Consider the following 72,089-nt stretch of genomic DNA (forward strand, 5'->3'; position numbering starts at 1 on the left):
CATTTAATCATAATTTAGGGAAATAGGATGAGATGTAGACTGTTGCAGCTCAAACCTGTTGGAACTACTCTTTTCTGTATTGAGTTGTGTGGCAAGGATTTGGTAGCAGGGGGGCTACAGCAGTGGCTTCTGTAAGAAGTTGCTAGAAGCTTCCCCTATGTCTGATAGAGCCGATGCCAGCCGGCTCCAAGACTGACCCACCGCTGGCCAAGGCCGAGCCCATCAGCAACAGTGGTAGCGCCTCTGGGATAACAGATTTAAGAAGGGGAAAAAATGTTGCTGGGCCTCAAACTGCAGCTGGAGAGAGGAGTGAGGATGTGTAAGACAAACAGCCCTGCAGACCCCCAGGTCAGTGCAGAAGGAGGGGGAGGAGATGCTCCAGGTGCTGGAGCAGAGATTCCCCTGCAGCCCGTGGGGAAGACCACGGTGAGGCAGCCTGTCCACCTGCAGCCCGGGGAGGTCCACGGTGGAGCAGATCTCCACCTGCAGCCCGGGGAGGACCCCACGCCGGAGCAGGCGGATGCCCAAAGGAGGCTGTGACCCTGTGGGAAGCCCGCGCTGGAGCAGGCTCCTGGCAGGACCTGCGGATCTGTGGAGAGAGAAGCCCACGGAGCAGGTTTTCTGGCAGGACTTGTGACCCACACTGGAGCAGTGTGCTCCTGAAGGACTGCACGCCGTGGAAGGGACCCATGCTGGAGCAGTTCGTGAAGAACTGCAGCCCGTGGGAAGAACCCACGTTGGCGAAGTTTGTGGAGGACTGTCTCCCGTGGGTGGGACCCCACGCTGGAGCAGGGGAAGAGTGTGATGAGTCCTGCCCCTGAGGATGATGAAGCAGCAGAAAACAATGTGTGATGAACTGACCACAAACCCCATTGCCCATCCCCCTGTGCTGCTGAGGGGGGAGGAGGTAGAGTAAATTGGGAGTGAAGTTGTGCCTGGGAAGAAGGGAGGGGTTGGGGGAAGGTGTTTTAAGATTTAGGTGTTTTATTTCTCCTTATCCTACTCTGATTTGATTGGCAATAAATTAAGTTAATTTTCTCCAAGTCGAGTCTGTTTTGCCCGTGACAGTAATTGGCGAGTGATCTCTCCCTGTCCTTACCTCGACCCATGAGCCTTTTGCTCTATTTTCTCTCCCCTGTCCAGCTGACAGGGGAGTGATAGAGCGTCTTTGGTGGGCACCTGCTGTCCAGTCAGGGTCAACCCGCCACAAAATTAATTAATGACTCTGTGCTGAGCTCCTGATTCACATCATACTGCATGTGATTCAAATGTTTAGGTTCTCTGCAGTCTATGGATAAGGTTTTGTGTGAAGTACGAAAAAACAAGGAGCATGAAATACAAATGTCAAGGGTAACAGTGGCTGGGTGCAGCAAAATTAAGACTGTATTAGAATTTTAATTCCTTCCTTTCTGAGTGAATTACTTAGTCAAATTCAGGCCCACTGGAAAAAATAAAAAGGCAGAAATTAAATTTCTGATGCATATATGCTCCTGTCAACATTATACACATGGGGATAAATATGTAGTAGCATGAATTTGAGTTTGAGTTAACTATATTTCAGCACAACTGCAAATAGTATGAGTTGAATTAGGTATAATATTTCATGAGGTATTGCCACTTACAGCAGGTAATATATTTTCTCCCCCTATTTTTTAGATCAATTTTCTAACCAGGGGAGGGGTTTTGGTGTATTGCTTGGTATAAGGGATTTTTTAAATTATTTTTTGCCTTCTGATCTTCAAGCTTGTACTCTCTTACAAAAAGAAAACCAAACTGTTTCTTAGTATTATAATTGTCCCCAGACTTGGTAGCTTGCCCTTCCGCTTGGTCTAACTGGTCACCAGGAGAACCTGACGATGATATACATGGTATCTAAGAGTACATGACTTTAAGATCTATAGGAACAGAGATAGTTCTGGTTTATAGCTAAATGTGACCAAGAAGTTCTATATGCTGAGTCTGCACAGAATCCTGTTTTCGCTGCAGGCAGTCAAATCAATCTGCAAGGTGTGGTTCCCATGCTTGCATTGCTCCTGATTTTCTACTCCTGCACTCTCCTGCCTTAAGAAATGTTTCTAAGTATTCTTATGCTGCAAAGCAGGTAAAGGAGTATTCTCTTCTGATCCTAAAAAAGTGTGTTTAAGAGTGCGTATTAATGCTCTCCTTAATGTAGTTTTGGAACCGGTAGTATTGCATTAACACCATTTGAAATAGTGAGTAAAACCTACCTGACGCTGAGCGACATATTGGCTGAGACTGGATGTAAGCCAAGGGAAGGGTCATGTGAACTGCACAGCTGCAACAGTTTTTGTGGGGAAACCCTGGTCCTAAATCTAGCCAAAAAATTATATGCTGCAATCCTGTAGTTTATCAGGCCACTGCCATATAGCTACCTCATTGCGGTTATGCGTGAAAGTGTGAAAAACTGTGACAAAGTATTTGCTCTGCTATGGAATTGTTCTCATTAGCCCAAATTCATTAACTCGGGGTAGGATTTTTCTAGATGATAGCTGATTAGGTTCTTAAACCTTGCACAGAAATATGCCAAGCAATCGTTTTCTTTAAAAATAAAGTGGACTAGAAATTTTAAATGAGAAGTTATGGGCATGTAGATGAATTTTATATAACCCATAAGCTTTATTTTTTTTTTTTCACTGATTTACTGCTTAATCTAAATTATCTGGTGTTAGAAAGCTGTTGTTGATGCCATGTATTGTTAAACTAAATTATTTCTATAGGCCTCATTTTACTGTCTGTAACCACACCTGAAGTTTAGTAGCATGGCTGACTTTTTTAGTGTTTCAATGAATCAAGTTTTAACTACAGTTTCTCTCTTTTACCTTCTGCACCAGCAAGACCCCCAGGTACAGTTTGTCCCCAGAAACATTCTGGGGAAATGTACCATGATTTTCTTTGATTTCAGTGAGGGCTGAATTGTGCAACAGTAAATAACTTAACTGCTCAGTTAGCAAAACCTAAACCAATGGTGATGCTGTTGCATGGTTATATTCCGTGTTCCAAGCTGTAACTAATTTTCCCCCTGAATCAGAAAGCAACTAATTCTATGGAAAATGATTCTTTACCAAATTTTAATATTTGTCTTGGTTTTTTCCTATTAGCATGTTTAAAACCAGTGCGGTTAACCTGAAAACCGGAGTCAGCAGTGTGACAGTGTGACAGCTTGTGAACAAGAGGGCTGCGCCACGCACAAAACAAGCTTGTCCCGATCTGGTCCTCCGAAGGCCTCAGTGCGAATGCTGTGTCCAGTCGTGGGCACTGTTTATAGAAAGCGTAGACTAATTTGCTGCTTGCTCAAGATGATGCAATAGCATGACCATTATGTTTTGGGTTATTGGTTTTCTCTAAAGTTTAACTTTTTTCTATCTGAATTTTTAAAAAGAAGATTGTCCCACAACCTGTTACTATTAGTTTTGTTGTTCGTTGGTTTGTTTGTTTGTTTGTTTGTTTGTTTTTTATTATTGGGTTTCTTTTTTTCTAAAATGTAGGCTCAGTTAGAAAAACATTTCTCTCTTTTTGGATTCAGCTGCATTTTATATATTCCCCCAAAAGATAACATGGATCTTACAGAGATATTATCAGCTCATGGATACAGATGCATTCCATCCACAGGTAACTCCAAATATAGCTGAATTGCTACATAGCTAATTAGGGCCTCGGCAATTTATCTCCAGTTTATTATTCTGTTGTTAATATACCTCAGCAAATATAAGGACAGCGAACTTAAGCAAAATATTAACTATTATTTGCTGTACACTGCTGATGAAAAATACAGATGACACTGAATTTTATCAAAGAGTAGATTCTGGAAAAGAAAGGATTCTGTGCTCAGTCTTCTTAGAAACCTCTGAGTCACTTTGACCTATTCTTTTTTAATACTGTACATTGCTTATGATATGTATGCCTCTGCTTGTGACATTTACTGCAGTTACTGGGGTTGCTGGGATATGCTGTTTTCACATTCACATTATGAAAAAAAAATTTTTCAATGTGAAACATAGAAACATGAGATTTGAAAACAGTAATTTTTCCTGGCCTTCTGACTCTGAAGGTGTCATGAAAGAGACTGATTTCATGCAGCCACAAGTTCCTAATTTTTATTTTTTTCATTCAGGTATGGAATTTTTAAAAGTAATTATTGAACATTAATCTGTATAAAGTATGACGTTATCATGGGTTGTACAGTCCCAGATTAACGCGGGGCTTAATAGTGCAGTAAAAATAAAAAAATAAATTCCATTCATTCTGACTAGTCAATACATCTGAAAACTATAGCTGATGACAAAAAAATATTACACATAGTACACTTAATAAACAATGAAAAGCCAATTTGGTGCACACTGTATCTTACATTTAAGGTGTAGCTGTTACTGTTTAAGATGCAGATCTTTAAAAACCTGATAGTGTTTATTATTAGAAAGTTGGAAACATTAATGAAAAATCTTTTCTTTTTTCAAGCATTGAAATTTCTCTTCTTGTCTTTCCTAGCTTGCCAGTTTCTTTCCAAAAAAGCCAGTGGCCTGCGTTATCACCATGAACCACAGTGTCTTTGTATAAATGTTACCTTTCCATTCTCATACGAAAAAAAAATCTACTCATGCAATTCTTGCCTGCAATGACGCACTATCTTTTTTCTGGCCTTTAAGATGAAAATAATTAAATAATGGCAAAACAAAGCAAAATAAAAAAAACCCCAAACCCTCTTTAAATGTAACAAATAAATAAATAAATAAAACCCCCACTGAATGACATTTATGCGGTTGAACCAGGCTGTCAGGTTTGGCTATCTTGTTCAGGGTTATACCAGCGTAATTACTAGAACACAACCACCCACCTCTCACCTTTAGTACACTCTTCTGGTATTTTCCATTGCCCAATGTAGTCCGGTTAGCACTAGTTTTGCCTCCTTGGGCTTCGCCCTAAACAGTTCCTTTTCCTCTTTTTTGTTTTTGATACTTATGCTCATATAGAAGATAATCACATCTCCCACTTAATTTCTGTTTAGCCAGCCTGTTGATTTATTTACAGTATTTCCTCAAAACTCACATTTGTCATTCCAACCCCTTAATCCTTCCACTTATTTAATTCTTTCCAAACTCTTGGTCATCTATGGTGGCAAGGTAGAGCAATCTAAATCTTTCTAGCTGTGAGGAAACAGGAACATATTTTCCTAGATAATTCCTCTGCCAGTCAGCTTTCATCAGACATTGTAAAAGACCTTCAGTGGACCTCAGAATAGAGTGGATAATTAGCTATGAAAGCTAAGAATAAATAGCAGGAAAGACTGATCCTCTTGAAAAATAAATCAAAGGGCTAGGAGCCATTCAAAATAGAAACACGGAAATTCACTGGCAGTTTTTAGTCCTTAAACACAGCTCAAGGACATGAAGTGGTAAGAGCTCCATGTTAGCCCTTCATCCTAAGGGCTAAGTAATTCTCAGAAGGAAATAAATCTGACGTCATACTGGCCAGTTACTTAATGTTAAAAATGAAGGTAGAAGAATCAAAGCCGCTACTCAGGATGAGATGACATGTCCTTTTATAAATATCCTGGTATTTTATTAGTTAGTCAAATTTCAACAGAAATGGTACTTCTCCAGCTGCCTTACAGACTCATACCTGTTTAGCACTTTTCTAACCCAAATCAGGCTACTCAAAGGCTGTCTTGCTTTCACTGCAGTGCTACATAGTGCTAGTATTACAGATTAATTTTGTACCTTTTTTTTCATTTCTTTAATTTTTCATCTCTCTTACTTCTACTAAGTAAACAGCTCTGTGCCTACTCCAGTTTCCCAAGCTAGAAAGTAGAAGTCTGACTGATAAATAATTCCTGGGTTTACTATTAACTAGCTATGACCTCAGGCAATCAGAATGTTAAAATGCTACTAATTGTTTTGTTACTAATTAAAGATTTAAAAAAAAAAAATCCTTATCATGTTTTTACAACCTGTAGCATTACTAGTGGACTTAAAAGCTGCTGAAGAAAGCCCAGCGTTTTCAATTCTTTAAACATCAGAAGTCAGACTCACTCTTTCTGTGCTTGCACTTACTTATATATGTGATCTAATATCTATATACACATGCGTGTGGCTGGCCACTAAGAACCTTTATGACACTTCTGGACATGCTTCTGTTTTGAATTTGTAAAGCTAAACTTTCTCATCAAGCACCAGTACCTGAAGAGTGTGGTTGCAAATCTGTAATTCACAGATGTTTTGTCTCTGCCGCTGTATCTTTAGACACGCATGGGCCCATCTGATTACTAAATCCTTGCATCTGAAATTTGCTCGGTCAATCCAGTCATGCAGAAGTCTGTTACCAAACTTGAACACTTCCTTTGTCCCAGAAACCCACCCCTGTACCCTTCAGAAACAAAGCCAAAGAAAATCAGCGTGTTGACGTGTACTAAATGTGAATTCTTTGCTCTCTTCCTTCATAATATGCTCTCAGGCTTTGATGGTCTAGCTCCTCTCCAAACACGTTCTTGTTCTTCTCTCTTCTCTCCAGTGAAACTCCACTAATGCTATTAGTAGAAATACCATTATCCTTCATTAGCCCACTGTTTATCAAATTCTACGGTTTATCAAGAGCAACTGGTTTATTGAGACTTCAGAGGTAAATTGTCTGCTTGGCTTAAGGCTATATCTATAGAGATTGTATTAATTTAGTAAGAGCTGAATGGTTACGTGGCTGCCTATCACACTGAAAATGAAATTTCTTCTAATTAAGGATATAAACTTGTTTACCACCTTTCTTTAGCACAGATATTACTTGAGGTAAGCCAATGCTGTGAGAATTACTTATAAAAAAAATTTAGATAATTCTTAATTAAATATCTCCACAGAGAGATCTTTCCACATCATAAATGAGTGCTTTTTCTTTTCATTAAGATCAATTTATTACTTCATCAAAAATTATCTTCTGCCAGAAAATGCAAACACTTTCACTTAGTTGGAAGCCTTGAGGCTGAGTTCCTGCTTCTGGTTGAGGTTTGTTGTTGAGTCTAACGTTTAAAGATCACACTTTGCTTTAAGATACTAGCAATTCTAGGGAAAAAAAAAGTTGTGAAAACATGAAGCTTTTTCTAAAATTAGGTTTGCTTGCCTAAGCTGTTGCCTTATTCTAATTTCATTTAGCTTACTTTGGTGTATAGTAGACAAAATTAATTTCTACTCACTTTCAGATGATAACGATATAGAGATAACTTTTTATCATTTATCTGCAGCAGTCAGGTATTTCTGCATCTCTGTCAATCTCTAGCTGTGGTGGCATGGCTCAGGGAGAGAACTGTATTGCTGAAATGTAATAGTTGGCTCTTCTAGCGCTGCCTTTTCTGCTCATCAGCTGGCATTTATATTATTTGTAACCCAAAGCCCCCTGATGTTAACTGAAATCTTCCTATTGGTTTTTAATGGACTTTGGATTTGTATTTTATGTTATACTGAAAAATAACACTGAAGTATTTTTACTTCAAAATATGAAAAATAATGAGGAGAATCAGAGAAAAAAAACCCCACCAGAAATTCAAAATGAACTTGCCTACTTGCTAGAATAGAATAGAATAAAAGACTATTTGGGTTGGAAAGGACCTACAATGATCATCTAGTCTGACTGCCTGACCACTTCAGGGCTGACCAAGTTAAAGCATGTTATTAAGGACATTGTCCAAATGCCTCTTGAACACTGACAGGCTTGGGGCGTCGACCAGCTCTCTAGAAAGCCTGTTCCAGTGGTCGACCACCCTCTCGGTAAAGAAGTGCTTCCTATTCTTGTTTGGGGAAAAGAAATGCTTCCTATTCTTGTTTGGGGAAATTTCATCGGTACTTAGAAGCTCCTTTGAAAGATTTTGTCATTCGTAATGAAATGCATTCTTCACTGTTAGAACAGAGCAAAAAGGTTCTGAATATGCCACTACATGGCTAACGTTAAATAACAGCATCCTGACTTTACTGAGTTTATTTTCTAATTGAAGGGATTATGTTAATATCTTTGATAAAAATCCACAAAAATACTACTGCATAGGTCAATGAAAATTGTCTTGGTGAGAACTTACATTAGTTATGAAGTCATATTTTGGGTCGTTAACATCTTTCTGTTTTCTTAAGGGAAGTAAGGTTGTTGAAGTCTCTTTGACTAACGCTTGCAGAAACTATAGAGTTTTGCCAAGTATGTGTGGCCAGAAAGCTCAACGTTGTGCGCTGTAAAACAGATGGGTAATAATTACTTTGGTAGAACTTTTTTTTCCTGTTATTTAAACATAAATAATTCCTCTACAATTCCAACTATTTGTTAAATTTTAATTTTGGAAGAAAGAGGATAAAATAATTTAGCTAATGGTATAAAAATGTAAAGGTTACAATGCTGACTGATTCCAAATTAATCTCTTCCATCACTTTCACTGACTTTAATAGGAATTTTCCAGTTATGACCACAGTTTTATTTCCTCTATCTGGAAAATGACTTTACAACTGGATGACCATTGTCAGAAATGTTTTTTTCATACCGATTTATTTTAACTCATTATATTACCTCCCAAACAATTATAAATGAAAAGCATATTTAATTGGCAATGTTAGATTTGTATCTGTCAGCTTTCCATTATGTCTCAGAAATGAAAACCTATTAATTCATGGATTCATGATTACAAGTATTCTTTAATTCCCTTCCACATTTGATGTATTAAATGGAATTCCTGTCAAAAGTTTGACTTCTTTTTGATGTCGAATAAATGCTAACACATTTCTAGAGCATAAATTCAAAGGTAAAGTCTTTGAATACAGGATGCAGGATTCCAGGATCACAGATAGCAGATGTAAAAGTTGGAAAGTCTTCCCAGACTACAAAATGTATCATTAGAAAGCTCTTATGATAAGTGTTGAAATGATTAACCCATAGAACTCCATCAATTGTTCCCCTTCACACTTGCAAATGCAAAAGTGTTCTACGTTAAAGAGATACTTTTTTTTCTTGTTCTTACATGCAGCTGTGTTTTTTTTCTTGTTCTTACATGCAGCTGTGTTCTGTTTCCTGATACTTTGGATAATCACGAGCAACTAATATTAATCTGACTGTGATTTTGTAATGGAACCGGAGTATGGAAAAGCACGCATGTTTTTGCAAACAGCAGCATTAATTACAGGTTATTAAGCAGAAAGGAAGAATTTCACTCGGTCACGGCTCTGATTGTCCTATCAGTATCTGCTCACAAGAAACAACAGATCACATTTTTCATTTCTTTGGTGAGTTATCAGTTTCAAGTGCCTTTTTATCCTTGTTTGAATTGGAATACATGCATCTGAAACGGAATGCATCATGTTTCATCTTAACTGCCTGAAAAAAATGCTTGTCAGGGCCCAGCACGGCATATTGGAAGATGATACCCGACAAGGGTTGCTTTTATGTTTCTGCAGAGAAGATCGCTTCAGCCTCTTCTATCTATTTATTTATGTAGGTTGTAAAGCCTTCAGGAGCAGGGTCAGTCCTGGGACTGTTCACACCATCCTGACTATGCCCTGGCTGTGAAATAAGGTCATTGCAAGGCTGACAAGCTTTCTCCCGGTACCTTTATCCCTCCCCTATCTCCTCCCCCACCTCCTCCCCCAAACCCTTCAGCTTCTCTGCAGTAGCCATGAACTTCAGATGGAGTATTACATAGGCTGTAAAATGTAAACTACTTCACATGCAAGTAGGTGTGGGGCATGTTCCTAGCTCTCCAGGAACAGTACAGGCCTTTTATGACCTTCAGCTGTGCCTCCTGTGGGGCTGAGGCTGCTAAAAGCTCTGTGAAAGTGCTGCAGGCTGCTGAACCTGCCTAGTGATAAATCATTAGATATTTCTTCCACCTTCCTGCCAAAGTTAATGGGCCAGAAAACTGATTTAGATTCCCCCTTTTAAAGAAAAATACATAAAAGCATAAATAGTATTTTAAATATGATTTGCCTCTCTTCTTAATTAACTTCTTAATTAGAAGTCTCCTGGATTAGTAACTAATTTGATGAGTTACCTTTATCAATAACACCACCCTTTACCGTATTCCTTAAATGAAAAGTTGTTCCATTCAACAGCATTTCACCCTTCTTTTGAGACACAATTAAAAGTAATGCATAGACCACACGTCCCCGACAAAGGCATTCAAAATCACATGATTAAAAAGAGAAATGAAGAATGTCTCTTTAAAACCACTGATTATAACTAGTGCATTTATTGTTTGGTGTTTTGTTTCTGTAGCTACTTATTGAAGTATTGAGAGAATATGATTTTTTTGTTTGTTTGTGAAATGGATAAAGTCTGAAGAGATAGTTCGCTACTTGTCGGCTAGACCAGAAACTAAGTGGTGGGGTAATATGGCATGATTACTAGAACTTGTAGTGAATTCAGTGAACTATGGGTCATTGTTTTTAAGTAAATTATTTCTTTGAAGTCACTGTGGAAGTTCTGTTTGCAACCAATAGCACAATATGACCCTTTAGTTTCACAATATCCTTTAGAAGTGTTTAATCTATCAAACCTTCACATATTGAATCCTTAAACATGTGTACGAGCAAAGAAACCAAATAAATAATACCACATAACTTGAAGGCATACAGCAGGCATACCCTTAATGAGATTTATTTGTGTAATGGACTTATTTTGGCCATTATGGCATAAATATAATAGGTTAGGACAATTTGAAGGAAATTATTTCTTTATTTAATTTGACCTGAGCAGAACAATTGAAAAGAATACTTGATGAAAAGTTTCTTCTGACTTGGTTTTGCAGTGTCTCCGTTCTGGAGAATGGAAGAAGAGAAAAGGAGTTAATATGGCCCAGCATTTACTATCACTTTGTAGATACGTTGTTTGTTCTTTTGTGTCAGAATATTAGAGAGGTGAGTCATAAGAGAGAACATTTTGTCCCACATATTTAAAATGCACAAAAGAAAATTATAGTGTTATTGTTATGGGCAGAACAGTACTTCCAGTCTTGATTAAGCCCACTCACTACAAATTACCCCAGCCTGAACAGGCACGATTCATGTCACTAGTGGTGAGATATGTCTCCTCTGGCCATTTAGAGATTTGGGTCTAGGGTAGCACAAAAAATGGATACTTTATGTAATTGGAAAGGAGACAACTCTTGATTCTGAAGCGTTACATTGAACTTACAAAATATATTTCTGACTGTTAAATCTTACTGTTCCTTAAAGCCAGCCAAATGGGTACAGAATTACTACAGGAAGATTCCTAGAAATTCTTGAAAGGAATGCTTGCAAATTTGTGGATTTATAGGAAGAACACCCTCAGATTATTTCATAGTCAATATTTAAAAAGTAGTTGAAAGATGTTTCAGTGACACACCTGCTGCATAATCACCTTGCTATTATTCTGTTCCTCTTCCCTCATTTCTAACAGGCATACTTGTAGAAAGTAATGCATAAAACTTTATACAAGAAAGAATCAAACTACACACAGAAGGACCTTAACCGTCTCCCATGTATGCCTTGTAGTGACATAATAGAAGAAAAGGTATCAAGAAAGTACCAAATACACAAGGTTTGCAAATGAAGAAGAAAGAAGGGGAATTACTGTCCGCCAGTTCTTTCTGTTAAAACCAACTGAGGCACTGTTCTACAAGTAATTTTAGAGTGACAGTATGTGATGAAGATGAAAGTGTATGTCTAAGTAGGAACAAATGCAAGTCAATAAACTGATGTAATGAAAGGTTTCAGTAGCCACTTCTAATATTTCGTATTGGTTGGCATGATCTGTTAGTGAATCATTTGACCAATAAGCAGCATCTTCATTTTTATGTTTATGCAATCATTGCTAAGAACAAATGTGAGTAAGACAGTAAAGAATCATTTTTGTTGTTGTTGTATTGCATATCCTGGTGCACTGCAAATATTCTGGCTTAGACTGGAAACTTCTGGGTTTAGTCATTTTTTCCCACTTGAAATTTTGTCTGCATGTTTGATAGCTGGATGATGGATGCTTGAGCTCTCTCCTCCTCTGCTAACACGGTTTGGCCACAATGAATAGGTCAAATTCAGCTGTTTCTGAAGTTTAGCTGATGTTCTTGGTCTGCTTGTCAAGGAATTGCTTTGCAGGTCTGCTGGTATCTCAGAAACAATCTGTTTATTTGATACCAATAGGCCCATCAGCCATTTGACAGCCAAATTCCTTTGGCTAAAAGAATGCCTCTGAATGGACTTCTTGGACTCTTCTTGTGACAGGATCAAGACCTACATTAAAACAGAAAATCTGTCCTTGGGCTTCCTAGTGAAAAGAACTACAATGCAAATGTGAATGTCACAAATTATAGCAAACTCTGCGTGTTGTGTGTGTGTGTGTGTGTCCCCTTCACACTTCACCAGGGAAACTGTGAATATTTCCCCTTTGTTCTGTCTACATTTGCCAGGAGGCATGTCACATTATCAAGAAGCAAAGAATTGAACTTCCTTGCTGATAGGGATATTTAGAAAATAAAGCACCGTTATCCACAGCCGTACTTCCAGTAAGAGCAAACAGTCCCATTTAGATATCAGCAGGTGGAAATCTCAGCGGAAGGATGCGTATTTGTTGTGATGATTCCTGATGACCTTTCTTGTTTTTATTCCACTCTGATAGTGAATGCCTGCTGGCACGTTGGTGTTTCTAACCTCCTGAACTGATTTGTGGCTTGTTACAAAACACCATTAATTTATATTTAACTACCTAGTAATTTCTTACTTTAACTGCAATGACCAGTGTCCTAATTCAAGCAGTACTCATGCCAGAATTTGTAACTGCTTTACCAACTATTTCATGGTGAGGCATGAAGGTCAGAGTGGCAGTTACCTGAATGACAAAGCCACGGACAAGCTGTTCAGCGCATTCTGCTGAACCATGCTTTTTCTAATTGGAGAAGTGTTTTAACGTATTTTAAAACGAGTACTTTGAATATGCCAGGATACTGGAAGTATGCATCTTATCCATCCTCCTCAAGAATCAAGCAAACCGAGGACCCTGAGACCAGATCTTTGAGGAGACATACTGCAACTTCCATTACTTGCTTCAGGTACCTGCACTGTCCATCTGTACACCAATATGATAGTGCATGTGTTCTAAAACATGTATTTTCTAGCTTGGGCAGAAACTTACAGTTTTGTCTTAACACTGTCAAGCCAGGACCTAAATCAGAAACTATACCTGATTCTGAAAGGGGACGCAACAGTCACATAATGCTTTTAAGAAAGCTTTATTTGTTAAGTTTATATGAGCCTTCAAATGCTTAAGAATTCGTGACATCCTTTATTGTGCACTTACTGCTGTTTTACTATGTACATCATCACTTTCCATGTTACTGAGCTCATTTTCTGCCTACATTTTCCAGACATGAAGTGTAATCAATTTCTAAAGCAAAACCAGCCTTGCTCAGTTTTAACGGTTTCATGAAATGATATTGCAAATTGTCCTTCACTTATATGTGATTTAAAATCACAATCTCTTTGAAAATCTGCTGTAAGACCAAGTCAACAACCTTCAAACTGACATGTAAATTATTCCTCATTTTCTAATAATGAGAGTACTAAATAGTACCACTAAAAATACAAGAAGAATTAGTAATCCTGGTGTTCTTAAGGAGTGACTCAGACTTTCAAGACTGTAATTTTTCGTCTCCATGCTTCTGCTGTCTGCCTATTGCTAGCTTCAGAACAGAGCAAGCCTCTGCCCAACTCATCTCTCAGTATTGTTTATAGGCCTCTTGAAACTCATCATTTGCATTAATTTCATTTTTTTTCTCAGCCATGCAATATTTAGAATGGTGTCTATGCATGAAAAAAATGTACCACATTGCCTGATGTAAATCCCATCTACCTCATCTGAATATCTGCTTTCTCATTTTAATAACTCATTCATCTTGTATAGTTGGATCTTTGATAGTAGCTGCTCCACGGGGGTGGCAGGGATAACACTAATTCCAGAGGAGAAAGAAGTCCTGAAGGACTGCTAGTGTCAAAAAAGTGGAAGTAGTAAGTCTAACCCTCTGTGGCAATGGGTGCTGTAGGACTTGTTGCCAATGTCTGTGACCTCAGAAGTCTTTTCTGTCTCAAACAGTTATGGGCCGAACAATGTGGCATTTAACTGAAGGATTTTCACTGACAGTTTTATTTGACTGAGGTCCCCCAAATCTGATCCTATTTTATTAACTTCCATCTATAGTTATTTTGATTTACTACTTTTGTCTCCTAAATATAAAGACTTTTACATCACTGATATTTCACTAAATGTGATTAGTTGGAAAGCTGACATTTACTATTGTCATGTTCAAAGAAAAAAAAGGTTTCCAATGTTTTGCAGCAAGAACAGTGAATAATGTAATAACAGTATATAGTAACTGTTATTGAAGGCTGCACAAAAATTTAAGAGAAGATGACAAAAGAGGAAGGGATATTGGTTTTATTTGCATTCTACCACCTTTGATGCTGCTACTGAAATGGCTACCTGTTTATCTACAGCAAGGTTGTCTGGAGTTGGTCTCTAGTGAAAAATTAGTGCAACACTTGAGTATGCCTCTGGATTTGTAGCAGGAGGCTTTGAGGATTTGATTACTGTACACTTCATTTGCCAACCAGCAACATGCTTCCCCATTCAGAAGAGGTATTTTTTTTTACATTTTCCTCCCACTGTTTGCAGTTCGGTAACCAATGGGTGGATTGCAATTACCACAGCACATGGAGATGCAGACTGTCTTTTTATCTCTGCATATATGTTATACCAATGCTTCTGAATTCAAACCCATCGAACATGAGCAGGGAATGCCGATACCTTCATTCAGGTTGAAACTTGGGGAAAAAGAGTAGTTATCTTATTGATTCTTGGAGCATCCAGGAGTCCATGCTGAAGTCTGTGAGCCCAGCCAAGGGCACTGCTTCAGTTCTTCAGTCTGTTGCAGCCTTTGAACAGCCAGAGCAACCCAGCCTCTAAGAAACACTCCAGTGGGACTCCTCCACCTATAGCTTTTGTTTTCAGTCATATAAGGGACTCTAGCAAGCCCAGCTTCATACTGGTTGATTGGCAAAGCATTGATGAGAGGAAGAGCCACTGCCCTGATGAAGAGGACATTAATCCTTCCTCTCCCTTCCCGCAGTTCTGGCTGAGGTGTACGACCTGCGAAGAGACTGCTCCCCCCCGAGAAAGCAGTGCCTCCCCGGGCAGGACCCACAGCAGAGGCTGGGATGGGACAATTTCGGTCACTCCTGTTTTCATTCGTAATAAGAGATGAAAAGAGCTGACCATCAGTCAGTATGAAAAACTTAGTTCTGCTGGTGTCATTGCCAGTTTTCACTCCTCCAACACCTTCTGAAGTCACCATCCTACTCAGCCACAACCGCCCAAAGTCACCCCATTCCAGACAAGCCACAATTTCAGTTATTCTTGTATCAGGAGCACACAAATGTGTACAGGGCTGAGCTGCAGACACATCTGCCCTGCTTATGTCGATGCTTAACATGCCTGCTGCTTTGCTAACAGGACAAAACTGTGATGTGGCACTTTGTGCTCTTCAAGCTGTACAGGTGCAGGAGCACTATTCTATGCCTGTTGTCTGAAAAGAGAAATGGAAGTTTATGTATTTACTTTCCTAACACTATTTCGTGCTCTCCTTTCCCCATCTCTGCAGCAACTGAAACGTCACTCTCCCTCCTTTAGGAAGACCACTGCTTTTCTCACTCTACAAGCCTGTGTTTTCCATCCTTACTCTAACCACATTTTTACAAGCACGCTGAAACCTCTGTCTTAAGGTTTTTCTGTTCTTCCCTTTGGCTCGATCTACCTGATAATGGCGTTTTAGCTTCTACCTCCCAGGCTGCAGGGTCTTGAAGTACCAACTTCATTGCTTCTTTTCAGTTGCCCCCCATTTCAGGAGGGATGCGTGAAGAAATTTGGCTAGGGAAAAAGGGCACGGTGCAAGCTGTATTTGTAGTTTGAGAAGTCCGTCTCCATTTATTTCTGGGCAGGGAAACATAAACTCTTTTCCTCTGAACTTTAATGGGCAGTAATGTATTTTGAGATGTTTTTATACTTTATTGTTGTCTTAAAAAAAGAATAAAAGAATTTCTGGGAATTTATAGGTCCCAATCAGACCAAACTGACCATTTTTTGCTAGTTGTATGGTAAGAAGCCAAAATCTGAAAAGCGTTTTGAGGAAGAAGGCCATCGCACGGCCCTTTTAACCGTTTATGTCTGTGACTTGAGATACTATTAGAAAGCAGGGATTTGACTGGCCTGTGTTACCTCACTGGCGGGTTTGGGAGGGGCAAACTGTATCCATAGTATTCAAGATATGAAGGTAAGCAAAAACCGTAATGTGTTTGAGAATTTTTATTTTTAAATGCTTGCCTTGTGGAGCTAGGAGTAGTACAACTCAAGGCTGCGTCTCGATGGAGACGAATACGAGTCCTCCACCATTCTTGCCCGTGACAAATTCTGTGATATTTTACAGCTGGATTTTATCTTTTGGCTTATTTCTGTAGTAAGGGGTTTTACTAAAAATCCCCATTCAAGCCTACTTGGTAGTCCTGGATGTTGATGGATGAGAGAACTTAAAAGTTATCTCTAACTTTACGTTGTACCAGCCTGCACACGTGATGGGAGATGAAGAACCTTTGGCTCTCCTCTGGCCTTAGCCGTAGCGTCTTGAACTCCTCGCCCGGCTGCCCTCTCATCATATCGCTCCAGTGGAGAAACGGCCCGAGGAGCACCGTCAGCTCCACGCCACCCGGTAGCTGCGAGCGGCGTGTGCCTGGGGACGTGCACGGCAGTACTGCGGGGGAAGCGGGTGGCTGGGGGGGAAGGGAAGGGAAGAAGGGAAGGGAAGAAGGGAAGGGAAGAAGGGAAGGGAAGAAGGGAAGGGAAGAAGGGAAGGGAAGAAGGGAAGGGAAGAAGGGAAGGGAAGAAGGGAAGGGAAGGGATGGGACGAGGGCAGACGCGGCCTCCTGGCTGCCCCAGGAGTTGCTCCTGCTGCGGCTGCAGCACCGTGGGCAAGAACCCATCCTGCCCGGCTGGGGCGGCCTCGTCGCCTGGCGCTGGGACGTAACAAGGCAGCCTGGCCCTCCGTGCCGGAGACACCTCGCTGCACGCCGGCACAGCAAGGCAGGAGGCTCCGCGCCGCTGTGCGAGGGCTGAAGGGGCCCCCCCCGCACCTCGCCTCCCCGCTCCCGCGGCGAGGGCAGGCCTGGGCGCAGGGTCTCCTCCTCCTCCCCCTCGGGACAGAGCCGGGAGCCGTCTGGGGCTGCCCGAATTGCCCCGCAACCCCCCCTCCAGCAGGGGGGGGGACGCTGGGGCTGGGGGAGGGGGCAGGTGCCGCGTCCCCGGGCGCGCTGGCAGCCCCCCGGGGCGCAGCAGCGACCGCCGCGGCGCGACGGCCCGGCCCTCGCCGGCAGACGGGGCCGGGCGGCGAGCGCGACGGCCCCGGCGCTGGCGGGTGGCCGGGCCCCGGGCGGGGAGGCGGGCGGGCGGGAGGGAGGGCGGGAGGCGGGCGGTGCCGGTCGGGCTGGGGTGGGAGGGGGGGGGGGGGGGGCGGCGGCGGCGGCCGGCGGGGCACGGCGCTGCGGCGCCTCGCCTCTCCCCGGCACCGCGGAGCAGAAGGGGAGGTGAGCGGCTGACGGGTCGAGGCCGGGACCGGGACCGGGTCCGGGAAGGAGCGGTGCGCGGCGGCGGGAGCCGTGCGGGGTGCGAAGGCACGGGGGGACGCGCCGCGGGGCCGGGCGGGTCGGCGCCGGTGGCGGCCGCAGGCGGTGGCACTTGTGCCCGGCGCGGCGGGCCGGGCTCGCCCCGCCCCTGCCGCCGGCGGCGGCGGCGGCGGCGGCACTTAAGGGCGCTGCTGGTGGCGGGGCGGCGCGCGGGGCGCCGCTGCCTCGGGCGCGCTCCCCCGGTGCGGCCGGTGGTGCGGCGCCCACGTGCTGGCGCGGGGGTCGGCGCTCCGGGCGGCGGCGGGGACGGCGGGGACGGCGCGGACGGCGCTCCGGCCGGGGAGCCCGCCGGCTGCGCTCCCCTGGAGCGGTCCCGAAAGGTAGAAGGAGGTTCGGCTCCGGCGCGGCCGGTGCCGGACCCGGCTCCGTAACTGAGGGACTGCGGCGCCTCTTCGTAACGCGCCTTACTGAAGCCCGCTGCCCGGTCCGCACGGGAAGTTTCTGCCGGCAGGAGCGTCCCGGGAGCGGAGGTGGGAGATGAAGGAACTTGCAGAATCGGCTTCCGAATGAGGGGGCGTCTGAGCCTCAGCGAGGGGACCGGGGAGTTGGAGGCTTCCGTGTTGGTTAGGTTGAAGCTTTAAAACCTTGAATTGCGAGCGGAGGGTTACTTGGAAGATGTTAGGGTTACTTGGAAGATGTTAGGACGGTGTTTTGCAAAGAAATGCCTAGCAGTGAGAAGAAAAGTGGGGTGTGATTATCATCCCAAAACATTCCAGTTTGGGTATTTCACTTTTGACAGTGGTTGGGCTGATAAATACTTTCATTCTAGGAGTACGGTGCGATAACGTTTGTTTATATACGTGGTTTAGCCACCAGAATGTCTTGAACGGCTTCTCTGATGATATGAAGCATCATATATTTTATATATATTTTTTTGTATATCTTCTGTGGGCAGAGACTATAGAGATGCTGTACGTTTTTCTGTAGTGCACGCAGAGAATTGTTTTCTCCTGCGGCTGATGGGCTTAAAATATCATGCCGTATCATACCGGTCAGAAAACTGGAAAATTAGATTTGTACCACAGACTAATATTATGGAATTTCTGCTTCAAATGTCGTTCGAACAGTGGTATGCCTTTTACAGTGGGTGTATATTTGTTTTTAATATTGCAGATGCCTTTTGATTGCAAGACCGCTGAAATGTTTTGAGGGCTGCCTCTCCTCTCCTAACCATGAACAGTTCAAAATCACCAGGGCTGGCTGGATTTGGAATCTTGAAAAACACAACCTGCCACACGGAGAAGAAGATTTCCGTTTTCTTTTCGATAATCTTCATGACGGTGGGAATTTTGTCCAACAGCCTTGCAATTGCAATTCTCCTGAAGGCGTATCAGAGATTTAGACAGAAATCGAAAGCCTCCTTTTTGCTTCTTGCTAGTGGTTTGGTCGTCACCGATCTCTTCGGCCACCTCATCAATGGAGCCATTGCAGTGTTTGTGTATGCATCGGATAAAGACTGGATTCGATTCAACCAGTCCAACATTCTTTGCAGTGTTTTTGGCATCTGCATGGTTTTCTTTGGTTTGTGCCCGCTCTTCCTGGGCAGTGTGATGGCTGTTGAGCGGTGCATTGGAGTCACTAAGCCAATATTTCACTCTACAAAAATGACTTCTAAACATGTAAAAATGATGTTGACTATGGTATGTCTGTTTGCTGTTCTTATAGCTTTGCTGCCTATTCTTAGGTTTAGAGCCTATCAGATTCAAGCATCGAGGACCTGGTGCTTCTATAAAACAGAACATGTTGAGGACTGGGAAGACAGATTTTATCTCTTACTTTTTTCTTGCCTTGGGTTACTGGCCCTTGCTATTTCATTCTTGTGCAATGCTGTCACAGGAATTACCCTCTTAAGAGTCAAATTTAAAAGTCAACAAAGACAAGGCAGATCTCATCATTTTGAAATGATCATACAGCTCTTGGCTATAATGTGTGTTTCTTGCATTTGCTGGAGTCCATTCCTGGTAAGAGCCTGACGTGTTTGCCAATTTTTAATGCACACCACTGTATAAAAGTTATACTATTTAATCTCCAGGTTTTAAGGCACTTTAGCTGTGATAACGGCTTCATTCACTCTTCAATATATTAATTTTACAGCATGTTGCCCATAATGTTTGTACACGTGCCTCTATAACAAAAATGGTAATTATTCTCCATTTCTGATCATAAGCGAAATACATTGAGTAACCTAATATATAGGGACTGTGAGGACTGTCTTTCCCATGCTGTGAAGCAGGCAGTGGTAGCAGAATGGTGGCTAGAATAAATCAGAGCAAATATTGAGCTTGTCCAAAAGTTCAGTGAAATCTTTGAGTGGCAAGTCTTTTTAGTCTGTACTGTGGTTCATATCATTTTTTGTTTATGGTAGTCTGTTCGTTGTTGTTACTGCAGTTTACTGCTACTTGTGAACTGTGTTACGGAAGATAACGGTGAAGAACGTAAAAATCCTCCACTCCATTAGCAGGGTATTAAGGGCTTTGCTTTAGAGTCACGTTAAAAAACAGTAGTTGGCAGTGGGTTAAAATAAAAATTTGGTTTAGGCCTAACTAAGCTGGGTTGTAACCTGGACAGGTGACTAGCAAAGCTGCTCTGAGCGGTTGGTGCGCTTTCTCAGCTGTCCCGGCTCTGAGTTAGGACCGCTTGCTGGTAACGGCTCTGACTCTTCCAAAGCGGTAAGTGTTGCTCGTGCTCGCGTGTGCTCTGTCAGCGAGCAGGGTCAAAGGAAGCGGGGTTATGATATGGGAAAGAATTTGACAGCTTCTGTTGTATGATGGCATTATAAAGCTGATATTAACTGTGACTCTTTTTACTATAGTAAACCTGACTGAAGAAAATTTATTTTTTTACTAGGGTGAGAGAAGCTAAGTCACAAGTAATATGAAATTTTAGTTTATTTCCTAGAAGCAAGGTCCGGTAGTTTTCCACTGATATGAATGAGGAGCAATTTTGGTTTGAGCTTACAAATATAGAAAATTTAAATCTGGGATCTGAATCAGATCCAGCTATGCCTCATCTACTCACTGCCTGTGGCATAGTATGGAATTACCTAAACTAGTTCTAAATTAGATACTGATATTAGCCTAGCTGCAGCAGTTGGGTATATCTGGCCGGTAGCACTTAATTAATCCAGTGTCGCAGACTTCAGGCCAGAGTCTGGATGTAAATCTCTGCATCACTGAAATGCACAAAACCTCACTTTTGTTCAACACACACAGAATTTTGCTAGGCTTGCCCTGCAGCATAGTTTAAATTCGTGGTTGCTTTTGTCAGTGTCGTGGATGTAGTGTATAGAGCATAAACAAAGTTGTCAGAACAGTATAGCAAGCTTTTCTAGGGAACTTACTTCCAGTTATTTCCAGACACCTCATGAATTTTGTCTGGGGCAAGCCACAGAATGATTTTCAAGGAAAGCAACTCAAATAATGCCTTTACTTTTCATGAAAAAGCAGTATATTATGCTCTAGTGACATTTATTTTCAGATAAAATAACTGTCCTTAAAGGCTGGAATTAATTTGACTTTTTTAAAAAGCCCTTGGATGTCGAAAGAGCTGTGGAGGTTTTTAATTCAAAAGAGAGACTTCATTTATTCAACATTTGAAGGAACACTAAATTGCAGCTACTGTTGTTGTTTTTTCAGTGTTGGTAATTTTGTTATGCCTTTCAATTTTTATTAATTATAAAAACATAATTTTTAAAATCTTGACAATCTTTAATGAAATCACAGCACTACTTTTGTTGAAAGTATTTAACTTCATCTAAGTTGTAGTTGACGATGAGTTACTATTCCAGCAGCAAAATTTTTTTCAGAGCCTCTTCAGAGTTTGGCGTTTTCATCAGCTGGTAATACAGAGCAGTGAATGACTTCTTGCTTAATTTTGTACTTGGTAGTTTTTGGGACTGTGTTGCAGAGGGAGGTGATGCACAAGCAATTCTGGTTCAGCAGGTGGCAAATCTGCCGGTGCTCTCTGTGCGTTCTGGGCTCCTGATGCTTTGCTTCTGGATCTCTTTTGAAATGAGATTAACCAAACTATCACCAAAATTAGCCTGGCAATATGGAAAATAGTTCTGCAATGTGCACAAGTTTATGTTAGAAACGAGAAGCTAAAAAAAAGTTAGTGTAAGGTAGGATTTAGTTCTTGAAACAAACTTTCAAGGAAGCAAACAATTGGTGTTTTAGCTGGAGAGTTCGATAGTCTGGGAAATGCAGTAGGGATGGGGTCCTTGGTAGGTATTACCTTTCTTAGCTGTTAGGATCATGGAGTTTACATCAAAGTTAATTCTCTGAATTACCCAATCTTTGTTTTGATAGCATTCTGTTCTCTGAATGCAAACAGAATTATAAGGGCAGTGTTAATTTAGCAAGCTTTATTGGACTGCAGTGGAGCATACAGATGCAATGGAATAAAGCTTTGCCAGGGGTGTACTGCTAAAGTGCTACAATAAAGAGATCCAGGGTTTATCAAGGTGTATGATTTATGAGGAATTGCTGATCCAAATCTTCTTGTCCGATTTATCTAAAACTTCTCAGGGCTTTTAATTTGCGAAATGAATGGTTTGCATTCTGTAATATAATCAGCGTATACCAAAATAAGTATTTCTTGAGATAAATCTGAGTAGGTGTTCATAGGTGAAATTATTTGGCAAATGAGCTAAATACATGCTTGTTTTGCAATCATTTGCTTGTTTAATTTTTTTTTCAAAGCTAAATCTAGAAGTTAGTGTTAATCTTTGACTTGTGAATTTTACCCATGTTCTCTATCCCAAAGAGCATACAGAACAAATGTTATGTGAAAGTGAATTGCCTGGGTATAAACCAAAGTGATTAGAAAACAAACAAACCTTTGGAAGAGAAAGTGGAGGAAGGCGATGCAGTTTATGCCACATGCGGTTTGCAGATACAAGAGTTTGGATTTATTTAGTGTGGTTCTCTGTCTGATGGGGGATTTGCTTTGTTTATTTTTCTTCTGTTTTTAAGCTACATCAACCGTCATATGTGCATGGCTACCAAAATGAAGTCTATCCAATGTTGTAATTCAACTGGAGATTTACTTCACTATTAGATTTTAATAATTTTTTAATTTTTTTTTCCCAAGTAAAGTTATATATTCAGTCACTGTCCTGTGCTAATATCACCTTTAGGTGACATTAGCGGCACAAGACCCTGGATCGTCCTTTATGGCGTCTGATGTGGAACTGAACTTGACTTCTGCACCTGCTCAGTGGTAGTGAGCTTGTTTTGGTGCCTTTATATATGTGTGTAAATGGATATATATCTAACATTTAATATTATATATAATAATATATAATATTATAATCAATTACCACCTCTATTTTAAGACTCCTGGAGATCTGGAGCATTTTTCAGAAGCAGAGCCCATGGCATGGCTCATGTGGAGCTCTGCCTGGGGCTGTTGGACAGGGTCTTCCTTCTGATTTTTTTTTTTCTTCCTTCTGATTCTTTTCTGAAGCTCCATCTCATCTGTTCCTCAAAAATGAGCAGCTTTTTCAAGTTTTCTGCCACTGTGTGGGAATCTTCCCATAATGAAGTACCAGAATGAGGGGTACTCCCTGCTCCTTCCCTTATGGGGAATCATTTATCTCCTTTTGAGGAGTTGAGAGCAGGAGGGAATTCACAAAAAAAGCAACAAGTGAAATTCCTGAATTTTCCAATAATCTTTGTAGGCGATGATTTGCAGAGGCACATTTGTTTTGACAGCCCAAGTAATTTTGCTTTGTGATGGGTAATTCCAGGAAAATATGTTCCAAAGATAGTAACATCAACTTCTCTGTGTAGTAAGTCATCTTTTTTTCATCCTTGCTAGAGTCTTAGCCCTTTGCTAGGGATATGTGAATTTTGTTGGATAAATTTGGTCCCTAGAGGTTGGATTCCCAAAGCAAATAGTTGGGCTGGAGCATTTTGTGATCAGCATCTCTGATGAAATAGATTGTTATATAAAGCTGGTTTTTGGCTGTGACTTGACATCTGGCCTGTCAAGGAACAGCTTGTTTTTGGAGCTGTGTTCATATGAGCAAGTTCTGACTTCAGTATGTCAAATTCTGTGGGGCTCATGGGATAAACATATTTTAAACTTTGCTTTTGGAGTAGCAAAGCGAACTCCCTGTAATTATGGACAGGAGAGGTTTATTTCAGAGTGAATTTATCTTTGGGAACAAATTATGATATGGAGAAATGTCTAATCTTTTTAATGTGTGGAACACAGTCTTAGCCTGAGAAAAATACTTTTACATTCCAATTATTCTTGTTAAGATCTTTTTCCATGCAGTTATCTGATTACTTTCATTCCAGTTTTACCTCCCTTCTACTGCAGAAAATAGCCACTCCTGGTTTTTCTGAAAGATCTCAGCCGCTTATTTCATATGATTAAATCAGCTCTTATTCAGTTGCTTTTTTTACTGCCTAGATTAATTTCTATCAGTCTTTTCTCATGTAATCTCTTCCCTTTCCAATTTGTTGTGCTAATTGCGTCTCTCTGAACTTGCTCTGACTTCTTCTTGTCCCCAGATTGTCTCACGCAACGAGGTTTGATGGTTTTCATGCACCTAGGGCTGCATTTAGCTTACAATGTGCTGAATCACTCCAACCTAGAAGCCGCCGGAGCTGGTCTGAGTAGTCCTTTCAGTGAATATGCTGCCAGAGCAGGTGAGAAGGGCACTGGTGCACTAACAGGGAGGCTCTTGGTGGAATACCTTACCCCAGCCAACCCTACCCTGGTTGCTCCACCAGGTATTTTGGGCGCTGAGGCAGGCTCGCGGTCGGTATGTGCTGAAGAAGGCCAGTGGGTTGCAGGTTTTACACTACATGCGAAGCCACGTAGTTGCATACAGTATAAGGTACTTTGTTGTACAAGGCAATCCTCTGTGCATCTCATTTTAGCATTTTTGTTATGGGTAGTCACGTATGTACATGCACAGCGACACTTTGCCAGGAGTTCATACCTGTGTTACTCTTGAAGCATCTCCCTCCATTCCTGTTTTCTGTGTTCTTTAATAAGCTGGCGGTTTCAATTTCTATTACACTACCTTATGCTTATATGTGCAATGGGCATCATGTATATGAGCTCATTGCTCTATTAATGCTGTTTGTATGCCTTCAAATATCGCTGGTTGTATTGTCCTTACAACAAAATAGTTACTTAAAAATCTGTCCCTTCTCTTGTGCTCTCGTGGCTGGTGATTTTCAGAATCAGAAAATGCACCTAAGGAGAAGCAGGCACAAGATGTCCCAAGATGCCGGTCCACGCTCTGCCAGGGAGGGCCTTGTCCCCACGTACAGTACGGCCACCCCACATCTCATGGGTGGCCGCTCTGCAGAAGCGGATTCTCTTACACTACCAAAACACGTTGCTAGTCAAAGCTGCAGCCGCCGCGAGCTTGTTGTGCCTGTGTAGGCACTGTCAACAAGGAGAGTGATCTTTTCTTTTGAAAAAGAATTAATTAGGCTTTCAATTTCCAGTCATCTGTTTCTGAAGACTGAAGGAGAGAGTCTTAAACATGTTTAGCCAACCTTGCAGCTTTGAATGCTGTTGTAGAAGTGCCTTTCACGGGGGGGAAAAAACCACACTTTGTCTTTTTCAAGATTCAGATTTTGAAGAAGATAATCAATGATAATGACTACGTTTGTGCTGGCACTGAATTGTTTGTCATGTTTTGCTAGAACGATTGTCTGTTGACGCCAGACAGAGACGGGATGTGTTGCCGGAGTAAAGAAGATGTGGTTCGAGTTGGGTCTGGGCTACGCTTCACCCCCTGCCCGCGGCAGGCTGCCGGGCACAGAAGTGACCTGCTGCAGGACCTCCACGGGAATAGCCCTTGGATGTTGTCATTGCATCTCTTGGGCTGGGGGCGAGCCCGTGTCAGGAACCCCCTTCTGCCACAATAGTTTTAATAAATGAATCAGTTTCATAGGGAAAGGGAAAAAGCTTTTTGCTGGCAGAAGGCCTGCTAGATATGCCTCTTTATCTCTAGTCCGAAGCATCGATACAGTAATGGTTATTGTCGACTCTAGGTTGTTATTTCTCTTCCGGGCCTTGCTGTGTCAGAAGAGGTAGGATCAGGAGTGGCTGTTGGACTGAATAAAATGCTCTCTGAGTTCCTCTGGAAAGAAAAAAATATCTCATATGAGTTTGCTTGTCGTTCAAGCTACACTAGAAAAAGGGGTCTCGCTCTCCCTCATATCATGGCCTTTTAATTGCTTTCTGAGTTTCTCAGTACATCCATTAACACTGTGCAAATTCAATTACTATTCTTGTTTGAGTTGTTCTTAATGAGCTTCTGATACTCAAGGTTAAATTGCTGAAATGTTAAGCATCCTTCCTAATATTATGGCTCAAAATGTATTTTGGAATAAATAGCTGATTTTAGGGGTTAAGAGGAAAGAGGACACTCATTTTGATTGAAGTTTTTGTTATTCTCAAGACAGAAGTGTCTTTTTAGCTTAGTTTCCTGTGGAATAAGGTTTAAGCAGCAGCTCAGACAATTCAAGCGTGCTTTTGTATGTCACCATGAAACTACTCCATGAAAAGATATTCTAGGTGTTTGCAGAGAGAAAATAACAAAGTTTAATACAATACATTTAAAAATTCAATCCGCCTATTCAGATGTGTTTCTATGATACTAGAAACACTTGGATAAGATATTCATGCCTTTTTTTAGTGTTGGTTGTAGAGACCTTTCTGTTATTTTGGATTCTTAAGAGACACAGTGGGAAATTTCCGCCTGGTTAGATGAGAAATGGAATGAGCATCGTTTTAGAGTGGACCCACCTAAGATGATACTGAATTTCAAAGGTACTGATTCAGTGTTCAGAATTGGTCAGTTCCTATTTTCATCTTTTACAGTTTGTAGAGATCTTGCGGGCCTTAGCCTTTCTAAGAAATATGAATAATTTAAAAGAAAATGTTTTTAAGTGTGGGCCAGGGCATAATTTGTCAGAGTGCTTAGGAACTCTATGTTAAATTGTGGCTGTATTTGTAATTCAGGTGTTTACCTCCTTCTCACAGAAGTCGGGGAGTTGAGCAGCTGAGATAGTCTCTCAAAAGGAAAGAAGTTCTGGAGAAGAAATGGACGGTGGTCAGCATATTGTCCTGCAGTAATGATGTGAACCAGGGAAGGAAGAAGAGCTGAGATTGACAGAATGTCCTTTACCAGAGGCTTTTGGGGAAGCATCATTATAGTTTTTGTTATTTATGTTTTCTTGTGCTGTTTGGAAAAACTTAATGTAAAGCCTTTTTCTGAAAGCGCAGTGCCGTCAGAATGCAGTGAGATTAGTTTTAGAGAGAAAAAGTAGGGAAGGTGGGTTTCCAGTCATGTGAGAACATTGCATTTTCAAAACAACGCGGTCCTGTTTTTCTTTCAAAATCACTTGCTGCTTGATTTTTAAATTTATATTATATATATGGAATTAAACTATAAAGATCTATAAATTGAAATACAGTATTTCATTCCAAACGCGACTTTCACAGAAAATTTAAATTTTCTTTTTTTCAGTTTTGAAGTTGCCATCTCAAAAAAATCAAATTCAGAAAACTTCAGCCAAATAAATTTGCCATTCATAACCTCCCCTTATTTCTTCAGTTGGTGAAGTTTTTGGATTCTGTGCTTGATATTAAAAAGTAAGTCATTTTGACATACATTCCAATTTTGTTTGATATAGGAAAATTCTTCCTATTTCCTGGATATTACAGTCATTTAGACCTTTCTTGCTTGAAAATATCATACACTGCATAACCATTTTTGGAAAATGGCATACACAGCATAACCATTTTTGGATGGTTATTTTAGGAAAGCTCTCTTTCCTGACTATCTAAAGACTTTAAATGGTAAACTTGTTGCTGAAAAGTCTCTGGGACAAATACACTCAGATGGAACGACTTCAGAAAGTCCTTCATCCTCACCAAGTTTGACATGACAGACATCAGGGTGTGATATACGCTCATCTGTTCTGTGAGATATTTATTATGTTGTTAATTCATGATCTCAAGTTTTGCATGGTGATTATAAAGGCGTTCTGGCAGAAGTTACTTGTCTTAGTGGTAGTGTAGAATCAGTTCGAGTCTGAGAGAGTGCATTATTTGGGTTCTCTTCTGGGAAATATGCTGCTTAGGTTTAAAACAGAGCAATAATTCCTATTGTGTGTGCCTTTAAGACTTTACATTAAAATATGCAGAAATTGCTGAATTGCAATTTGAGTTACAAGGAGGAAGGTGGGTGCCTGTTTACTGTGTGCGTGCGTAGTGCCCAGCAGGACGGGAGCCCGAGCCTCTCGTGGGTTCTGCGTATGGGCTTTTGGAAATAGTAACCGTCAGGTAGCAGAATGTTGCTGAAAGGGTTCACACCAGGAGTTACAGTAAAGTTGTAGTAATTGCGACTCATTCTTTTGGATTAATTCTCGTATCGGATGAGGCGAAATAGCTGATGAGCCGTGTGTAGGTAACGTACTGTCTCTTGCTGAAGGATTGCTCTTACCTACTCCAGACAGAGCAGGGAATGGAGAGCAGCTCATTAGCTTGCTCTTAGCTCCTCTTTTTAAGGAACCGTGTGAAGACCTTAGTCAGAGACGCGTGCCGAAGGGCAGGTTGGAATGGCGTTGGAGTTGTGTTTCTGTGTGATTTCCCGAAGAAGGCTGAAGATGAGCCTGTGTGTAAGGGATGTCCTGACTGAGGTTTTTAAGTCAATTAGGCCTCAATACTAAACTCGCAGAAACCAAAGATTGCTTTGTCATTGGAGAGGTGGAAGTTAATCTCCAGCTGGTCCCCTCCTTGCTGACCTGGACCTGCGTGCTGCCAGCTGCCCCAGGTGGCTCGAACCCGGCATAAGCTGGCTGCGCGTGGGCTGCACGGCCACCCCAAAATTACAGGAGTGAGGGGCGATGTGATGGATGTAGTGAGTCTGCCCATGAGCAACCGTGTCACCCATGTTACGACCAACAGCAGGACACGAGGACGTGGGGAGGAAGACTCTTGTGCCGGCGGGGACGTGGCTAGCTGTGTTCCCCTCTGCCTCGCTGCATGGAATGGTGTTAAAACAGAAGGTGAAGCAGGAGGGAGGTGAGGATCCACGTAAGTGGCAGCAATTTGTTTTAGGACTTACAGTTCATTAGTGAGTTGGAAATAAAATTGAATCCACTTTTTACCAGGAGTGCGTGTTTGCAGAAGTAGTGAGAAATAAATCAGTCTTAAATGGAGATTTGATTTTTCTCTTCCCTCCTCCACCTAAAAGGTGGTCCAGCTGCACAGCAGTCCCTTCTAATTTATTTGCCAACGTTAAAGAAGAAAATAATTGCCAATTATATATTCCAGCTTGGTAAATATGTTGCTAATTCATTAGCCTTGATATTTCCGTTCATAGCTTCTTAGTATACTTCTCCAGAATAATATATAGAATAAGTCACATTAATAAAGTTGATTTTTTAAAAAAAATAATATGAAAGGAACACATCACATCTTCCTTTGCCTCCAGCCAGTTTTGTAAATACTGCAAATCAGATAGCACCAAGTCATTAGGTGACTGTGACTCCAATCCATCTTTAAAAAGTTTTCATTTTCCTCCACTGTGTATGTTGCATACATGGTAAACATAAACATACATAAAATATAATTACAAATTAATATGGTTTTTTCTCCTTAGTTCCCCTCTGCACCCATGTAATAGACACCATAATTTCTCAGATAATTAAACTGAAGGTCTGACTCCATTGGTAGACAATAGAGTAGGTTCTTTACCTTTTTAGACCTGTTGTTACTTGAGGTCTTGCAGGCTCAGTCACACATCAAAACCATCTGCATTCCCGATTTCTAGAAGAGGTGAAAAGGCCGCTATATATCATGACTGACTCACTGTGAAATTCTTCTCCCTTCTTTTAACACTTCTAGTATGTATGGATATCTCTGGATTCGGTGGTATTTGCCCTGAAAGCCTGCATGTATGTGCCATTCCTCTGAAATCGGGGAGTGACTTGTCCAAGGAACCCTTAAAGAATTCAGCTTAATTCTTGGGTTCTTGGACAAAAATAACAAATCTGAGAGAATTAAAAAATGGCCAGGTAAAAACTGGTAGATCCTGCGTTCCCTATCGAAGAACATTTTCTTGCTCTCAAAGACGTAAGTGGAAGAGTTGCCTCTGGTTGCTGAATCTATAGGATATCTCTCCTCAGCCATGTAAATACAGTGGAGGATGACTTTAGTAATGAAACAGCGTGGACGTGGTGATGTTTGAAAAGTCAGTTCACTTCTAAGCTATTGATTTGATCCTGTGCAAAACAGTAATTAAATGCTGAATTAATTCTATAATTATGGACCTTGCAGCTCCTTTTTCCTCCAGGTTTTCTGTATATTGTCTCCTTTTTTCTGCATTCAGACAGTTCTCTTTCTCCCCAGTATTATGTGTTACTTGTGATTCTTTCTTTGGGTGTTTGTAGGGTATTAGTGAAAGAAGTTCAGTTGCTCCTAGATCAATGAGAATATTTATTTAACCAAAAAAAATGCGATTATTTTGCAAATGAGTGTGAAAACCTGAAAAAGCAAAGCAATAGAAGAGAAGTAATAGGCCATTTCCAGGCTTTGAAGCTTTACCCAGCTGGCCCTAATGGAAGGATAAATGGATCCTGAATACATATAGTCCTTACATCCCTAAATACTTGTATATTTGATTCATTTGTGTTTCTCAGAATGGGCCTTATTATGCAGAATTAGAAATACTCTATTGCTTTCTTGTCCCAAGAGGTCTAGCAGTTGTCCTGTAAAGTTTCTCTCAGCATTTCTGTGTAAAGAATATTTTAATTTTATCTGTCAAATTAATTTTTTTGTACAAGAGGTTTTTGTTACAGGCCTTGTTGTTAGGGAGCAAGACGTTCCTTGCTCTGTGGAAGCAGGCTTTCTTGTAACTTTAAAACGTAGCTCATTTGACTTTGGTGCGGACACTATGTCTTTTCATTATGCAGCGAGTCGTCTACTGCTTTCAGTGCTAAATTTGCCTCTATCCATATCCATTCTGCTTTCCTTTCAAATGAGTTAATCAGTTAAGCTGTAAGAGTAACTACATTGCCAGCTAGTTGAACGAAAGTATTTCTAATTTTGAGGGGGAGGAAAGGAAAGAAGGAAAAAGGACTGTCAAACCAAGATAGAAGTCTCTGGATTCTTTGGAGAAACAAAGAGAAGGGACCTGGAATGCTTAATTCAAGCCCAACTTGAATTTATGTTACTACAAAACAGATTCAAATAGGTAGTGTCTAAGGGGAAAGTTGGAAGAAAATAAAAGCTTCACTTTCAGTTAATGTTTGCAAGTTTATACACAAAAAAATCCTTCTGTTTATGAGGCTTACTTCGTAATTGCATTCCTGCCTTATACAGAGCATGATAATGCCAAAGGCAGTTAATAAAATATAAGTAGCGAGTATACCATTGTGGCACTTTACATTTTTTTCAGTAATTTTGACAAATTCTTGTATACATAAAAATCTCATTTCAAATGACATTTCCAAATGTTTGTTCAGAAAGTGTGTTGCCAACCATAAATATTTTGCATAAAGCTGTGAAAACACAGATGGTGAAAAAGTCACACTTGACTCTGATGGCACAGTAATGAAGTGCGATAGGCTGTGAGTCCTCTGCAGACCTGAGCCTGCGCGAGGGGAGCAGAAAGCTCAGAACTGAGCGGCGTCAGCAAGGAGGGATCATACGGCGAGGTCAGACGGAGCCGAGCTGCTGGGGGGCAAACGCCCCCAGAGCCTGAATTTAATGTCATGGCTGCAGTGTCGTCTATATGCTGCTACACTGCAGTCCTTTCTCCGGCAGTCAGTTGATGGGAGATCTGCCCTACCAATTCAGGGGGGTGCTTGGGCATACTCTTTCAAGCTTTGATTCTGGCAACGTGAGAAAAAGGCATGTGTATCCTGGATGGTCCTGTGTTCACGAAGCAGCAGCATCGGCTGGTGAGAAATTGCCTGGTCACAGAATCAACTGTGTCTGAGAAAGGCATATTAGAAACTGGTTTCATTTGCTTTATGGAAATTGTTGTGTTTTCCTGTTTTCTCTGTACTTTTTTGACTTTTATTGCAGTAGTAGTGCTTTGGGAACACCTCTGAGCTCTGAGTGCCTTTAGCTTTACAATACCTCCAAAAGGTTTACGCAGCTCCATTTTAAGGGGGGTAAATATGGAACAGATGGAGGCTAATTAAACTTCTACAAAATGTTTTTGCAACCTCAGCTATCTCTGGTCATCCGAATCTTTTCTGTCTGTTTCTCATTTGGGTTCTGTTTTTACCCAAGAGAGACTGCGACCCTGATAGGGGAAAGGTCTTTCTCAGACTACCTGCCTTTAACAGGATAATAAGGGAACTCGCGTGTTTAAGGATGCATATCAGGCACGTAGTAGTTACCACCCTTGATTTACCTGATTTGGACTAGAACTTGATTTTGGGAGGTAGACACAGATTTTTCCCCAACTGAATAGTGAGCCAGTGGATCCATTGTTAAGTTTTAGTGGAATAATTATTTTTTCACAGAAATGTACATGAGAGAAAAGAGGACTCCCTTATTTTGCTGCTACTTGTCAAGAGCTGATCCTGCAAAACTTTACACATGGAAGTATTACGTATCCCCTTAAAACTAGCCTCTGGACTTTAATGTGGAGGGAAACTTGCTAACACCTTTTGTCTTCTCCAATTCCTTTTGAAATACACATTTTTTTATAAAATCACTATGCTCAGTTAAAATTTACTTGCTAGGCCAAATGATCATCTGGTATATAAAAGTTGAAGGTATGGTTCGTGTTTTTCTTTTAAAAAAGGTAAGGAAAACATTAGGGGAAAGACGTGTTGCAGATCCATAACATAAAAAGCATTATGTGGCGTAAGTAGTACAGCGTGTGTACTAACATTTTGATGGCAGAAGTGGTGCGCTACATATTTTTCTTGGAAGCCCTTTGCTTTTAAACTGACTTATATAGAATCACATAAAAAATAAAATGAAGCATACTCAGCTTTGTTGCAACAAATGCTTGGTTTATATACTGCAATATCTATATAGCAATGATACAGGCAATTTGCTGTCAGGGTTTCTTTTCTTATGGCTGTTCTTAGGAGATATAAAATGGTACATAAAACATGAAGATAGATACATTTTGATTTCTCTCTCCCCTCTTTTGCAATTTCTTTTCTTAAAGATTGTGTTTATAGAGTACTACAAAGTATCATCATCTATCAGCTCTTGCCTATAGCAGACTGCAGCTTCTTTGTAACACGTATGAAGCATGGAAGTTCCAAAACCTCTGGAAATTCAAAATAATTATGTATTTTTTGTTTCCATGGAGTGGGACATCATCAGTAGTATACTGCCTTGAGTCCTGTGTGGTTTAGGAGAAGGGGATATGCACCTCTGGATTCGATGCAGGCATCAGTGATAAAATAGAAGTACTCCACAAATACTGAAAAAACCATGGACTTTCTTCCATGAATGGAAATTCTCAGAACTTCTTGTAATGAAATCCAAAGGAAGAGGAAGAGGTTTGGGAGGGTCTGCAAGGTTCCCCCAGGGAAGTGGAGCCTGAAGGCTGAGCTACCGAGGAAGAGAAATGATGGTATTTGTCTGCTCTGCTTTCCATGTCAATCTCTTGGTGACTGGTTTTTATCCAGTTTCCTGAAGTCAAGGATAGAACCTGGATTTAGAGCCTCTGTGCTGAAATACATCAAAGTAGCATTACAGTTTGTCTTATTTCCTAACTAGCTGTAAAGTCTGCTTTTTGTTTTGACTGGCTGTCCTTGAGTACTAACAGGAATGTGACTAAGCAGCACTGCCATTTAGCTTATTAGTTGTTCTCATATAATTGAGATCCAATTGGAAGGGAAATTAAAGTCATGCTGTTTATATTTGGAGAGTGGTGTGAAGCTTTGGAGCAATTTTTTTCGGTTTGTTGCACTGAGCTTTGTCCCTAAGGGAAATGGCAGTTCTCTGATGCTATCTGCTAAATGCAAAATTGTAGAAGTCAACAATTTAAAAATGTTTTTAAAACTTTTCCATCAGACTTTCTGGATCTTGCAAAGTGAGTTTTGGTTTTAGTGAATCCTAAAATTGGACAAAAAGGATGAAGAAGTTTAATGTATGGTGGCAAGTCCTTGCTTGACACAGATTTGCTTTCTCTGTATATATATTTTAAGGACAGAGAATTCTCAGGTCTTTCCTTAAACCATCAAGGACTAACCTGAGTCAGAGTAACTTTGTATCTTACAAGCAGGCAGCCTTGGTTTAAAAAGTCACTTTTACAGTTATGCTTTCATAGTTACTTTCCTAAAGGAAGTTTGAATTCTATTGGTTACATCGTGTGATACTTTCATTTTTTTGCAAATGAAGGAGACATAGTACAGCTGTATTCATATAAACATTGTATAACTCAGAAAGTGCTACTTGGATTTTTACATTTCTAGATATGTTAGAAAATATCATGAGTTAGGTTTATTATTTACCAGCTGGGGATTAATTTTTTGAGTCATACTGCTGAATCTGCATGAATTCTAAATTCAGTTGTGGAGATCAAAGGCGACTAGATATGATGCAGTTGCATTGCCTCTTCCCGCTTCCCCATTTGTGTACTGCTGGCTACAGAGGACAGAACTCCTTCATCATACTAACCTGGTGGACCTACAGGGAAGGAAAAAAAAAAAAAGTCAGTCTTTGAACTGGTTTCTTGACTGTGAACTAATTATTGAACAGTATTAGTCAAATAAGAAGAAAAGAAGTGTTCTTTGTGTGCCTGCAGAGGAGGTCCCACTCTCGGAAGTCAGCTTAGCACTGGGGCAAGCTCTGGTTGCAGTTTCTGAGCCGGTGACTTGTGCCAGTGCAGTGACACGACTTTCTTGCACCTAGGGAGCAAATACAGACTGTCTGTGTGGTTTGCTTCAATGCAATCCTTTATTAAACAGCTGGTAGCGTATTAGGCCTTTTTATCATTTATGATTTCAAACTGACTTTGGAATAGTATTTTAAGAATTTAAATATAAAAATTAACCATGAAAACGTGACAGAAATAATAATTGATACTTGCCTCACTCCACTCTACCCCTCTTCAGCTGCAGTTTAGGGTCTTGTTCTAGAAAGCATCAGATGACTTTAGAAAGGCTTCAGTAGCCAGGACATGGCCTCCTCTTTGCCCTGTCTTTGCATGCAGTTGGCTTTAGTCGCTTGCACTTTTCTTACGTGTTTTCTGAGAAGACATGGAAGAGGTCCCAGTACGGCCAGCGCAGGGTCTTTGGAGGAGTGAAAAGCTATCTCACTTCATACTCGGAGACAATGCGATGGTAACATGTTTGTCACTCCCGCTGCTCTGCCACGAGTGTTTTAGGATAAAAATGCTCACGCTTTGGGTTGGAATGAGATTCTCTGTCTTAGTCCAGGCTTATATGGAAATCTCAGCCTCTCAGCAACTTCAGAAAGTTGGGATATCATTTTATGTTGGTTTTAGTGATACAAGAAAGGCAACATTTTTTTAATATCTGCACAACACTCCTAAATAATGTAAGATGGCTAGAAGATTCTTATTTTATGAAACAAAATTTTTAGATTTTGTTGTCTTATTTCCAATACAGGGATTCACAGCTCTACTTGTGAGTTCAGATACATTATTTTTTACATGTCCAGTATTCCGAAGAGGTAACTTAAATGTTCTGGATGAAGCTTCTCCAAGTATCAGAATCCATAAAATGATGTAGCAGATTTCCTTGCTGTCCTGATTTACTTCACGTAAATCCATAATCCAAACAGAGGTACTTTTTGTTGAGCCAGCAAGTTGAACAGCAAATAAATGGATTTACTTAGAGGTGATTACTACTAAATGGAAAGGAATTTCACAAATTTGCTAGGTAACATGAGAAAATAATACAGTTTTCCAAAACCTGAATGGAGCTGGTTTTCCTAGATGGCAACATCTACTCCTTCCTCTTCTGCGCATGAAACTGCATTGGATTTGGTGTTTATTAACTTTGCAGAATGCGAGAGAAGAACAACAAATGGAATTTTGAAGTACGTCAAGAAGCAGATTAGGAAGCTATGTGTCTGTATTAAGTCAAGTGTGCGGTATATTGGATAAGGATGTTGGTCTGTGAGCTCTGTTGTGCTGTCATTTGCTGCCCAGTCCTACTTGCATGAGTAAGGAGGATTCCGTCTGAGTTTGGCTTGTGGTATTGGACCTCTAATAAATAAAGTGTAGGACTGTCCTGAGAAAACATCCCGCGCAGCAGCCAAAGGACTTGTCCGAGTTTGGGTGGGCTGCTGATGTCAGAGAGGAATGCGCCCAACAGTTGTGGGGTGAAAAGCAGATTCAGGGAACTGACTTGTGTTTGTGTTGGCTTGGTGCTCAGACATTCCTCCTCCTCCTTGCACCGGTTCCCAGCTGTGCTTCTGCCAATCTTACCAGCTTCCTTTGGAATGTTCCTAGGGGCTCTTTTCATTGCTGCCATAGATGCCCATACAGAAATGCTTGATTAAATGCTTAATCAAGCAAGTAAACTCTCCTTTCACTCTGTTCCACTCAAGTTTATACTCGGATGTGGTGACCTGCAAGCTATAGGTAGGGCCTAGGTATACAGAGAAGCATTGAAAAAGGAGTAAAACAGGTTTGCTGGAATCTTGAGCGGTAGTTTTCTCTCTTCATTCATTATTATTTTTTAGTGGTGGGTTGTTTTTTTTAACCATGTATCTTTAGTGAAAATATGACCGTCTGCACTCGGACAGACTGCCCCTAACTCTCATCGCCCAATAAATCAGTGTACTCATAGCATCAGTTGTCAAATATCCTGTTTCTTAGTTAAATAACTGTATCACTTTAAAGGCTTTGGAACTGAAAGCCTTACAGTGTTTCATCCTTCTACCAAAAAAGTCTTCATGTGCTTTTAACATTAATAATAAAGAGAGATAATTTACCATCCTCTGGCAGATTCCTGGCTTTGCAGAGTCACGCTTTCTTCACCCAGGAACTCAGGTTGCAAAACCTCAGTGGCAGAAAGCCTGTAAAGGAAGGCTCCGCAGGGTAGGAGCCCCAGCGGCGTGGGGTTCACGAGGGCTGGTGCTTCAAAGCGGTTGCAGCTCTGCAGAGTGGGCAGGCCAGCCACAACTTACTGGGCTGGTCTAGCTCTTGGGTATCCTCTGCCAGAAGCAGTCCTGCTGAGCTATTCTGGAAGACTAATGCCTCCACCCATGTGAAACTGTTGGCTCCAGCAGTGTTGCTGCTGGTGGAGGTCTGTCCATGTCCAGCACCTCCACGGGTGAATGAAACCCTCTGTGTCTCCGTTGGCAAGAGGAGGGGTATCTATCGGTGGCCTTTGTCACCGGGGCTTAAATTTTCCCAGAAACCTCTAAACCCTTTGGTGTCAATAAATTGTGTTCTGTTGCAGCTTAAAATATGTGAATCTTCTTGTTGAAATCAAGGTGCCGTATTCCTTACGCAAACTTTATTTTGGAAAACGTGAAAAAATAAATACCTTTCATAAAAATGTTCTGATCTACCCTTGAAAAAAATCCATCCCTGGAACAGTCTTGGCATGCTTTGTTAGCTCAAATTCTGGATAAGTTTTTAGTCCTTGCTCAAATCAATCCCTGGTTTTGGAGGGTATTCTCTAGCTGATGGCCATTTTCTGCTCAAGGTTCAGCAGAATTAGTTCAGCAGACACACATGTATGTCCCATGTAAAACATTAGAGGATTTCTAGGATGATAAATGTTACATGCCTGAAGGTATTTACTTTGCAATTGGGATGCATTGATGCTGTGAAGGTGTGAAGATTAGAGATAATGTTGAAATGATTTCACTCATTTACGTGCTCTCTTGGTGTATTTTTTTTGATGTATGATTCTAAAATGTTCCATTTTCAGGTGACAATGGCCAGAATTGGGATAAATGAGAGTCATTCAAAGGAGACCTGTGAAACAATACTTTTCGCTCTCCGAATGGCAACGTGGAATCAGATTTTAGATCCCTGGGTGTACATTCTTCTCCGGAAAGCTGTTCTTAAAAACCTGTACAAGATAACAAGGGGATGTTGTGGCGTGCACATCATAAACTTACACATGTGGGAACTCAGCTCCATCAAGAATTCTCTGAAGGTTGCAGCAATATCTGACTCACCAGTAAGTTCCAAACACATAAACCTACAGCCACTCAGCTCTATGGGGCAATAAAGTTAAACACAGTGTATGAAGAGATGATGGAGGCAACGCTTATACACAGACAATGCCTTAAAATTAATTCCAAGGCTCAGTGGCTTGGCATTTGTTTTAAATTGGGAGTGGTTTGCCCTTATTGCTTACCAGTTTGATATTGCTACTCCAAAAGATGCACTTGAATGTTTTAATTCCCTTTAGAATACATCCCTTCCAAAACTGGTAGTAGAATGATAAATCAGCCTGTATTTCTCCCTTCCAGGTACTAAAGTGAACAGGGTTCCTCATAGTACTCCCTACCAAATTCTTTACCTTAGCAGGCTTCTTAAGAACACATGTGAGTGTGAAAGTGGTCTCCAAGGTGATTTGTAGAAAGGGTAGATTTTATCTACCAGTGATATCCTGGAATCCTCTGCAAAGTCACTGCTTCCTAGGTCCACCATCCTTTCCATAAGGGTATTCTTTGCCTCCGGGCATTGCATTTTCCAATTGGATATATAAAAGACATTTTGCTTGTGCCCAGCATATCAAATGATCCAATTTGCTTGGTTCATTGACTTGACCTCTTAATTATTTACTGTTCCATGAATTTTTCGGGAGAGCTGCAAACTTCATCAGTGTAAGTGTTACTTTCAAATCACTGACAAAACATGAGGTTCCCTCTGGGAGCACAGAAGCAGATCAGCTCAGCTTGCTTACAGTTACATTTTCAGATCTATTGGTGAGTTTTTAGTCCTTTCAACAAATTCTGTTGAAACTAACAGGCATAAAGCTGTGGTTAGTCTGTAAAAAGAGTAGGTTGGGGTTTTTTCCCAAGCTGAAGGAAGTTTATTGAAATGTTGCCCTAATGCATATACTGAAATCCTCATGAGGTACATCTGCTTTGTTTGTAAAGGGTCACACGTGTCTCATGAAAAATGTGTGTGATCGAATGAGCACCTCTACAGGGAGCTGCACTGGGAGCGTGGTTTTGTTTGTGAAAGCAAACTGCACGCTCAGTTTTTGCAGGGTCTGTGTCTGAAGAGCTGAGGACATTCAGTATATCTGAACCTGCCAGAAGGTTTCCAGGACTTTACACAGGAGGCCCTTCGCCTTTAATACTGCCAAAAGAAGCTTTGGTTTTTGTGACTGTATTCTGTTCAGAAGCAAAGATGAGAGTATCAGAGACTTCATAGCAGAGGGAGTGTTTTAAGATAGATACGTCTATATTATTTTTACCTACTTAACTTCAAATAACCACATCAGTGAATTGCTGGTATATTTGGACAACAAAGTTAAAAACTGATTCACCAAGACGACAGTCTGAGGGACCAAAACTACTCGTAAACTACAAATTCACATTGTAAGTGAGAATAGTTTAAGTCAGAAAATAAACACCCAAAAGGTTTAAATATTTAAATTTTTTGTTTTAAAAGCTATTTCCTTTTTGTTTTAAAAAGGTTGAAAAATAAGTGGGTTAAATAACCCTGTAACAAAATGAAATGGCTTCATTTACCCTAAAGAATTTCTGTATGTGATTTATTTTCTCAGTCACAGAGCTGATAAACCGTGGACAGATTTGATGCTGGTGTAAGCTCCGCCCTGTTGCTTCGCGTGGGTTCTGCTGAAATCTGGAAGCGTTCAGTCAGTGCTCAATTTGGCTTTTTCATTTCATAGAATGTGATGCCAGTCTATCTGTTGACATAAATTATTTGTTCTTTATGGAAGATTGTTGTTTTAGCAGCTGCAAAACAATGTTGGTCCGTAAAGTGTCGAGATAGTTGATCGGTGAATGAAGCTCCTCAATGTTCCATTTTGTTATGTGTATAAATGTAGCTTGTGTAGTTCATACTGGTTGACTTGTAAAACAAACAAAAGTTTATATGTATATGTGATTTCTTATATTTTGTGTAATAATACATATTGAATGTAAATTGCAAAGCCTCATTAAAGTTATCAAACTGTATCTTGAGTTATGATATTTTTGCATAACAAGAGAGATCTGAAGTTGTTAAAACTAATCCTTATGACAAAAAACCTCACACTGGGTTCAAGCCAGCCACTGCCATTCACGTGTGCGATAGCAGTTGTGAAGGTAGAGAGGAGGACAGCGAGAATTCAAATAGGAGGTGCCAGCGTTTATTCACTTCATTCTCATGTGAGTAGCCCAGTGCAGTTGGTGGTCTAAGGCAGACAAGGTCAAGTTCTGATGATCCATGCTTAGAAAATGCAAATAAAAGTGAAGCTGAGGGATTTTCGGTGTTTGGAATGAAAGTGTTTTTATCCAAGTATCTGCCGACATGTTGCACAGACTCTGGTTACTTTAACATACACTATGAATCCTGAAAAAAATACGAGTTTTGCTCTTAGTATTTTGTCTTGTCCAGCCTGCAGAGGTAGCTCAGGATACAGTCACCCAAGGATCTGTTACCACCGAAAGTGATTTGATTATCGTTGCATTTCATCTCACAGGAGAGCCAGCAATGTGCTGTGTTGTATGATTAGCAAATTATATATTTTATGGAATATGAGATTATGAAAAAAAAGGGGGCAGCTTCATACTAGGATTGGAGTATTTCCCAGGCAGGGAGAAAAGGACAGTCTGCTTAGCAACGCGCCGATGATGTCTTTAGAGGCTGGCTAATGATGCGAGCAGTCGCAAGTTGCAGTAATGCTGGGCAGTGATTAGTGTCTCCAGAGCAGGCAGGGGCAATAAGTGTTCTGGTAGGAAGAAACTGAATCTCATTTCTGACTAATGACCAAGGAAGTCCTCAGGGTGGGAGAATATTTTAATCTAATTGGGATCTTAAACAATGGCAGGCTATATAAGGAAGTAAGTTATCCTAAACCAAGCTCCTAGCCTGGGCTGAATCAACCTGCTGAAGCAAAGAAAGCATCAGTAACAAGTTGCTCATCACAGGGATTAGGCAAATACCTGTAGTTTGTTACCTAGATACAAAGATGGAGAGCAAAGTTCAAGGTCTTTTTGATCTAATTCTTGAGGCAAAGTGTCCACTTTGTGTGATTATTTTCAGATATTTGTATATAAGTGTTTTTATTACTTTAGTCTGATGTGTTGGGCATGATTTCAGAAACAGCAATATGTACCAGTTCTGTAGCCATGGTGATCCTTTAGGACAAGAGGTTGGGATCTTCCAGCTGCATCTTGCCTGCCGATGCACTCCTCCAGGATGTTACTGGTAACACAGCACACCGCTGATTAACTGCATCGATTGGCATGAGATTTAATTCTCAACACTTGGTTCCTGGGAAAAGCGCTCAAACCCCAAGGGCATTTACAACACCTATCCTGACTTTTGTTACTTCCTGAAAAAGAAACAGATGCTTTTCAATTTAAACTTCTGTGATCTGCCACCATTAAAAATGGCAAAACTGGTCTTTGACGTTCAGTTCAATCTTGCTGCATTATATTGAGGAAAGCATTTACTCCTTTTAACAGACAATGCTTTCCTGCTAAACGTGAGTTTAATTTTAATACTTACTAGGAAATCTTAAATACTAACACTGTACTGCTGTTCCAAAGATGAGGTAAAAGAGGGGCTATTTAAGATGAGTAGTTGCATGTTCTTGAGATTTACTACTGAATTTACTGAATTTACTACTTTGTGATGAGGAATAGCTGCAAGGAAAAAGACCCATTATGAGTTCTAGTACCCCCTGGCCATAAGATAGTATTGAGCGTGTTATCTCAGATGGAAAATATTGCACATTAGTGCTATGTTGATTGGTTCGGTAACAACATGTTTTTTATTTTCATATAAATGGCTTTTCAAAGGTGGGTTGCTCCTTGCCAGTGGACTCAGCAATGTGGGGAGTGGTAGTGACAGGTATTCTGTGTCTCACAGCTTCTCATCTCGGACACTGGAGTTGGGTAAACAGTGGGAAAAATACTGTATTTGATTCTCTGCATGGAACAACCACTGTCACAGCTCACTTTCCTGTGACCATTAGTACATCCCGTTGGATGCTTTGGAGGGAGACCTCTTTCTGTTGTAAATACAACATTTTGGACTATCAAGTAAAGGATCCCCTCTACACCAAAACATTTGCCAGGCTGCTATTACATCAGCTTCTTGGGCTGCTGGGGTGCTTTTGGAGCGAGCTGCCCGAACCACAGCTGGGAGGACGAGGTGTCTGGCCATGCGCTCTTGCTGCTGCCTTTGCAGTGGTTTTGGCATTTGAATGCACTGTGAGTTGACTGAACTTGCAAAAATGGGAAAAAAATAAAAAATAATAATAAAAAAAGAGCGCAGCAAAAAAGGGAGTAGCTGTTTACGGGCATAATGAGTCAAATTGCTCTATGTTGCAGTGCCAGGAATTTTGCAAGGGGGGAGCAAGGGGAGCATGGGGGGGAAGTGCATCAGTGGAGGGAAGGGCAATGAGACCTTCCTCGCAGGGGAGCTGTTAATTTTGCTCAGCTGTTTTGTGAACCCTTGGTGGGAGCAGATCAGGCTGGTGAGCAGGACCTAAGCTTGCTTATCATTATAGGATTCTTAAATGTAACTCATAGATTCATTAATTCATACTTTCTTCAGGCTTTTCCAAGCTTTTCTGGTTACTTTAATTAGGTCACAGTTTTTTTTGGTGGAGGCAGAAAAAGGCAATGGCTGTTGCAGGTTTTTCTTCATCATCTGTTATTTGGTAAGTAGTAATCCATACTTTTTCTCGTTTTCACTTCACTTCAGTAGAGTTTGGCAAATCAAAACAGATTTGCAGTCTGAGCCTTATGTAGCTGGTGCTCTGCTTTTATACAGATAGATACAATATACATCTGTGACCCACCCTTGCTGGGTCAAGTATCTGAAACCCTATGGCTGAGTACAAATTCTTATTAGCAGGCTTCCCTTTCTGAGATCTGAGCTAGGGAGTGTGCAGAAAGGATCCAACCTTAGCAGGACGGAGAACATAGGTGTGAGTATTTCCAGCTCTGTTCTCCATGCTCCTTCTGGTACCAAAAGAAAGGTCTTCCTTTTTACATCTAACTCTCTCTCTCTCTCTCTCTCTCTTTTTTTTAGGAGAGAAATACCATAGGAAAAAATCCCATGCAGCTCTGGAGAAATGTGGTAGTCTGAGGCGATTTATGTTTAGAAGGGGTAGGCAGTGCAATCAAGGAATGTATCTATTGGTGGAAACCTAGGGATTTGATCAGAGCGCCTGAAAATTGTGCAAAACTTAAAACATTAGCTCTTACTCAGTACAGTTCATTCATAAGAAACAAGAAAACAAACAGTATTTGCAGCAAGTTACAGGAAGATTTAGTAACACAAAAATACCAAACATCTAGTCAATCACAGCTATTTGCCATAATAGATGTGACCATCCTTACGTGGGGAAAAAGGCTTCCTGGAAACATTTCAGCAACTCCAAATGATGATTCTTTGAGAATAAATCTGTTTACCTCACTTGCCCCTTTTTTCTACCATCTCCTGTAAACAAGATGATGTCTGAAGTGATTGGACAATGGTTAAATATTAAAAATATGATTTCAAATGTAATTTTTTAAAAAATGTTTATAATTTGGATAAGTTAGAGAGTGACATAGATGTGCTAAGGACTTGGTTTCTTAGCAACACATTCATGGAGTCTTTAAAAAAGTCCTGTGGTTGTAGGAATATAAACATTTATCTATCTAGCTGTTTAATTTCAGCACCATGGTTGCAAAATAAATACTTGCTACAGAAGTTTGCGAAGAGATAAATCCATTTCACTTTTTTTTAAATCTACTGCCAGTAGGAGGTCGACAAGTTAAAATACTTGAGGCAAAAAATTGTTATCTGTAAAACATAGCTACCAAGTAGCTACCATTCCCAGCAAAACTTTGTGTGAGTGTGTTTTTACTTTCTTCTGAAGACAGCAGAAGAAAAACACCTTAAATTCCACTATCAGTTATAAATTCAGATATTCGTAATCTGAAACAAATTTTTTTCATTGGATTACACGTTTCAGTCCTATTTTTGCTTCAAACAGAAGCAAAGCTGTGTGGAAGCGAGGGCTGCAGCACAGCCATAGACATAGCAGTAGTCCATGCCAAAGCAGCCTGGTAGCATAGAGCAAAACTTTTGCAATAACACTTGGACAAGTGATAAAGCCTAAATTTCGTTTCAGGATTCAAATTTTATATTTTTATAATCCCTGATGAGCAGTGACTTCTAGTAATTTCTAGGGTGCTTTAATTTTCATCCATTAAGTTCGCCAGATGCCTGAAACACTACATGCTATCTGCTGCTCCTTCTGGTCTAAGTAACACAATCATGAGAGAAGATGAAGGCGGCAGAATTTAATCCATGACTGCCTGAAGGAATTCAAGCCCCGCTTCCTAAAACAGTAGGTTGACATCTGTTGTCTGTGTTTGCAAAAACCAGTGTGACTGACCCCCCAGCAGGGAAGGAGCATGACTCTGCAATGCGTGTTCAGAGTATTCACGCCTCAACAGAAAACTGTGCTGAGCCCCGGGGCCCAATTATTGCTTAACTCATGACAACCAAGTCCCTCTGTGAGTATGAGACCTTGAACTTGATGCATTCGTCTCGTACGTGGGTGTGACCTTCTCTGTTGTTTTCCCTTTTCTTTCTCTGGATTTTTCCACTGCAGCGGTGACAATATCTAAGACTCTTGGCTGTTCCATCTTGGCTGTTACCAGCCCTTCTGTGGTGGGCAGGATTTCCCTTTCTGTGGTGACAAACTCCAGGAAGCTGTACCATCAAGTTTCAGAAGCACAAGGTGATACCCACCTTCAAAGCTTGCCTTGCTCTGAACAGGGGATTGGACATGATGACCTCCAGGATCACTTCCAGCCTAAATTATTTCATGTTTCTTGCACAAGTTCCCAGCCATGTGTCCCAAGTCAGGCTTGTCATCAGTAGAGCCTATTCTCTCATCTGTATTTGTGGCTGATGAAACAGGATTTCTGGTTGTGGGGCTTAGTCTGCCAACAGACTTGTGCTTTCTGACAAAATATTTGGTGCACTCCTTACTTCTGAAATTCTTTGTAGTTACCCTTCTTCCACCCATGTTGCCCGCTACTGTGGGAGATCAGCAGTGATCCCCTTTAATTTCAGCTTTAAGCAATCCAAACCAAATACTCTATTTGATTGCACATCCTGGCTCTTAAAATTTAACAGAGTGCATTGAAATTGCTCATTTATGGTTTTACATCATGTCCCAGAAGAGGAGTGATTTTTAAGTGAATATGATGGCAATATAAAATTTTACATGACGTAAAATGAAACAACTGCTTCAGATTTATCTCCTCCAAATGCACCCATGTTATATGATTCTCTGCAGATACATTTAACCAGGAAATAATTTTTACTTCTGTACTACAGTCCATAGAATCAGAAACTTGCAGACTAATAGTACGTGGAAGGATAATGGTAAAAGTTTTTGGGGAAAGAGCTGGAATAAAAAAACCCCAACATTTTCTTCTTACTGACAGCTTTGGAAAATAACCATAAAAAATTTTGGCTGAATCTGACAAGATATAAATAACAACTTACTACTTCAGTGATCCTCTGCCTCCCGCTTTTACACAATGGTCATGCAAGGCCTTGCATTGTGCAAATGGCAACGATTCTTGGGAAATGTAGAAAAATCCCCAAGAAAGAAATGCGATCACTTTTAAAGTAAAATTATTTAATGAAAGAATAATTCTAAAATAAACTGCATAAGAGAAAGCACAACTCATCATTCTCTACTGCTGTCTGATTGAAGACTGCCTAATCAAAGCATCATAGCTGCAGCTCAGGGGCATGCTTCGTGTGCCATACCAACATCTCCTCTGCTCCTGCTCTTTGGGTGAGCCATCTATTGTGAGTGAGTAGGAGCTAATGGCCAGAAGGAAGGATGATTTAGCCTTCAAAGCTGAATAAACTGTTCTCATATATGTAAGAAGTGTTTATATTTTTATACAGAAATGTTGGTCTGTTCATATCTTTTCAGTAATCTTCTCTTCCAAGAAATCATTAATCCACTTTAGTGAGAGACTATAATTCTTGCTGTGGTGTTGATTCAGTACAACAGAACCAGTAAAATGATTTTTAAAGTGTTTGCAATGTTTAATACTACATTTTCTTTGGTATGCTTACTGCAAGCCTGTTCCTCTTGAATTCACTGGCAGAGTTCACATCGACTTTAATGTAACAGTTTTCAGTTCTAGAAGATTTGACAGAGCTATAGTAAATCATTCAATGCTTGAAGAAATACTGGTATATTTTTTAAATTACTTCCTTCTACCAAAAAACTCGCAACTTGACACAAGTTGATCCCACAAAATATCACTCACTGCTTCATTTCACTCCCAAATAAATGTTGACATTTCACCATGTTTGGCTGGTGTATTCCTGCTCACATGAATGTCTTCTTGGGAAGTAGTTTATTTCCCAACAAATAGTTTATATGCTTTCAGTAATCTGTAAGGAATGCACTAGGTGATTTGCAAATATATATAAGAGAACCAGGATTCTCCTGTGAACCTTTGTAGACTATTTCAAATATTTCTGTTTTCAAAGAAAGGAAAAGCAATTGTCAAGTGAAAGTTGCCATCATTCATATATAAAAAGCTACTTTCCTTTTTAAAACACTTCAGGTCATCAAGCAGGAACTATGCTTTTTGCTGTAATCAGGCAGGGACGATTTTTTCAACTTGCATACCTATTCTTTATTAAGAATTATCCAACTCACTGTAACTAATTTAAGAGGATGATATTTTGATAAAGGTTAAAAAAAAAGGCCTAAATGAAGTCCTGCAATACTGATATCCCAATAACGGAATATCACCTACTACGTCAATAAACTACACACTCATTTTTGGTCAGCAGTTTGTGCTGTGTATAGTTCGCTAGTGCTAAAATGTCAGTAGTTCATGAAAATGGATGGGGTTTAGGGTGGTAATGTGTAGAAAAATAACATTCTGAGTCAAAGCCTTGTAAAGGTTATATGTGAGTGCCAGCGGCTCCCGCCTCTGTAGTAATTAGTGTTGTACGGTCATACACACTGCCACGTTTTCCTTAGATTGTTTTGCTTTCTCAGCTATGAGGATTAGAAATGCCACTTTAATTTCAGAGCTCTGTGAATATTTCAGAGGAGTGAATAACAGGGGACTCAACCCAGGGTGTATGTGTCTGTGCACGGCATGTTTTCCACAGAAACACAGAATTACAATCATTTTGCATTGTAACTGTTCAGCAGTGAAATATAATAAAGTAGTAATTTTAAATAGGTTATTAGGAGTTGCTGATGATATTTAAAGTTGTTATCTGCATGCATTTTTTCTTTTCTTCCATAGAAAAGTCTTGGGAGACGTAGATAAAATCAAATAAAATCCAAAATGGTGTTAGACTATTGTAAGTATGTGTCTGAGTCTGAGCTCAGTGCAAGGCTCGGATCCTGGATACGGTAATTGTATGTGAGATCAGAAAACATCTGGAAAAATCCTGGATGACAAAACCAAGCCAGTATAACTTCATAAAAGGTAAAAATCTCAAGTGTGATGTTGTCTGGTATACTTATTTTCAGGGAAGTTATGCAAAGAACAGATGGGGAAAGTTACAAATGTAGCTTTCTTGGATTTCAAAATAGCTTTTGACAGAATCCAGTTACCATGGCCTGGACAGATGAGCTTAGTCCATATCTCCCTAGCTTAATCCATATCCCCAAAGAAGGAGAAAACTTGGCTGGAGACAAGGAAAAGTGTATAAAGTGGGCTAAGTGACAATGTCATACACACGCCAGCAGAATCCCAGCCAGAAGAGTCACTCTTTGTGGTCGTGCTCTCGCCAGGACACGAGACGATGCGGCAACGTTTCCCCATCTGTTTTACGCTGCAGGTCACTCCAGAAAGACCCCAGATAAATCCCACTTGTCAGCACTCCCCACGTTCTTCTGGGTGACGCTCCTGTGGTTGGGATGTGATGCTTCAGCAGTGTCAGCGACCATCCCATGGAAGCCCTTCGGAAGCGTGGAACATTGTAGAGCCCAACTGCCGTGATGTGCAGGCATCCTCGGGAGGCTGGGTGGAGCGGCCGAAAGCCCTGCGAGCCTCCAGCATCACCAGATCCACTACGCCATTTCTGAGGTAGGTGAAATCTGGTATTTATACTCTGGCCAGTACAAGAAAGGTTGGTCTGAAGCCGGGATGGTGACATGAATATGGATTCTTTTCATTGTGAAAAAGGAGAAAAAAATCAGTCCCGTAGTAGATTTTTTTTTTTTTTTTAATAATAAAACATTTCACCTGAAATACAGGGCTGTGAAAACATGCTACCCAGAGGACAGCTCCAATAAGGCACTCTTCTTGGGACCCTTATTCCTCAGGGAGACTGAGGTCACTTGAGAGCAATAACTAATTATAAATTTTCCCACTTAGCTCAGGCCTTACTGACTATGTGCAGTCAGAGCACATCTCTGGTGGAAAGGAAATCTCTCAAATAAGCCTGAGTGGAAGGTAAGTACAGCTCTCAGGAGCAGAAGAGGAATCCCTCATTTTCTTGAGAAACTTGGGTTTCCTGCCCTGGGCGACTTAATAAAATCAACCTGTGATGTGGTCAGTAATTCTGTGTCAAGGGCTTCACCTAGGGCATAGCAGTCTCAGAGAGCAGTGAGGGCACAGGAGTAAAAAAATCTAAATAAATTTAAGTGACATTAGCATTTTCTGTGGAAAGCAGTATTGCTACTTTTGTGAATCAGAAGAGAAATCAAAGCAGGGCTGGGTGATTTTTGCTGGTATTTCTGATGTTGTGTTCTGCTACCCAGTATGGCAGAAACTTTGCTTTTCATTTCACGTGATATGAAAATGGGACTTGTATCTGAGGACACCCCAGGTTCAGGTTCTATAAATCCCAATATAGTAACAGTGCCCCTTCAAATTCAGATTTATTAAAGTAAAATGGTGTCCACATTGAGACTGAGTCAATTATTTTTACTCACGTGGAAAAATAGCTTAATCTGTAATCCTAGCCTACTACAGAAGAAACTATTTGGAAAACAAACCAATAGAGAGAGGAAAAGCTACCCCTAGCACTTTAATCAGTACTTTTATTGCCAAACTCTCCTGTAATTTCTATTTTTCATCTTTCCTCTAGTTTTTCTGCCTCTTTCTTCCCCTTTCTAATTGCTTTGTATTTTCTATGTCGTTGGTGGCGATTTATGGTAGAAGTAATGAGCTCTTACACTGTTACAATTCTGGTATGCTTTTATATCACAGTTTCTCCCTCCAGCTGTCCGTCTCTGCTGCTTATCTTCGGGACTATGAAATGCTTTTCTCCTCTGCTGTTTTGTTCATAAGTAGTTAGCAGCAAAATCAATGTATAATGTCTTTCAGAATAAGAAGTGATGCAAAAATACTGAATTCCAACAGAATAAACAGAGAACTGCTATCAGTCAAATGCATGTGGCAGAGGACTGAGTATAATACAATACACTGTTTTTTTAGTACTGCAAATTCACAATTGCCGGCCATCCGCTCAGCCTGTCTGCTGTGCAAATCAATGAGTATAAGGACAGGCGTTGTAACTGTCACCTTTCGGAGAAAATTTCTGATTGGAGGGCACATGCTGAACAAAATTAACTCCCTGCTGGGGGGGACAGGAACAGCATCTGCAGCCCTCATCCTCTCACCGGGAGGGTCTGCTTGGCCAAGGGAGTAAGACCAGCTTTGCTGCGTCTTACCTGTTTTCTCTGCAAGAAACAACAGCGAGAACATGAGGGGAACTGAGGACTGTGCTACTGGCTTCATGACATCTATGAGCTGTGCTTGCTAATTATTTTTTTTTCTTTTCCTTCCCTCCCAAATTAAAAAATATTTCTTACTGCTTGTAAAGAAAATGAGAAATGATAGTGGTCACTCTCTAAAGGTTGGTTCTCTAATGTCTTTTCAAATTGCCATAAACTCTGCTACCAGTCTAGAGTGGCTTGTTCTGGTTTGGGGATGAGTTATTCTTAAGCTGCGGTGAATGATTCCACTGCTACTAAGCAGTGGTGATTCATGTTGCAGTTTTTCATGAGTGCAATGTGTCTGCTAGTCCTACTCTAATGCCTCAAGTAAACATGACAGTCCACAGCTGCATGGCCTGCCTAAGGTAAAAATAGATGAGACTATGGTTAAAACAATGACGGTCAGTAGTGTCACTTGTGCTGAAGACAGTATGTTCAAGTTCTGCCATCGAGAGGAAAGGGGGGGTCTGGGTGACTTCATCTTGCACAAGAGAGACTCATCCTTAGTAGTTGGGAGACCATTCCAGCTATGGTTATAGGAAAGTTTCTACTTGTCTGGGAAAGATGAATAAGTAGATCCTTCCCCCCACTCCTGGATATATTAATTTATGCAAAACTCGTTCACTGTTAGCTAATAACTCTGTATGTGTAAGGCAATATGTGTGAGGCAACATGCCACTATTTAACAAACTATTTACCAAAACAATGCGGGGGTTGCAGGAAAAAATGTTGTCACAGTGCACAGGCTCCACACTTTTCTGGCTGTTTCTTCATATGCCATTAAAAATGTACATTGGCAGTTTGAAGCTCTGCCCCTTTGTTTGACTTTGCCCAGTTTGTTTGATTGGATAGAACTCAGTTTATGTTTAACAAAATTTTATGTTAAAAAAGTCCCTACAGCCACAAAGACCTGACAAATATTTATCAAAACCTTTGCAGTTGCTCTAAATTAATATGTAAACAAAATCCCTGATGTATTAAAGGACTAACCTGACAAATGTCTTCTTGAGACATTATGACGAAACATAAAAATAGCTACTTGGTTCTTTAAAAATATCCCAAGGCTATAAATTAGCCCATCAGAAAACTTTATTGTCTTTCACCCAACAAAGAAATGCAGATGCATTCTTCAGCGTCAAAACTAGATGTTCTTATGCCAACATCCAAAGCTTCCAGCCAGCTTCATTTCTCCAGACTGCGTATCTTCCCAATTTATGCAAAACTCTTTATGAGATAAACGTAACTAACTTCAATCATTCTAGTTAAAGGTGTTATGGTGCTCTAAGCAGAACGGAAAAGCTGGGACTGTGGAGTGGTTAGAAAAAGCAAGACAGAATGAAGATTTTTTTTTTTAGGCAGCCTTAAGAGAATTTGAAAAATAATGAATGTGAACTTTTTTATTGAAAACCTAACTCTGTTTGTTTTTGAAATATTAGTAATGGGTGTAAATTGGTATTGAGTCACAATTGAGTAGTACATAATAAGTTTCTGTGTTCACTAGAAGCTGAAAAAGTTTCATTTATTACTGTTTTTAACAGTCATATAACCTTTTCTTTGCATTGCTGTAGTACTCAGGGTAAAATTCAAGTGCAGGACATTCCCTAAGTATCCATGTTGTTTTTAACTTGTGGGATCTTGGGATTCTCAGTAGATATAGGGTGATACGCAGAGTTCAGAAGGTACTAGTGAGAATTCTTTTGAACTATTTAATTTTACTAACACCTAGTTTTCACTTATTTGTGTTATTTTTTTAATAGAAAAAAGTTTCCTGAAATAACCTGAAAGGTATGATAAAGCTTTATGTGAAGTCCAACTTCCTGTTACACTTCAGAAGTCAAAGATGGGTGAAATACAGTTTATTTTATCTTTCCACTTATTATTTGGCGTGGAAATTCAAGTGCTGCCCTCTGTGTCGATGCCACGCTCCCCCCCCCCCCCTTTTTTTTTTTTTTTTTTAATGTGCAAAGACTTTTGATTGTCTTGAACGTTCAGGAATACATTTCGGAACTGAAGCCATGGAGATCTTTTTTAATGATGATTACCTCAGCTCCATGTCATTATTCTTGGTGAGAAGATAAGTGGATTTGCTTTCAGTTATATGTCAGTAAACCCACTTATGACAATCTACAGCTGTCTAATGGTACAGCAGTAAAAATATACAAAGCGGCTCACATGGTTTTCATTTTTTAAATATGATTCAAACTCAGCCACAAAAAGCCCTATAAGCTTTTATGGCTGAAGTGCAAAAGCCCTCAGAGAATGGAGGGCTGTATTTTTAAGGCTCTGAAGGCCAGATAACTCCTTTGACATGCAGCTTCCATCCAAGTAAGCTAGCCGCCTTGTTACCATCACAAGCTGTGGCAATTGTGCGCTACACAGTAAGTATGTTTGGTGAATAAAGCAATACTTACTTCTCATGCCTTGAAGGTAAAACTGGTGAATAAGTTTCAGACCTGTATCTCCATTGCTTAAGTTGTGGTTTGTTGGGAGGGAGAGACCAGTTTGTGTAACAGCAGTTTATAAAGTTCAGAGTCCAAATTGTGAAAACCGTAAGGAGCTAGAAGAGAATCCCTTATCTGGATGTCATTAGCAAAATGCTGTTTGACTGCTGCCAGCAGCGTACATATACCTGCGCCACCGCTGTGCTTTCTAAAGCATTGACTGATACTTTTTTTTTTTTATCTGCTTTGAATTAATTTGTTGAAGGCAAGAAACTACTTAATTTGAGCTTGTACAATAAAGATAGGTATGTAGATAGGTATTAATATGCTTTTAAATTGCAATTAAAACAAGGGAAGCATGATTAAATCTGCAGAAAGATTCAGTCTTGGATTTGATTCTGTTCTCACAGCGATGGAAATAAAAAGCATTTAATGGAAAAAGAAAACCACCCCAAACAATTTAAGGATATGCCAACAGTTCACGCTCCAGTGTGCAGCGGAATGATACCTTATCTAACTTCAAATAATGTAGTAGGAGCATCAGAAACAGTTTCAGTGCAGCATGAAGCTTTGCAAGGCACGCATGCATGTTGTAATGGAATTCAAGAGATGGTCTTGCATTCATTCAGGAAATTGGCTCATAATAAATGCACATGGTTCAAATGAACAGGAAAGAAATAAGTATACAGTCAAATTGGCCAGTTTGGTTCTATATTTTAGTGGAATTAAAATGCTGGAGTTATATGTAATCACACATCAAAGTTGTATCATACAAATGATACACAATCATATTACCTAGTAGTAGATTTAATAATTGCAAGAGAGATAAGATTTGCTTGCAAGTCCTTTTCATGTAATCTAATACAGACCTCTTGTTAGGCTGTGTTATGTGGGGCAGGAATTTAGATCATGTTCCTAGCTCAAATGGCTGAAGAAACCTGCCTGTCTTTGGTTATTAGTTTGCTATGAATATGAAACAGTAGTATAATGTTGAATGCTCCACCTGGAAGGAAAGAGCAAGCAGAAATTCAGGTTATAAAATAGCAGCAGACAGGCTTGCTAAGCAGATACATGTATTCTGTCTTGAGATTAGGCACAAAGAGGACACTGAGGGACAGGTCGGCACAACTGAATGGTGATTCATAGCATCTGAGGCAGGTCTCAAAATGGGCAGGGAGGGTACTAATCATTCAAGGTGGTGTCATGAGCAACCGCATGGATCAAATTCATGCAATGCAATCTCAGTCCTGAAATAACTTTGTGGCCCAAGTATAATGTTCATAATCACCTATCCCATCGCTTTCCTGCTCCTTGTATGTCAGGGGAGGGTAGGCAAGTTGGGCAACAGCTGTGGACCCTTTTCTCTTCTAATGAATTCTGAGTCCTTGAATCCTCATGAAGGATGTTCATTGTCTATATACATGTTTGCAAAGAGGTGGCAGCCTTGTCTATGGGACCATCCATGAGACCCCATGAGAAGTCAAAGTACAACCAGTTGCATTTATTGAAGTTTGAAACATTAACCTTTTGCTTGAAAAAGTCATGTTGGATGGCTTCCCAAAGGGAATCTTTTTGGGAAAAAATTAGCTGAAAGCAGTTCAGCTGCCTGTGGAGGTGGGACTGGGGAATGATAGGTTATTTGGCTCACAGCCAACAGGGAAAATAGCTAAGGATTGTTTTGTGGTGCATTTGTACATGCAATGTAAACTTTGGCTGCAAAGGGAACACTAATTTAGGTGTTTTCTAACTTCTGAGTGCTTAACTTTGGAACTTATATAACTTTAATGAAGATTTTTATTAGTTGTATATGTGACAGAGAAGCTTGCCTTCATAAAAACCTTGATTAACATAAAATCCCATCAGAAATAAATTGAGAAGGTGTTCACCAGCCAGGAGGTACATAGCCTTTCTTTGGGCTGTATCCATTCTGAATATCTCTGGAATTGCAACACATTCATGCTTTTGGTGAAGGGAACGGTCTATGAAGTTCCTGTGAAAGGGACAGGATGTGGGAGAAAACATGAAGGTGGCGCGTGGGAAATGAGGTGGTGTGGAGCGCAGGTTAAAGACCTGCACGCAGGTCCTGGTCCTTGGAGGGCTGCTTGCTGGAAGCCTGAACTTCCAGACTGTGGTGTAAAAACACCTTTTCTTACAACGCTGAAAAATGGTAGTAGCTAACAGCAGGGCCTCCATCACTGGATTGCTCTACCGATGCAGTTATGATGAAGAGGTAAGCTGGTTTCTATCTTTTAGGAGAAAAAAATTTTAAGTCAAGAGTGTAATTTGGTTTTTGGAAATAAAACTTACTTTTGAGCACAAAAGACTATGAAAACCTCATAAAACATAACATTTTTTTTGTTGGAGAGAAAATATTTATTATCTCTTAAAAACTAACACATTTTCCCAATTCCTCTGTTTCCTACTTCTACAGAATTCAAGTTTAGTTAGATTATATATATAGAAAAATTTAAGAATATATAGAAACCTTTAATCTTAGAAACAACATTATTCAAAACTAAAAAACCCTGTAACTTTATCTGCTTTCACATAAGATACCTAGTCTTGTAACTGCTAGCAATAAACTAATCCTATCTGTTTAACTATTTTAGCTGTTCATATCTTTATCACAGAAATATATGTTTGTTTGGGATCCAACACCAAACAATAATAATGAATATACAATATGAAAACATAACAGCCATATTGAAGTAGTGGAGGAGTCAAATTATTTAAACATTATTTTTCTGCTAGGAGTACGTCTGTACATAAACAGATGTGCACACACACATAAGTATGTATAACACAGTGTAAACATTTTAATTTATAAGAATTGAAGAAAGCTCCAAGCCTTGTACTTCCCTTTGTAATTATTGGAATGGCTTGTATATCAAGAGAAGGAACAAATTCTACGTGCAACGATTAATTATGTGGAAATAATCTGCGTAAATAAAATACATCCATTCAATATAAAAGTCACACTGGTACTTTTATTGGTGCAGAGGGAACAACGCAGCATTCCTATCCTCTGTAAAAAGGATCATTATTTTCATCATTTTAGCCTGACATATTATTATCCACATCTGAAATACTTTCATTACTTATATTGTAAGTTCATCTTGGAAGGGTGTTTTAACTCTGCACTGATTTCATTTAATTTTGTGCAGTATTGACCGTCATATTATTCAGCTATAATTAGGAAGCCACATGGGAAAATGTGATAGTTTACACTTGTTACTACCGCACTAATATCATTGCCCATAGTGTTGCAAGGCATGACAGTGTTCCAAGTCAGTTTAAAACCACAGAAAAACATGATAACATGTTTATTCTTCCCTGCACTCTGATCTTTATTAATTTTGTTATTGTTATTTCTAAAGGAAGTTGTTTTCCATTTTGCTGTTTACTATCAGGGGAAAAAAAAAAAAAAAAAAAAAAGAGAACCTTAAAATGCTGCAACTGAAAACACCAAGCCTTTGTCTTATTGGAATTTTGATTAATTTTGAATCATTGTGTGTAATTGTGTAATTCCTTCAGATAAATGTTCTTTTTCAGGTAAGGCCATGTAAAAATAACTTGCACTAGGAGCTGTGTTTGAATGTGTGTTGCCTGTTTTTGACATAGGAGGGATCATGATTTCAACCGTTCTTTTCCTGAAAATATTTTATTAAAATTATTGCTTTTTTTCTTTCTGAATCAGTATTTTCTAATTTGATAAATTTCCATCTACCTCTAATCCGATGGCACTGGTTTGCCGTTAAAGTTGTGAAAGGTGGCTTCAGACAACAGGATCGACTACAGGGCACCGGTGCGTCCAGCTCTTCGCTGTGGAATCCTGAAGGACCTTGAAGGGACTTCACCTGCCAAGGTCAGAGCCTGTACTCAGCCCATCTCTCCTTTAAGCACAGGGGCTTTCCACAGCAGGAAGAAGAGAAAAAGGACTTTTCTTCCACCAGGCCACTCTTTAGAAGATCAACTTTCCAATCTTTATCCTGACTTTTAAGCAGAGATACTCTTCTAAAATGCAGTGGGAGAGAAGATGGAGCTGCTTTCAAGCTAGGCAGTATTTAACGCATTAGGCTGTAACTGTTAAATTGCTGAGAGAGCTTTCTTTTGGATATGGAGGACCTAGAATTCAGAATTCTGTGCTTTGTTGGAGAGGCTCCTAACTTTATTCCTCCACCTTCCTGAAGATTACCCATATCACCAGGAAAAATGTTTGGGTCTGCTCAGGCAGAGAAGGGAATGAAGATGGGTTTCCCTCACCTTAGGTGAAGGCTGCACTATGGAGGTGTTTGTGTAATGGAATGTGGGCTAAGTGAAGAAGCAGCTCTTCCTTCAAGTTTTATCAAGAGAGTTGAAGCAGCCTCTTCTACTTGGGTGGGGTTTGATCACATACCTCTGTATTGAGCATACTATAAAACTGCATGGGGGTCAGAGAGGGACATGGGTAGAAAAATGCCTGAGCTTTGAAACTAGATCAGCTTCATCCATCAGCTGGAGGCCAGAGAGATCTTTCTGCCAAGGCTGAGATGCTTCTGGGTGTCCTTGGAGTAAAGAGGTGCTTGTGAGGTGAAGGGTGTTTCAGGATTCCAACGTTGGATTTGTATGACTGAAATCCTTTTTTGGATCTCTATGTAGTCTTTCAGGAGACTCCTGAAAGTCTTTGCCCCTCTGTAAAGACAAATATGACAGTTTCTGAGAGCAGACAGATGCAATTCTTGGCCAGGATTGCACCCTGCCTAGCAACAGAAAGCAGAGGTGTATAAAACTACGGGCAAATACCACTCTCTTTCCTATCTTCACCATTAAGTTCATGGGCGATATTGATGCTACACAGGCCAGTATTCAGTCTCTGCCCATAGGGCAGAGTGAAATGCTTCTCCAAATTCTGCAAATACTCTGCAGAGAGCCTATGTGCTGGCTTCCCTTCCTGTCCTGCCCCAATAAAATGATCCCTGCTCCCATACTGTTTACCCTGTGGAGAAGAGTTTTAAACCTAAGCTGCTGCTCTTCTTTCACTCTGCATGTACCTGGGGCTTTTGGGGCTTGGTGTATAATCAAGGTCACCAGACAGGATGCTTTGCATCAGACACTTTTTCTTATGTGATGGGCTATGCAAGTTTTATTAGTGTTACACTGAAAAATGTATTACAAAGTACATTCCTGAAATGTACTTCATGTTGTGACTGAAATTGGCTTATGCTCATGAGGGTATAGAATTATTAATGATTTTCAGTAGTAGTCTTATTCAAGTCTCTAAAATTATAAGACTCGAACAGTTATTTAAGGGATTTAGTCAGATTTATTAACACATTTTGAAGTTCTGGCTGAGTGAGAAAGTGGGGGTAGAATTCCTATGAGCTAGACATTAACTGAGCTGTCTTAGTAATGGACTTGTCATACTAATAACTAGTTTTCTTTTGTCAATGTCAGAACTTTGTTTATGAAAGCTAAAGGATTTTGTCTAAAGACATGAGGAAGCACAGGAAAAAATTACTTAGTGCATATGTTTATGAGAGATGATATCTTTCGGTTGATCTATTTTACTTACTATATATTTGTTATAGCTTTCATCCACTACTGGCTTACAGTATTTTCCCTTTCAAATTCTGCATCGCAAGACTATCATAAGTGGATTACTTCCTTAGATTTATTTGACCTAGATGGCAATAATTTTGCTATGTCTGTTTGCTTCGGGTTTTTGTCTTTTGGGTTTTTTGTTGTGTTGTATTTCAGCTTCCCGGAGATTGTACAGATGAAAAAAAAAACACCCAAAACCCAGAACAATTGAGTATAATTTTCTTTCCCATCTGCATTTACAATCCCGGCAGGAAGAAATTCATAGCTGAACAGATGGAGTCAGTACAAACTAATCACTACATCTGTTAGATTTTGAAATTATGACACGGTGCTTAACGCCCAGCTCTGTGCAAGGAAGACACAAGGGCTTATGAAGCGAGAGCCTGACGGATAACTGTAGAGAGGGGGTGGAAACTTGTTACCCACGAAGAAAGACGGAATCACGAATTGCTGGCCTTGCGGGGCCATCAGTTCATCTTGTTCGTTTTGCTTCAGTGGTAAAATTCCTCATGTGGAGAGGAGCAGCCAAAGTCTGCCCGGGTGATGCCAGGCACAGCTGGAGATGTGCTCTGTGTCTCAGATATTTAAAAAGAGAAAATCAGCTTCTTTTTCCAAAGTCCTGAAAGGGTCTAGAGCAGAACAAGAAAACGAGCTGTTGGTCATACTTTTCATCTGATCCACAGGTTTAATGTGTAAAACAGGAAAATCCCTCTTCATGAAATTATCCTCGAGTGTGCCTTAAGCACATCATATCATTTTTTAGGATGTCTGAAAAGTTCTAAATTAAATAAAACCAACCAACCACATGTTTGTGTAAAACAAAACAGAAAAAAATATTTGGGCCTAGTTAATGATTCAGAATATTTTACTGGACACTGTGTCAACAAATCAAATGAAAGGAGGTTTGGAAACTTGACATATATGTAAACAGAGCTGTACCAGGGCAGCTGTAAGGAAATACTTATTTCTTTTTGAAAGAGAATGGGAAAATCCAATGTGAAATTGCTTTGACCTAATTTTAGTTTGGGATTCTTTTGCACAGTCTGGAAGCTATGTATCCAATATAATGTTGTCTTTGTATAGTATCTGTATAATAATGTTCCTGACAAATACAAAATAGGTAGGGTGTTGGTAGTCATGTAATACCTAAAACTTTGCTCACTGTGTACCTCTTCAAGTTTGACATTTTAAAAGATAATTCCGGTCACAAATATTATTGAGCAAATCTGACTAGGAAGTGTCACATGCCTTTTCTTATTTTTGTCTCTATCTCTAATTTCTTGAACGTGTATGTTCTCCGTCACGTGTGAAGTACAGGTGTGTTGGTCCAAAACCTAGGCATTTGGAAATGCTCTGGAGCTGAATTTCAATGTAATCTCTATAATAATTTGTGAAATAAAGTATAAAAGGTTCCTCTCTGAAGCATATTCAGGTATGCCCTAATAATTGCACATGCAACAGCACCTGGAAATTTTATCATCTGGGAGATACCTGCTTGATTTTGTTCACAAACTAGGCAGTTTAAATTTTTAAGCATTGAGTTTAAAGGTCAAGGAATATATTAGTAGATGTGTTAGAAAATATTGGGCCAATGTGGTCCATTACATTGATCTGCCAGAGTACATACAATGCTGTACAAATAGCTTTTAATTTCCTAACTTATCAAGTATCTATACATAAGCAACTTTAATTGTTGATGTTCTTAAAAGAAACAGTTTTATCATGGATTTTTAACATAACATCATAAGGGAGGAGAAGAGGGAGAATAAGTTTGAATTTTTTACTAGCAAAGAAAAGACAATAAAAACTGTGATTAATTTCTGCCTTAAATAGAAGGTACCTTCTAATGATCAAGTTTCACATATAGTGGCTTTAATTCACTTAATGACAATGAAGAACCAGAATTAAAAGTAAATATGAAACAAAGCAAAGAATGATGATCTCCATGGATTTCTATATAATTCATGTGGTATGGGGTGTGACATTTCTGCATATTGGCAATAGGAGTTAAGAAAGACTATGTAGTGTTACTGACTTTCAATATTTTTTCCTCTTTTAAGGATAATGAGGTCCATCAGTAGGTAAGAGGTGCGATATATGTTTGTAAAGCCAATAGTTCACCACAAGCAAGGACATCAAATTTTCTAGTTTGAAGAATATGAAACATATGCCAAAATATTTCACTTGGACCTCCCGAGTGTACTTTTACCCTTCATAACCATTTGTGAATTTGAAGAAGCTCCATGGCATTCAAAGGAATAGTTCCAGACTTCTGTTTCTTTTTTCAAGTGGTATGTATTTTTCTTGCAGATGTTATGGGTAAAAATTCTTCATAGAAGTGAATGTTTGAAAAATTTAGTTTATTTTCCTCTCTTGCACCTTTTCTAATGAGTAATGCTGGTGGATGGTGTTCAGTAGTAACTCAGAAACTGTACGCACTTGCACTGTGTTTTAGTGTTTTTGCTAGTGTGCATGTTCTCCCACCATAGCCAGCCCCACAGCTCCCTACCAGCAGTTCTTTAAAGGATTGATTCCTCACACATCTTTGTTTTCTAGGTATGCATAGTGCTAGCAACAGTTAAGGGCACATTTTCAAATTCTTACAGGCACTCTATTACATAAATTACCGGTTAATGTACTGTTACAGCCTATGATGCCTTGCCTCGTGGGAGGAACTGTGATGTTCCTGAAACAGCCTCAGAGCTGTCAGAAGATAAATCCATGAATTCTTTTCAGTTGTTTAAGTATCTGCATTTTTGTTCTCATTTGAGATCACCAAATCAGCATCCATTCCTTCCTTCTTTCTCAGTTCTGGGAATAAAACTAATTTTGAGCTGCTTGTGTCTACCTAGACCTTATGCTACCATCTGCGTTGACAGTGTTTGCTATTGTATATCCAATACAGTATTATTAGCTTAAAGTGTGGACCTCCATCATTTGGATTTTAGTTTTGCATTTCTTTTGCTCTGTATTTGCATTTTCTCAGTAATGTGACCAGATTTCTCAAACAGTGCATTCCTGTTTTAAGTTTTCAGTTAAACAAGACTTTTGCCAATGACATTGTTTGCTTTAGGACAAAGCTTTGTAATTTTTGCAGTTTGTAAAGCTGTGTGCTTTAGCACGTTAATAAAGATGGTTCAACTAATTCTGCCAGAGAACTGGAACAACACGTCTCAAATCATACTTTGCTGAAAACTGCTTCAATTCATGCCACTACGTGATGTTGTGCTATCAGATCTGGCAAGTGCTTCATTGTAGTGTCTTCCAGGTTTGAATCTATTTTTAACTGAGGCTTTAAAGTGGTTTAAAAACCCATTTGCTAGAATGCATCGGTGGACAGCTTAATTGTTTATATTTATTGTGCAGGAACAGTATTATGAATTCCAGAAAACCAGAAGTGGTAGAAATGTGCAATGGTCAGCCATGATATGGAAACTTTTTGGCACTTTGGAATATTCCTTTGGCTTGCGCATCTGAGTCCACTTAATGTGAAGCCAAGAATGTATGCCTTTAAATTTAAATGTTGTACCGCCTTTCAGCTGTAGTCCATTTATCTTCTGCTGTAATATTATTCACCAGTTCTCTGAAAAATTAATTGGAATTACTGTTACTCTTGTTATCCTCTCTGTTTATGCTGTGAAAACTCTGTTGATATTTCCAAATTCTTGCAAAGTGATAGAATCCTTTGAAGTTTTTGCATCTTTCCCCAAGTACAGGGGATCGTTTAGTGATATTTTACCCTTCTGTTTTGTTTTACAGTCTTGAAGATCAAAGTTTGCACTTCTGTCTTTATCTCCCAGATTATTTTGAATTTTTGTCCTTGATGGCAGGATACCGTTCAGCATTCAAACTTGACTAACTTTTGCTTGCCAACTATAATTCCTAAGTTTTCTAGTCCTTCTGAACATCCTATTGTAGACCCAAATGGTAATACAGTCTGAAAGAGCTCAGCTCCACAAAGATTAACTCTTTACTTTTAAAGTAGTCACAGACTCTACTTTCTTTTTATACTTTGTCTAAAATTCCCTTGTAATTTTGAGTGTGGTAGATGTCCTATGTCAGTATACAGTACTGTAGTTACTTGTCTGTCTAACTAGACCAAGGCCTACTGAAAACTGTTTTGGAAGTAGCAATACCCAGAAATAGAACCATCTTCTGCTTTGTCTTCCTTCTTGCTCGCTCCCATTGCTTGCTGATACAATCTCTGCTTTTGCTGTCCCCATATTTCCTGGTACATTAATGATGCTGGGACTTTTTTTAAAAAAAGAAAAGTCTTGGCTTGCTTTTGCCTACTGTGATATGTTTTTCCATAGTTTCACATGGGTCTGGTAGAAGTTTGTTTCAAAAGGTCTTTAAGTACTTGTGTCACTTGAGCAACAGAGTCTTCTCCATAACTGGTCCCGGCTGCCTCATGCCACTTTCTCTTATCAATCTTTATTTAGTAAGTTCTCTAAACAGAGAAGCTGAACATCTGGCTCACCCTTTTAGCAAGATGACATATGCTGTTCTCAAATCTATTGAATGGCATCTCATGTAGAGACAGTCTTTTGATTGTGTTAATTTGCCAATATTTGTCTAAATAAATGATAATGGTCATTCTGCAGGAAAGGCTAGCTCTCAATTTCCCCTTCTCACAGAAGCTTTATGTAAAAGAATTAAAGAAAATACTGCATTCTAGTTGCAATCTCTGATAACCAATGCATACTGTATGGTAACTTGTTCAGATGGATCACAAGCTGTCCTTTATTTTTATGAATAAATAAGCAGTTTAAACTGTAAGAAACTAGGTAATGCTCTTTTGCCATGTTTGCTCAGGTCATGACAAGATGAGATCCAATTGCCTGGTGGTCTAGCAGGGGCAGAAGGTGGAGTTTAGTCCTACCTCTGTTTCCAAATCACTGTTCTATCTAAGAAGTGAACTTACAACTTCCCTTTCACTTCATTGAACTTCTGCTGCTCTGTGAATGATGACCAATTATTATTGTTCTTTCAGTCTTCTGCTGCTTTCTTCTTCTGCTGTGTTTTCTGCCTGGTTTTGTTTTTGTTCAGCATGCAGAGGAGATGGGGTGACATGGATTGACAGATGGGGAAAGAACTTGGCTTTTAAGATATGAATTTATACCAACCTTAACATCTGCGACTGCTCCTTGCAAAAAGGAACAAACGTTCACCTTAAGCAAGCCATCCTTAGCACAAGTAATCTGCTGTTGAGAGAAGGCGTATAATGGAACTAGAGGAGGTCATCAGACACATCTGTGAAAGTGTTTACATGACAAAATAAATTAGTAAAACCATAACAAGGCAAGCCCAACAGGAAATTACCAAGTTTCTATTTACTTCTTGTCTCCTTCTGAGGTTAGAGGAGAAAGGTGGCCTCTAATGGCGATTGCAAAGGCACGAAACTCAAATTACAAATTTGTGCCATATGTTTTCTAATGCATGAATATAACACTTTAACACATTTGGGTTTTACTGCTTAATGAAAAGCTGTCATGAAGATCATCAGGTTTCTAACAAAATTGAATCATGAGGGTGTGATCAGCAAACTGATGAGCAAAGCGCAGGTGTTTGGAACAATTGCCCTTTGCTTGTTTTGGTATGGTGGTAGGGTTTATATTTTGTGCAAGTATTTTCATAGAACTCTCTTGAGAGCTTCTCTATGCCATCAGTTCCACTGTGTGCCTTTTCTCAATAGCAAATTTCACGTGGTCGGTGTGGCTGGTTCTGTAAGCATATTTGCTCCTCTTTGTAAACTAAAACTGGTTACTACTTCTTCCAATCAGCTGTGAGCATACTATCCTCCCTCTTCCTCTCCACAGCTAGCATCTCTCTCATTTACGCTAGGGACCAGAATGAAATGATACTGCAGTGATAAAAACATCAAGACAAGCTATTTTTTTCTCTCTGTTTAACTTTCTCTCTTCTCTTACGCCCTCCTTTCTCCTCTTTCCTACTGTTCTCTCTATGGCTTCTTCCCTGCTTCATTTTAATTCCCCTTCTTCTTAGGTATTACTGTAGAAGGTCTGAAGGTATTGTCCTTCAGGACCAAAGGACAGCCACAGAAGAAGGAGGAAAAAGATGCTATAACTCTTATTTTTATTTTATATATTTTAATTTTTCACTTTTTATATTCTCTTCCCAGGATCAGAGCAGGAGGAAAAAAGAAAACTAATATACAGAAGATAGAGTGGGCTTTCAGTAGTTTGATACTATATATTTGTGTTTAATACACGCACTCATTGGTCAGATACCGTCTTCCTCATTGTAAAGGTGGGAGCTTGATGATCAGTTCTTGCTCTCACTCTGCTCTGATCCAGGTTCATGCATTTCCCTAGGTATTAGTATTTGTTATTTCTAATAGATGTGATGGATAGTTAGAGTGTTTATGGTAATGCTGTAATAGATAATATGGGGCAATATGGTTCTGTGCTGAAATAATGTCCTGAAACAACGCGACACCTGCTTCCTTCTAATTATGAAAAAAAGCATGAGTTTGTTTTTCAATCTTTTATTTCAATGCTCTGGCCTGGCAGTGATTCAATATGTTGCAGCAGATACTTCTAAAATGAGTGAAAGTTGCTTCAAAATGACTCCAAGAACATGGAGTGATATTTTCTCTTTGCTATGAATTAAAAAGAATTGGAAAGAAATTCAGGATTACATAAATAAAAAAAATTGTTTGGAGAAAATTTCCAGGACTGCCAGCAGTTTACTTGAACTGCCAGTAAGGTAAGTAGGGAGCAAACACAAAAAACAATATTGGGCATTCTGGTGTCTAACTATTGTAGTAATGAAAAATAGAGTAAAATGTGAGAAGAGGAGAAACCTATTAATTTCTGAGACTCACAGGGCATCAAAGGACCCAGTGTAAATATAATTGTGTGCTTTTTGCCTTGCCAGCTAGTTCCGTTCTTACCAATTATGAGTTGAGGCAGGGGAAAGGACTAGGGAAGAGAAGAACGCTGTGTCAAGGCTGTGGTGGGAGGGTAAGGATCGAGAGAGCTCTGGTGCTCTGGCTTCTGCGGTGGCCGTGAGCTGACTGACGTGGGGAGGTGGACAAAGCAAAAGCATTAGGAGGAAACACAACATCTATCTGGAACTGAAAAATGACTCTTCTTGGCCCTGGCTACCGCACCATCATTTGAATTTCTCTTGCTTACTTAGAACCAAAGAAGCAGCCTATTTCTTATACACAAATCCCTGTATATATAATCGCAAGCTGAATAGAAATTAAATGATATCTCTCGTTCCTTAAAGTCTCTGACAAACAGTGTATCTTAACACCATGAGTCATATCTGATGTCCATTTAAAGTGGGCGCTAGTGAATAGTGAATTGTTTCAGAAGGGACATTCAGCTGGAGGACACCATTTTTCACTTTCTATATGCTCTTCCTCAGGATCAGAGCAGGAGAAAAAGTAATTTTAAATAATTTTGGAAAAAACAAGCTATTAATTTATTTGTAAAATAACAGTTTCTGTAGCTGACAGGTTTTTTCTATTACATGTTGGGAAGCAAATTACTATGCCTTTGCATAACATTGATTTAAGATCATTTATGCAGGAGGAAAATTTAAAAACAGTGGAGTTTCAAGAAGGATTCAAAGGACTTGCAATAAAGAAACTAGGCTCATTTACTGAATTCTATACTTTATTACTGGCTTGAGAAATGGAAGGAGATTTATTATGGCTGGAGACACCTCCACTCTGTCAATGAATTGAGATAACGAGGCTCACACAACTCATCTCTGAAAGAACTAACTGGATGCAGGTGAAATTAGGCTTTCTGGTACTTCAGACTGTATTCATGAAGCCTGTGTTATACAGCCTTACGTACATGCTTTAAACGGCTGTAAGAAAACACTTTTTTGTATTATTCATTGACTGGAAATTCATGTCATGGAAGTGGTCTATTCAATAATGCCATTAGGATAAAACAGTTTAACACATCAAAATCTAATAAGCAATAAGGCCAAACCAATTATTCTGTCATTAATTAGTAAGGATTAGACTAAGAGGTGATAAAGTGTTTTTCACCTGCTTATCAGAAAGCCCTTTGCAAGTTGGCATCCCTGGTCCACAGAGAGACTCTGATGTGCTGAAGGTCAGTAATAGTAAGTGGGAAATAGGACATGGTTCTACTGGGGCCCAGTCCTGTGCCCTGGGCAGAAATAGACCAATTACACTGAGATGGTTGACCTTTTCTGGAAACATTACTGAAACTAATATGTATTACTGCTGAAAAACATTTTGACTTAATAAAAAATTCCATTTTGAATTCTTTTTTTACAATCAATAATGTTTTGTTTCTAATTACTGTAAAATTATTTTTCAGCCTCGGTCAGAATATTCAGCAGTGGAAAATGATCTTTCATTCATTTCAGAATAGTTTCAAGATGTCATATGTTGACATGGGAAACCCAGATGTTTTTAATTCTGAAAACTGAGAAATGGATTTTGAACAGGAAAGCTATCTTGTTTGATGTGCATCCTCAGGAAGGAGGATAACAGAACATCCCCCAGTTCTCTGCTATGCTGTCATTTATATAAAAAGATGGAGAGGAAACGGTTTCCAGGCATCTGTGCAAAGCCTTAAGAAGATTTTGACAGAATCAAAAGAAAACCAATAACCCCCACAACCCTTGCATCTTCATCAGCTATTAAATCTCCTGTCATACCTCTCAGAGTAAATCTGATAATTTGTGTTTTTCTTATCCTTTCTTAAATACATGTAAGGGCAACTGCAAACACAGCTTATCAAAATACAATGTCAAAAATTAACAAAATAGAGTCAGGAAATGCTAACTTTAATTTCTGCAAGGATGTCTTTTTAATTTATTTTTTTAAATTTTTTTTTACCCAGCTATGCCTGCTATGACATACTTGCATGTCACACTCAGCAAGCAACATGGTAGGATTTCCACACAAGTGTGGAGGAGAGCGCTAAACCTTCAATTTTGGTGGTAGTTGGCTTAATGGTCCACGTGGGATCTGAAGTGGAAAACTTCCTTGGAGGACAGGCTCTGTGTTGCAACATCTCTCAGTTCTTCTGAAGTCAGCGTGAGGCACTGTGGAAGGCAGGACACAGTGAGAGCTCTCCCCTGCTCTGATGTGACTGTTCCTCTGAAAAAAACACTGTTTACGAAGGAATTGCGTTGTTTTATAATGACTACTTAATTCAAACAAGGTATGTGACATTTGTGTCATAAATTTGAGTGGGAATCTGCTATTTATAAATACATGTGAATGCACGCACAATTTTTAAGGAAAGACTGTTAAAATAGTCTCACTTCTGAGTCACACAGTATGGACAGGCGCAGATCACTTCTCTCCTGCTCTCTTGGTGACCTCTTTACATCCTCTGTTCAGTAACTGGGCCCAATGGCTAACATGATATTTTTGAGTGAGTTGACTCTTCTCTGTATTTCACATGGGGCAGCAGTCTATAAATACAGATTCAGTAATAGGTAAGGCCTACAGGTTCCATCTCTCTCTTTGCATAAAATCCCCTAGGATTAAGGTGGAAAAAATAACCAGTATGGTACTGGGATTGCCTATTACACTGTTGAAGGGTTTGGAATACTCACTGCAATGGAACCAGGGGAGTTCCTACGCTGTCGTTCATATGTTGTGTTCAGGAGCTGATAGCAAGATGTGGCAAAAGGTGTCAGGTACCAAGAGTAAACAAATGTATTGCCATGAACTCTGACCTTAGGATTCTGATGGAGTGGGATTGTTCTGTATTTGTGGTGAGTACGTGTTCTCTTTTGGGTGATATTATGGCCAAACTTCATCTTTAGAAATGGCGTGTGTAATTTTCCTGCTTTCTAACAGGTGAATGTCTAGAGAACTCATAGGCCGGTGCACTCTCTTTTGTTACTTGTGTAGGGAATTCCCTTTTAACCTGGAAATGTTTTTAGAAACCTGCTTGAAGTGCATGGTTAAAAGTGGCAGCACTGTAGTATCAGATGTTCGTTTTGTTTCATAGTGAGGTTTTTATCCTTGGTCAAGGGAAGGCCCTTTGGATTTTCTTCAGTATTCCGTTTTGCCATTCTGAAGGACTCTAGAGTCATGTCAAAGTCATAATGGATAACTGTAACTTGCTATATTTAGGCAGGCGTAAAGGACTTCTTTATATTCACTGGGCAAATAGTTGGCGCGACTTGAGACGTTACAGTTCCTCACTCCAAGTGAATGTGTCTGAGCCCTGGGCAACAATGTGGCATCCAAGTTCAAATCCAAGTTAATCAGGAATTTCAGTTAATAAGGGGTGGGTGGGAGTGAAGGGAGAGAGGGATTGGTTTGGCTGACTCTGAAGTCAGGGGTGTGTGCGAGGGGGCTGCAGAAGTGGAGAACACCCAGCCCCCTCACACACCTGAGTACGGATCTGCTGCGAGACTCCGTCCTGCCTCGTGGGGAAGATCCAGGGCACAGATCTTGTCCTTGTTTCTGTGTGTTTCATTTTCCATTCTGGTCACTGTAACCAAAAATCAAAGTCATGGAGTTGCTCCTTCTCCCTTTTGGCTGTGATTGCTTCTATTTCATATAACTGAGGCTTTTACTGTTTCTGGTTCTGCTGCTCAGGTACTTCAGTGCTGGTTTGTTGGAGCCTGAGAGCGCAAGGTGCTGCTGACATCTCTTCTGGACTTTGTGTTGGCAGCACTATATGATAAGCTTCTAAACATAGCTGTGAGCATTTCCAAACCACAGGATGCTCCAAACAGTTGTTGGACCCATTAACCACCTGCTTTCTTTGATTGCAATAATAATGTTACTATGAATCCTTATTGCTGTACCTATTTATTTACAATGAATTATAACTAATATTTACAATCTTTTTTTTTTTTTTTTTTTTATGACTGGTGTTATTTCTTTGTACTACTTTGGAACCACACTGTTAAGAAGGCATCTTTCCAGAATAGTAATTTGTCTCAAAGAACATTTCAAGTGTGTTCATCTGTTATATTTTCCCAACTCTCTAGTTCCTTATTTAATGGTTTATTTCATGTTTTGGTATTCATTCTGTTCCAAATGGCTTTTTACCCAGAAGTGCCAGTCCAACAATGATTCTGTGACTGTTCTTAGGCTCAGGCTGGTACTTCAGAAATGTAGTACAGCACAGAAAAATAATGAGAAGAGGTCAAGAAACATCCATATTTATTGTCTTTCAGTGACTGTAGTTTACATCTAAACCAAGTTGGGCTTTTTTCTTTGGTCTGTCCTTCAATGCGAGTTCTTAAAATCGATGTATTCTTTTTACCTCTTTCTCAAGTATTGCTGGTGTATGCCTAACAGATGGCAGGATTTGGTCTTGCAAGGGGCATGAGTCCTGTTCATAATCCCATTCCTGCATACTGTTCCTGAGCCAATAGCATTTGCAGGAAGGAGTGGTGCTAAAGGGCTGTTAGTTCAAATATATCGGGAGCTGTGACTCTGGATATACTAACATGCCCTGGGAAGGACTTATTTCTCAGCAAACAGAAAAAACGAGGGTGTTGGAGTTACAACTCTCAAGTTCTCTTGTTTGACCGAGCTAATAGAGAGGTAAAAGAGCTGTGTTTAATGGACATGCCTTTGAGAGATGTTTGTAATATACTTTTCACTGGTGCAACCATAGTGGTTTCCCAGGTACAAGTCAGGTGGTAGAGAAGAAGGTTCAGACAGTTGATGCAGTGCTATCTCCAGCTTCTCACCTTTTTCACCACAATTTCCTCTTGCCTTGTACTGTACTGTAGAAGCAAACTGATACGCTGCCCTTAGTCTCGCTAGGGATCAAAAGTTTGAAAATGTTTCTCGATTGTAAACATCCATCACAGTGTTCAGGAAACTGTTGCATATAGTTGCGAATGAAAGAAAGTTTTAAAGGCTGAATCCAGCTTTCATACATCTCAAGTGTTTTAGCCTTTGCTTCCCTTGCCTTGGTAATAGGATTCTGCATCAGGCTCAGTGTCTGAACACCAAATCTTAGTGACACAGAACGGAGCATGAAAAAATCAGTTTAAACCTTCTAATGAGCCAGCAAATTACTTTGACACAAAAGAGCAAAAGTAGCTTGCCAAAAAATAAAGGTGAAAGTAAAGTTCTTCTCTCTTTTGTCTTGCATCCTCAGTTCAAGTTTTTTTTGTTCCAGAAGAGCTGCATTTCTGTAGAAAAATCCAATTTTCAGCCTGTGTCTGTTATCAGAACTTCCACAATACAATTAAATTTCCCAATTACTGCCAATTGTTTTCTTTCAGTTCACATCTAAATCTTAAATAGATTTTTTTTTTCCCTTAAGTAAAAATTCTCACTGGCAATTCCTGAAAAAAATCTTGCTTTTCTGCTGACAGGTAAAGTTATTTTTAACTATGGGCTTTAGAGCTCAATGTTTCATGCTGGTAACCATTTTAATGTTTTCTGCTTTGAGGCTTGCAGGTGTTGCCCTGTGAAGAAGTGCGTTTTATGGTATTGCCATTTGTGTACTTGTCAGTGGAAGTGCCAAGTCTGACATATTTGCACCAGAAATTTCCATGCACTTTCCTTACTACTCCCTTGTAAACTTTGAATTTTCAGTTCAGCCCTTGAATCATTGCACACACCCTAGTGCTCAGCTGAGAGTGAGAGGTACTTAGTGTGTCCTGGTGCTTTCAACTCCATCTGAGTTCAAAGTGTTTGCGATGTACCCTTTAAATGTTTTGCTGTTTGATTGAAACAAAAACAACAACAACAAACCCCAAAAAAGAAAAAGAAAAAGACATTAAACCACTCAGATAAACTGAGCATTTGTTTCCTCCATATCTGTGGAAAGGAAAAAAGTAGAACATTCAAGCAGCTGTTTTAAAATGCTGGAGAAGGTGGGGGATTTATGTCTATAACGCCTGTGCTATCATGTGCCATGAAAGTTTCACTTGACCAAGTAACTCTTGAGTAACTCTTCAACAAAATATTTTTCAGCTGTTATTTCTGTCTCTTCAATTCAAAATCTTGTTTCTAGCAATATTATTCAACAAATCTGTTGTAGTTGCTGTGAAAACCTCTCATGCTCTGCTTCTGCAATTTTTTGTTTTACTTACTGATATTTTTTTTCCAGGGGATCACAGAATGATTTAGATTTGAAGAGACCTCGGGAGGTCACTTGGTCCTAACCATCAGTCTAAGTAGGTCTAACTTTAGATCAGGTTGCCCAGGGCCTTGCACAGTCAAATTCTGATTATCTTCAAGGATGGAAATTTTAATGTCACTGGTAAAATGCTGTTTGATTTCTGTGGTACAGGACTTGGGCCTAATGTATTTTAGCCTAAACACTTTAATACTCAACATTCAGATGGTCATCAAAGTTGGGACTTCTGTGATGAATCTGTGGCTTGGGCCAGCCCTCAGAAAAGAGTTGGATTTCCATAGCTGTACAGCCTCAAACGGCATGATCAGAAAGCAGTACTCAGGATCCAAATAAGGGATGTTTTCCTGTAAAGGAACAATCCGTATTGAACCCATTCATCACTAATAAATAGTTCACCAGTATTGCTGCTGTGTAGTCCGCTAATACCGGATTATTGTGACAAGCCAGTTTTGAAGTAATTCTCAATACAACCATACATTCTATTTTATGTTTGAATTTTGGTGACCAGTTTCAGTGAGATCTTGTTATAACTTTGATTCATTGAAGAGCATCCTAATGTCTCTGTCTTTTTCACTGACAGAAATTAACCTCATAAATAAGGTGAAATGGTTTGAATGGTAAGACACTGCCATATAACACTTTAAGAGTGAAATCCACTAGGATGCAATTCCCCCCCCCCCCCCCCTTTTTTTTGTATAATGTATACTGGTTGTGTACATGTCTGTAAAGATTTCAGTCCAGTTATTTTACTTCCTAAAAAAAAGAATCTAGCCCAGCTGAACAGTCTATTCAGAGCTTATTTCTGCTAGCTAAATTTACACATCTAAAACTGTTTTAACACATAGTTTAGCTATACAAGTACTAGTGCATATAGAAGCTGCATATAGTTTATAAAAGAACTAAGGCAAATGATTACACCTTAGAAATGTTGATGCACTGCTTCTGTGTTGCCTTAAAGAAAAAGATGACAGAACAACTTCAGACACAGCACTTAATTTAAAAAAAAGTTAATAATATATATTTTTTGTGATATCTCTATTCTTTCAAACTCACAGAATACACCCGAGGAAAAAAAAAGATGTGAGTTTCAAAGCTAAAACACATAAAATTAGTTTTCTCGTATCTGTTTTGGAGTTTTTTTGGGTTTAGATGCTCTTTTAACAGTGGGCAGGGTTCTGTGGAAACAATCTTCTTTCTCCATGTTTTTCCTCCTGGGAGGGTTTTACATCATCAGGGTGCAGTGAGGAACGGGACCAAGCATCTAATATCAGGAAACGCATTCAATTTTATTGTGACCCGTATTGTGGGAAATGTGTAGTCATACCGCTTTCCTAATTTCTCTTTCACGTTGGCTCACTCCCAAACAAGATT

The 72,089-nt window shown here is 39.9% G+C and overlaps 1 protein-coding gene across 3 annotated transcripts; it reads left to right on the top strand.

Moving 5' to 3' along the window:
* Positions 1–17,570: 17,570 nt before the first annotated feature.
* PTGFR (prostaglandin F receptor) lies at positions 17,571–39,799 on the top strand. Of its 3 annotated transcripts, XM_049809059.1 has the most exons (4): positions 17,571–17,630; positions 18,843–19,690; positions 37,604–37,858; positions 39,422–39,799. In XM_049809059.1, exons 2-4 carry the CDS (start codon positions 18,902–18,904, stop codon positions 39,431–39,433), a joined length of 1,056 nt encoding a protein of 351 aa, XP_049665016.1. In that variant the 5' UTR covers positions 17,571–17,630; positions 18,843–18,901; the 3' UTR covers positions 39,434–39,799. The 3 variants fall into 3 exon arrangements, with proteins under 3 accessions (XP_049665016.1, XP_049665015.1, XP_049665018.1); XM_049809058.1 differs by lacking the exon at positions 39,422–39,799 and having other exon boundaries at positions 37,604–37,909; XM_049809061.1 differs by lacking the exon at positions 39,422–39,799 and having other exon boundaries at positions 18,843–19,369; positions 37,604–37,909.
* Positions 39,800–72,089: the final 32,290 nt, after the last annotated feature.

This window comes from Accipiter gentilis, chromosome 8, assembly GCF_929443795.1.
Source record: "Accipiter gentilis chromosome 8, bAccGen1.1, whole genome shotgun sequence".
Classification (NCBI taxonomy): domain Eukaryota; kingdom Metazoa; phylum Chordata; class Aves; order Accipitriformes; family Accipitridae; genus Astur; species Astur gentilis.

Bases quoted from the DNA above. Each gene is read 5' to 3' on its own strand.
- PTGFR (XM_049809058.1), top strand. From the start codon at position 18,902: ATGAACAGTTCAAAATCACCAGGGCTGGCTGGATTTGGAATCTTGAAA. The intron at 19,691-37,603 runs GTAAGAGCCTGA...TTCCATTTTCAG, and splicing joins TTTGCTGGAGTCCATTCCTG to GTGACAATGGCCAGAATTGG.